Source organism: Equus caballus, chromosome 22 (assembly GCF_041296265.1).
Source record: "Equus caballus isolate H_3958 breed thoroughbred chromosome 22, TB-T2T, whole genome shotgun sequence".
NCBI classification, from domain to species: Eukaryota; Metazoa; Chordata; class Mammalia; order Perissodactyla; family Equidae; genus Equus; species Equus caballus.
In genome coordinates this window covers 7439079-7510360 of record NC_091705.1, presented here as the reverse complement: position 1 = coordinate 7510360, position 71282 = coordinate 7439079, and the positions used below count along the sequence as shown (strand labels likewise).

Here is a 71282-nt window from a genome sequence, read left to right as displayed (position 1 = left end):
CTTCTGTGTCTCCAACCGTAAAATGGGACAATAATGTGTGTCTTATCTACTTCACAGGGTTACTTCAAGAATCATTTTTGTGAACGTGCTTGTAGGAAGCATTTTCCTAATGTTCAAATAACAGTGACCAACGTTAATCAAACGCCTTCTATGATCTGGACGCTGGGTAGGATGCCCTAGACACATTGTTTGACTAAGCAACCGTTTGTGGGAGAGAAATACTCTTTTTATTCCCATTTCACAAGTAAGAAAACTAAGGCTTAGAAAGGTCAAGAACCCCTGTTCTTAAGCTCCTCATTAGGGATGCACCACAATGCTGAGAATGAGTATCCTGACCTCAGCAGAAACCAGCAGTGTTCAACAGGGCCCCCAGTCTGCCTGGGATGTACCGTGTGGGGACCCCCTCGCCTGACGGTTACTCAGTCTACAAACGCACTCAGAATTTTCCAAGAACAGATTTAGGTGTCTGCTCCACACTAACAAGTTCTCCCTCCTCCTGGGAGCACCTGTGTCTGGGGAAGGGAAGAGTCTACCTGTGGAGGACACCTGGTGTTTTCACCTGCCCTCCGGCATCTATTCCCCCATCTTCCTGTAACTGAACCTGCAGTTCTGGACAGGCTGACTCCACCCCTCCTGGGAGGTGGGCATTTAACCTGGCTAATTAGAGCCTTCAACTTGGCCACAGCAATTGCTTCAAGGGCAGAAGTGAGATCCAAACTGAACCTGCACCCGAGAGGATCTGTTGCTGAGTTTCCCTTTCCCCTGCTGTTGAGGGAGGATGTGACGCAAGCCTGGGGCAGGCAGCCACCTTTGCCACCAGCAGCTGCCCGAGAATGATGCCAAGACAGAGGAGAGCAAAGCCTAGAGATAGAGAGAGCAAGACTGAGTCCTAATGACAGTACTCCATCTAGCCCTGCCTGAAGCAAGTCTACCCCTGGATTGGTCAAATAAATTCTCTCTCTCTTTCTTGCTTAAGGCAGTTGGAGTTGTGATTTCTCACTTGCTACCAACAGTTTCAACTAAATAGCTATTAAAATGACACTTGCTCACTTCTCTGCTCTCCTGTGACTCATGGAAAAGACACTGTGTCCTTTCCCAATGAACTATAAGCTGGTTCTGCAAAGGCCACCAGACGACAATTACTTTTTGGCTTACTCCTATGAGACAGAGGGTATGGTTCTGTAATTTAAGGACCTACATGTGAAACAACAGATCTCCATTCTTTGGGGTATCATAAAAATATCAATGTAAATAGGTAGATGGCTTGGGAATGAGTTGATTATCATTATGAGTTACTGATTTAATCTTCTTAAGATGCTTATAGGTATACATGAATCCAGATCCACAAACTCTGGTGTGTGGATATCACATAATTTTGTTCTCTTTAACCGGACTCTGTGGTCCCATCCCCATGTGATGGGTTTGCCATGAAGCCGCCTTCTTTCCTCTCCCCTCTAGATCCTGCCCCCAGTTAGGGGCATGAAAGCCCTCACTGCTTCTGGATCCTGGGCCTCTGTCCCCCTCCCCAGCCTGAGCAACCTCCCTGCTCTCCCCCCACACTCTTGCGTCCACATCTCTCTTCCCCACTCACGAGTTTAGGCTTTCTTTTTTTTTTAATGTAGAGATAGTTTTTTTTTTTGGTGAGGAGATTGGCCATAAGCTAACATGTGTTGCCAATCTTCCTCTTTTTTTCTCCCCAAAGCCCAAGTGCATACTTGTATATCCTAGCTGTAGGTCATTCCACTTCCTCTACGTGGGATGCTGCCAAAGCATGGCTTGCTGAGCGGTGCATAGGTCTGCGCCTGAGATCTGAACCGGGAGAAGCAGAGCACATGAACTTAACCACTCAGCCACAGGGCTGGCCCCTAGGCTTTCTTTTTTTTCCCTTTTTGCCAATCTTTTTTTTCCCCTTCTTATTCTCATCAAAACCCCCCAGTCCACAGCTGTATATTCTAGTTGTAGGTCCTGGCTCTGCTATGTGGGATGCTGCCTCAGCATGGCTTGATGAGCGGTGCTAGGTCGGCGCCCAGGATCTGAACCCTCAAAACTCTGGGTCACCAAAGCAGAGCGCACAAACTTAACTGCTTGGCTGTGGGGCCAGCCCCTAGGCTTTCTTTAAAGACCACAAGAGAGATGCCTTCAAAAGACTTTGCTTTTTCAAAACACAGACCTCCCCAAAGACTGGAAAGCATGAAGGACCATCTACCTGATGGGTACTGATGGAGGAAAAATTATGGTAGAACAAAACACAAATTAATATCTCAATCTTTTCCTGCTAAAAGGCTTCCCAACAATGAACTCAACATTGTTGCCTGTAAACAACCAAGGCTCTGTGACTGTCTGAGGGGTATTCACTGGCCTACGGTAAATGTTAGCATGAGGGCCCCAACTGAGAAAGTTATTTTCTTTTTGGTTCTCTTTTGATACTTCTGATTAGGTCCAGGAGAAAGTCTTAGCTTGGTGCTAATAGGTCTTTAATACCTTTTTAGCACTGGCTAGGATCTCTTTAATGAACAAGCCAACCTCAGACTTTGATCCTCTGGCAGGCAAGCAATGGGTACCTGGCTAACATTTAATAACATCATTTTGTTGATCTATATTGCTGTCTGTATTTTCAGCTTTCTCTCTGCTTATGGCAAGTGATGTTGGCTTTCTATTTCTGGTAGTGATGTAAAATGTAAAATTTCCTTTTTGTTGTTGTTGTTGGAATCATCCAAGCAGGTTTTTTTTTTTTTTTTTTTTTTTGCTGGGAAAGATTCACCCTGATCTACCATCTGTTGCCAAATATTTTTTCCCCTCTCCAAAGCCCCAGTACATAGCTGTATATTCTAGTTGTAAGTCCTTTTAGTTCTTCTAAGTGAGCTGCCACCACAGCACAGCTACTGACAAATGAGTGGTATGGTTCTGAAACTGGGAACTGAACCCAGGCCAACAAAGAGGAGCGTGACAGACTTTAACCACTTGGCCATCAGGGCCGGCTCAAAAATTTCCTTTTTAAGTGCATTTATTTAATGATGACTTATTTAAAGATAAGTACTAGGCAGGTAATATACGTTAGTCTAGATTGTCCGAGAAGCAGATACCAAAATGGGATTAAACGTGCCAGGAATTTATTAGGGGCTATGCCTGAGAGACAATGGAGGGGAACCGGAAGAGGTTCGGAGAGCTGTCCGACCAGGATAAACATTTGACCCCAGTGAAGCAGAGCAGGAAGGAAGGGAGGGAGGTTGGGTGGAAGCGTCTTAGAGTGCCGGGCAGTTCCTAGGAAGATTCAGCAAGGCCTTCAGGGAGTCCTCAGCTGAAGTCACCTGGCAAAGGAGTCCTCTGTCTCCCAGGGCAGGGCTGCCTCAGTATCCCTGCTGTGCTGAGTCACTGGCTGGAGCAACCTGTGTGAAGCACGGTCTCACCCACAACACAGTGATGGACCTCAGAGTGCAGCCGCCCAGGCGCAGGGCCAATCACACTGCCTGCAGTGAGTTACGTGAGAGGCACATTCTCATGGCCACCAAGTGGCAGCATGAGTGGTGCATACATAGAGCTAAAATCCTGCAGGTGATGTCAGAAAGAATGATTTGGGGGCGATACTGTTCTAGAGGAAGGCGGCCTTTCAAGTGGGGGAGGCTGATGTTGTCACAGGATGAGGGGTAGGGAATCTCCCTTACAGAAGGTGACCTGGAATCCTGACTTCTCAATCCACGATGGCCACCATCTATCAAACATAGGTGTATATTTACTGCTTACCGAGTACTGAGCAATGAGCTGCATACATAAATGTGGCTAACATAATGTGGCAAACAGTTTTTTCCTATTAAATGTCGATTCCCCACCTTTTCCTTGATAATAGACCTCCAATTTTATGTGGCATAGTAATGTACCGATTCTCTCTTCCCCTGCCTCCTTTTCAGCCAGTTATGGCCATGTGATATAGTTTTATTCAATTAGTCCTAAGCAGAACTCTGCTCAGATTTGATGTCTGGAGGTGTGACTGCCATCTTGTGACCATGAGGATACCAGAATGATGATGAAAGCCCATATGCCAAGGTTGGCAGAGCAGAGAGAAGGAGTGTGGGCCTTTGAAGGCACCCTTGAGCAGTTAAAGCAATGCCTGCAACCGTCCATTTCCATATTCTTTGTAATGAGAGAAAAATGCCCTCTACTGTTTAAGTCACTGATATTTCTTGCAGTCAAAGGAGCACCTAACACATTAATATCTTGAGAAATTCTGATTTAGAAGATGCTGTAGAGGAGGAAGAAAGAGAGACTGGTGGCGAGGTTGCTTTTATAATAGAGAGTAGGGTTTATTTCACGGCTGAATGACTGAGACTTTCTCCCTGGTACTTCACTAAGTCCCCTCCTTTGGAATCCTGGCAGGCTCTGTGACAACTTTGACCAATAGAATATAGTGGAAGTGATGTGCCAGCCTCCAAGCTGTGGAGATCAGAAGTTTACACTTTCTGTCTCGTTGAATGCTTGCTCTGGGGGAAGCCAGCTGCCATGTAAGAAGCCCAAGTATCCCGAGAGGAAGCCTGAGCTACCTGTGGGGAGAGGCCACATGGAGAGAGAGAGATGCTCAACCAGCATCCCAGTCTAGAGCCAGGCATCTGAGTGAAGGCAGCCTTCACCCTGGGCACATCTGACTGCAACCTCTTGGGGGACCCCAAGCAACAGCCGCCCAGCTGAGACCATCAACCCTTAGAACCACAGTATATAATAGTGTTTCAAGCTCCTCAATTTTGGGGTGGATGGTTACATAGTAATAAGTACCTGGGACAGGTAGAAACTATTATTATTGTCATTTTAGAGATGGGGAGATGGAGAATGAGAGCGATTCTCCAGCAAGACCCTGCCAAGATGTGGCCGGCCTGGATGTGAGCCCTTGTTGTCTGACTCCAGTGATCCTGGTTTGGAGGGAGTTTGAAGGGAGGATGTAGCCCACAGTGTCAAGGGAGTTGAGGGCAGAAAAGTAGTTCCTGACTGTGGAGGTCCTGGGGATGTTATCCTGAGCAGGTGTGGAAAAGGAACATGGGTGGATGCCAGACTGCACAGTTAGAGGCACAAGCAGAAAGTAAGGATGTGGAGAAAGAGCAGAGACCATTCCTTCAAGAAGCTTGGCTATAAAAGGAAGGAGAGAGGCAGCTTCATATCCAGAAAGAGTATCCAGGGTAGGAAAGGTTATTTTATTTAACCTTTCATTATGCAAAATTTCAAATGCTCATAAAGTAGAAAGAATAGTATAATGAAGCTCCAGGTACCCATCGCCAGCTACACTAATCATCAGATGGCCCCCTCTTCTTTCATTTATGCCCCCGCCACTGGGATTATTTTGAAATACATCCCAGATGTGCAATTTCACCTGTTAATATTTCAGTATGTATTCCTAAACTATGGGGACACCTAAAGTACATAACTACAATATCATTATTGTTGATGTGTCTCTTAAATCTCTTCTAGGTTCCCTCCCCATCTCCTTTTTTCCCTTGCAATTAATTTGTTGAAGAAACCAAGCTGTTTATCTGGTAGAATTTCCCACAGTCTGGTTTTACTGATTCTCTCCCCCTGGTGCTAACGTGTTCTGTAAATTGGTTGTTGGATCCAGAAGCCTGATCATACTCAGGGTTGATTTTTTGGCAAGGATACATCAGGTGGTGTTGAGTTCTTCCATCCAGAGGCACAAAATGTCTTGTCCCTTTTTTTGTGGTTTTAGCAGCAATTAATGAGCATTGCCAATATCCATTACTTCATTAGGGACTTAGAGATGGGTGATGCTCTCATCTACCACTCCTTCTTTATTAGCTGGAATATTGTATAAAGAGAAACTTCCCCTTGTCAACAACTTATCCCTGAGCTACAGTTTATAGAAAAAGTAAGACAAATGCTTTATTCTGGAAGGGTCATTTTTACAGTGGGACACTTTGAGATCCTCTTGGCTCCATTGCTCTTCTTGTCCGGTGCCCTGCACTGGACATTCGCCAAGACCATAACCACGTGAGCCAATTCCAGAATAAGTCTCTCTCGCGCTCCATATACTGGTATTGGTTCTGACTCTCTGAGAACCCTGACTAATACATGGATGAAGGTTGGATTTGCTGCCGCCATCTTGCCAGCCTGTCTGAAAGTGGAGCCAACAGAGAAGGGCTGCTAGATGTTGAGAGATAGACCAGGCCCCACAGTGGTGTCTGAGCCCCTGAATCAGACTGTGCTTCAAGCCGGAATTATTCCTAGAGTTTTCGGGTAAATGAGCCAGGAATTCCCCATTTAGTTTAAACCCAGTTTGAGTTGCAACTAAGATTTCTAATGGATCCAAGATGGGAATGGAAAAGGCCTTCCCTGGGGTCTCCTTTCTGAGAGACAGAGAGAGAGATTTGCCTACCTTGGCTCCATGCCATTAGCAGGTGTGTGCAGAGAGCCAGGGTGGGAATCGTTCTCTGCTTCCATAGGGGAGAAAACCCACATGGGCTGTCCTGGGCCTTGAGGGGCCAGGCACCCCAGCCCAGGGGGTTAGTCCAGGGGAAGGAGGATGCCAGCAGGTGCCCCAGGGCTACTCCTTGAGGGCACTCTGAATCCAGAATCGAACCAGCTGACAGCCGCTCCCAATGAGCACACCGCAATCTCACTCCAGGTGGGGTTAAAAGGCAGCAGATCTCTACTTATCTTCCAAGAATATCTGAGGCCAAAATAGATCAGGATTTACACGAAAGCCCTCTATCCCTTGAAGGTGACTTCAGGGGAACAGGAAGCTTTCCCTTACTCCAAAAACACCCACCCACCGATTGCCCTGTGCCAATGCTAGGACACAATGCTCCAATACCCCCCCCCCCCCCCCACCAAGTACTGTGGCGCTATTAGCTGTTATCAGATTTTAATACCATAGTGAGAGGAATTTATTACAGAATTTCACAGAGAGCAGATTCTGTAGAGAGCGGGTAGGGGGCGAGGTAAGGAACCTAGAGGGAGGGGCTCAGCCACAGAGGCTAAAGGACTCAGAACTGGGAGCCTGAGAGTGCCCAGCATAGACTTTCAGACTGACCAGAGGGGAGACGGAGACTCAGGGAACATTCTGTTTCTCGAAAATAAGAAAATCATTTTGCCCCAAATTCTTATTTTTGAGAAACAGAATGTTCCCCTGAAGTCATCTTCAAGGGACAGACTGCTTTCATCTCAAATCTCTTCTCCATCTTCCTGGTCCAGGGCTGCCTAACAAGAAGCAGCATGTTCCAGCCTCTCACATAGGGCCAATGGGCAGCAGGCAGAAGTGAGTGAAATGAGCGGCTTTCTGGTTATCTCCAACTGACGATGAGCCCCTTGTCACACACTTGTGCTTTTACCCTTTCTCAGGTGCTTGAATGTGGAGGTGGCAAGGACCAGCCTATGACCATGCAGACAAGAATAACATCCTAGGGAACTGAAAACAGAGACACAAAATGGAAAGAAAACAGGTCCCTGAATGCCCATGTGACCCAGAATCACCCTGTCATCCTGGATCAGCTGGGATGTTGGCATGAGAGAAACAAACCTCGCTCTTATAGAAACTGCTATATTTTGGGGTCCTTTTGCTACAACAGCTAAGCCTCTGCCATTTCCCAGACGTTTCACAGCGCAGCTGTCATCATACACCCACGAGCAGCAGGAATTGGGGCCCATGGGCTGCAGCTGTGGAATTACCTAATGGGCTGAAGTCAGTCAGAATTGCCATGTAGTCTGGGGCCTTTGCAGCCATAACTGTAGGATGGAGCATTGAAAGAAATGGCATTATGGTAAGTATTGATATACTAAGGTTAGAGGAGCACTTCTCAGAGCGTGCCCCCCAGAACCGCAGCAACAGTCTCATGGGAGCTGGTTAGAAATGCAAATTATTGGGTCCCACCCCGGATGGAATGACTCAGAGACTCGGGGGATGGGGCTTAGCAGTGTGTGTGTGTGTGTGTGTGTGTGTGTGTGTGTGTGTGTTAGCAAGCCCTCCAGGGATTCTAATGCACTCAAGTTTGGGAACCACTGGCTTAGAGGGGTCAGTAAACTTTTTCTGCCAAGGGTCAGATAGTAAATATTTTAGGCTCTGTGAGCCATATAGTGTCCACGGCAATGACTCAGCTCCACCATTGTTGTGCCAAAGCGGCTGTAGATTATATGTACATGAGTGGGCGTGGCTGGATTTGGCTTAAGGTGGGCCTTAGAGAATCAGGTAAATGCTTAGAGGACTTTGTTGGAAAGCACATGGGCGGACCAACTTTCATTTTCAAAAGCCACAGGGTGCCCGGAGAGACACATTGTGCAATATGTGAATATGACAGCTCGTCCAGTGCTCTCATTCACTGGAACAGAGAGCTGAATTGGCAGCCCAACAAATTTTATAGTCTAGGTATAAAATCTGGAGATTTCCTATAAAAATCTGGCTATTTTGCCTCTGGAAAAAAAACAGAAGATCTAGCAACACAGGGCCCATATTCCCTCGTGAGTCTTATTGACCGGAGTCGAGGGCTAGTGGTTGCCTGTCCCCGATTCCCACCATCCCCCTAGTCCTGATCAAGGCATCCGACATGACCAACCCAGACATACCATACCCTTGGTAGGATATGAGGAATGTGTCAGAAATATTTTCTCTGCCCCCAAATATCTCCTCTATTATGACTTTTACCTTGTATTAAGAGTTGTTTTCTTCCCACAGGCATATTTTAAGGAGAATAAAAACTGAGAATGATGAAAGGAATTGTCATTTTCGTGGTGAATATCTCCTGTTTCAGGTATCTTTTGCTGTGCAACAAACTATCCCACAACTTAGTGGCTTAAAACAGCATTTCATTGGAACATGGCTTTGTGGGTCAGTAACTTGATCAGAGCATGGTGGGAATAGCTCATCTCTGTTCTGTGATGTCTGGGGCCTCAGCTGGAATGGCTCAAAAAGCTGAGGTCTGGTTGGAACAATTCAAGTGGGGTCATATATCTAGGCTTCAGTCCTTGGTGTTGGCTGGGTTCCTCAGTTCTCCTCTGCTTGGCCTCTCCAGGTGATCTCTCAGGATAGTTGGACTGCTCACAGCGGGCTGGCTTCCCCCAGGGAGCAAAAGCAGAAGCTGCCAGATCTTCTTAAGGCCTGGGACTGGAATTGCATCACAGCTGCTGCATTCTGTTGGTCAAAGCAAGTCACAAGGTCACCCTGTATAGAAAAGGGATTCAAGGGGAACAGAAATAGACTGCCTCTCAGGAGGAAAAACTGCAAAGAATTTTAATTATTTTATTGGGGTCATATTGGCTTATAACATTATTTAAATTTCAAGTGTCATCACTATATTTCAGTTTCTGTATAGACTGCGTCGTGTTCACTACCAACAGTCCAGTTTTTATCCATCACCATACATATGTATACGTACGTGCCCCTTTACCCCTTTTGCCCTCCCCCAAACCCCTTCCCCTCTGGTAGCCACTAATCTGTCCTCCTGTGTTTGTTTGTCTTCCACACATGAGTGAAATAATACAGTGTTTATCTTTCTCTGTCTGGCTTATTTTGCTTAGCATGATACCCTCAAGGTCCATCCATGTTGCCACAAATGGCACAATTTTGTCTTTTTTATGGCTGAGTAGTATTCCATTGTATATATATACCCCATCTTCTTTACCCGTTCATTCATCTGTTGATGGGCATTTGGGTTGCTTCCATGTCTTGCTGTTGGGAATATTGCTGCAATGAACTTAGGGGTGCATATAAGGTGGCCATCTTTAGTCTACCCTACCTTCTTCCCCTCCTGCGTCTCTTTCTCTATCCTTCCACGTCCCTCTCCGCCATTCTGCTTTCCACAAACGCGTATTGGATGATCCAGTCACTGTTCTAGTTGTAGGAGCACAGAGATAAAATATAGTTCTTGATCTCAAGAAGTTTACAATCTAATAGACAAGATAAACCAGCAAACTGACAAGTATGACAGAGTGAAAAATGCAATGACATGTGTACAAAGAGGGCTTTAAAAGAGAGACTAATATATTATTTATATTTTTATCTCCTACACCTAATTCAGAGCCTGGGTCAGGCCCTCTATAAACACTAATTGAACCAAAGAATTAATGACTGTCATTAACACCTGAGCACAGATGAGTTTATTTGATCACCTCCTATGATGAGAAGTAACTGGAGGGATGTCTTAAAAAGTTTAATGAAATTAACTGCCTAGTTATTAATTTGCCTAGTGACAAAAATCTCAAGATTTCAAGATTTTTATTATTTAGCATAAAATATCAATTCATGTGTGCAGACTCTTTAAAGCACCCCAAGAACCTGAGAATTCCCAGGGGGTACTGTGTGAAAATGACTGGAGTGAGCATTCAGAGATCACTGGGACACATGGGGGAAGCCAGTGGAAGGGGACCAACAGAAGCAGAAGGGCCCTGAAGAGCAAGTGGGTGGTCAAAGGTAATTTCATTTATCTCCTAGTTCTGCCTGGAAGCCTGCAACTTAACTAGCGCTTGTCACATGGAGGTAAGGTTGCTTGAGAAAACAAACACTTGTTTGGTTAAGCTGCTTATCAGTTTTTCTGTTAGTTGCAGACAAATGTCTAGTTGTTCTAAGTAGACAGCATACACAGAGAGCTGAGTCTTTGGGGGCAGAGGATGGAGAAATGGATGCTGCAAAGCTGTCTTGGGTCACGTTCTCTAGAAGCAGTGCTGAAAATGGGGGTTGTTGCCCACATGTTCTTTTGAGGGGTGCTCACAGGAAAACCTTGGAAGGGAGTGAGGGGAGCAGGACCGGGCAGGTGGAAAAGCCAAACACGGATGTGGTTTCAGGTGAAGTCAGTCTCAGCCTGATCCCATGGGGAGCTCTGAAGTATAAATTGCAACGTCGTGACTCTGTCTGCCTTGAGGCAAGGGAACTGGGCTTTCGTACCCCATAATAGTCAGACATTGGCTGCGACCACCCCAGTGTGTGTGTGTGTTTGGGGCAGGGGGGATGAAAACTGTGTGGCAGCTCTAATGGCCCACGGGCAAGCGCTGGATCAAGTTGCAGGTGTGAGCTGTTAGCAGCAGCACCTGCAGCAGCTGTGGACAGTAAAAGGGATCCCAGGGGATCTAGCAGGGCACCAACAGCATCTGCAACAGAAGATGACTAATTCTTTCCACGATTTACGACAAACCTTAAAATCTACTACATACACATTTATAAGAATGACTAAAACATTACATACACAACTGACCAGAATGTTTCCCAAACGCTGGTGAAGACAGGAAGCAATTGGAACTCTCTTACGTTGCTGGCTCAACTGCTTTGGACAAATATTTGGCTATACCTAGTAAGGTTAAACACATGAAGAAACTATGATCAAGCAATTCCACTCCTGCAAATATATCATAAGTGAGTGCTTATGTCCATCAAAAGATGTGTAATAATGTCAACAATAAGATGGAACGTACTATTGATGGCTATCAAAGGAATTATCTGAGCTGAAGAAGCCAGTCCCCAGAGGTTACATACTATATGATTCCATCTCTATGACATTCTCCAAACGACAAAACCACTGTGGTGGAGACTAATCGGTGGCTGTCAGGGACAAGGGGCGAGGGAGAGCAAGGAGCTCCTTGGGGTAATGGGACTGCATCTCGATTGTTTGGTGGTTACGTAATTCTACACACATGTTAAAATTCGTAAAATGCTACACCAAAAAAAGTCAACAAATAAATAAGAAGCATTTTTTTAAAAAAAAGATATGTGTAAGAGTGTTCATAACACTTCATTTATGACAGCCTAAACTGGGACCTCCCAGATGTCCTTTCAGGAGAATGGGTGTGTAAATTGTGCTGTGTTCGTACTGGAAAACACTACCCAGTACCGAAAAAGAACTACTGGTCCGTGCAACGGCATGGACGGATCTCACGGGGTATTAAGCGAAAGAGGCCAGACACAAAAGAGAACACATTGAATGATTCCATTTATATAATGTTCAAAACCAGGCAAAATTAATCTAAGATGATGCAAATCAGGATCATGACTGGAGGGGGACGTGAAGGAGGCTTCTGGGGTGCTAGAAATGTGCTCTGTCTCCATCTGGGTGGTGGCTTCATGAACGTATTCACGTGTAAAAGCTCATTAAGCTGTATACTTAGGATCTGTGCCTTTACTCGTATAAGTAGTAATACGCCAGTGTTTTACAATGCTTAAAAAACTTAAATTACTTTAATCTGATGTGTCTATGTCTAGATGGCATTGTACAAGGTGCTAAATGTCACTGTCGACTACTGGTGCCTTGAGAGCAGGCTTATCTCCCCTCAACAGACGCAAACAGGGCACTGTGTTAGGCTCTGGCGACACGAGAGCAAAGTCGTGGTCCCTGCCCTCAATAAATATTTGCTGTTAATAACAAAGGGGATGATGATATCTGGAATGCACAAAATTCAGGATTATGTTTTGTCCTGCTTGGTGAAATGCAGCTTCATGAGAACAAATGACCATTTTCCTCAAGAGGAAAAGGTTTTGAATACCTCCCTGCAATACCTCCCTGGGGTTGGGAGGGGGTTAGACCGATCTTACTACAGACCACTTCTGACGGAAAAACTTGCCGTGGCTGTGAAAATGCGCGATTGGCCTTCACACCAGGACGGTCAGAGGAACAGGGGGCTGTGGGCCATTTAGCTTCTCATAGTGCTTCCTGGGAACATTGCTCTTTCTTCTTGTCTCCTGTTGGTGTGAATTATGCTTGCTTTGTCTTATGCCTTCATGCTCCTCACGAAACATTTCCAAACAAAATGTAAGTCTCTTCCTTGTAGGAAAGATACTAAACCTTAACTCGTTTATTTGAGGAGGTTATTATTTACACATGGTAGGTTCGAATGACGTTCTGCCATGGTGTTTACACTCGTCTTTTTCCAAGCTCCCAAGATGCCATCAGCCCATCCTTAAAATGCAAAAAATTGCTTGTCCATCTACTTTCTATCCTTCAAAACTGTTGATATCTCTTGTCTGCATGTTGTTGCTTCAAACAGAAAGAAATCAAGACAACTACATATTTTTAAATTATTCTAAATGTACAGTGTTTATTAAACTAGTTACTACTGGAAAAGGATAGGTGTTGCATGCATTTTCCTAATACAACTCATTTATTTCAGAAAGATCTGTTCATCATCTTTTTCGGTTTAACTCACTTTTACTGACCGTGTGGGAAGCATTGTGCGAGGTGAAGCACTGTCAAAGATAAATGCGACACAGCTTTTGCCTCCAGGAGTTTAAAATTACAGGAGTGAAGAGATCTACAGATGTGGCAAACTATATAATAATAACACAAAAATTAAATAAACTACGCATGACTAACAATTTTTTTAAATTCCTACAAGGACTTCAAGAGCAGAAGTGACGCTGGTAGACATGAGATGATTAAAAGATATCACAATGGGTTTATTATGCCGCCTTTTTGGTAAGAGGAGGGAAAATATTTGTATTTGCTTACAGGGACTTAAACTCTGGAAAGATTCATGAAAAACTAAGACAGAGTTTATCCTGGGGCATGGGGAGAATGGGCAAACGGGAAGGAGAGTTTTCACTGAGTACCATCTCATACTTGGAAACCCTATAAAACGTACAATGCTTGTTTTGAAATATACCCAGGATTTGTTTTAATCAGGTATGGTAAGACACACAGAAATGATTGTCATGAAGGAAGAAATTTAAGCTCACCGTTCTCTAGAAACAGGAGGCACAGCACACAGAGCCAGTTGAGGAAGCACCAGGGATGGTTAGGAGGCAGAGGGAGAGAAGAGGAAACTGTAGGCAAGAGCCTATATGGTGGTTTCCAAGGGAAGGAATGGGGAAGGTAGGGTAAGCAGGCTTAAGAATGACTGGTTTGATCATTTCAGTGGGCTCTGGGGCTTAGGGGTTGTCCCTAGTTTTCTAGTACCTGGCCTGAGTGTGAGAGCCTCATAAAGGAGATGGTTGGGGTATGGATTCTGGACTGGTGGTTTGCATTTAAAGGCACACTTGCAGGTGAGTCCTTTACTATCTCTAGGAACTGGCTAGCACGGGGGGTTGGGGGAGCAGTATCTCTAGGTTCAGCAGGGCCCTAAGATGTCAAAGCATAAGGAAATACAGAAAATAAAAAAATGATTCCCACAATATTGCATGTGACACGATTAAATATTAAGAGAAGAGTGTATTTTCTCCCTCTTAGGAGGTTGCCTGACTTACAGCTCCACCTTCTCTGATACCCAAAATGGCCCCCAGTGGCCAGGTCTTCAATATTACTTGATGGCCACTGGCCCTGGCTGATTGGTCCAGAGTAGACCCAAGATAGATCCATGAGATTTTCTCTCCTGAAAACCTAATACTTGAAACATAGAGACACAAGCAAAAAAATTTCTGGAGCTGAGTTCCTTGAAGGGAAATTACAATTATTTTCATACCTGACTGTCCAATATGGTAGCCACTAGCCACGTGTGGCTATTGAGCACTTAAAATGTCGTTAGTCTGAACTGAGATATACTGTAAGCGTAAATTACCTGATTTTTTTCCTTCCCCAAAGCCTCAGTACATAGTTGTATATTCTAGTTGTAAGTCATTCTAGTTCTTCTATGTGAGCCACCACCACAGTATGGCTGACAGATGAGTGGTGTGGTTCTGAGCTTAGGAACTCAACCACTGAAGCAGAGCACACCGAAATTTAACCACTAGGCCATCAGGGCTAGCTAGTAAATTACCAGATTTTAAAGACTTAGTACAAAAACCAGAATGTAAAATATCTCATTAATAAATTTTTAAATTGATTACATGTTGAAGGGAAACTATTTTGGATATACTGAGTCAAACAAAATAAATGAAAATTAATTCCACATGTTTTCTTTTCTTTTCTTTTTTTTGATGTGGCACTAGAAAATATAAAACGACATTTGAGGCTCATGTTCTGTCTCTTGGCCAGCACGACTTTGGACAAAAGAGAGATCTGTGAACACTCTGGGAAGATTTTCTACCTTCTTCCCTCCCCTTGTCTTGGTCATTCAACTCTTCCTTCAACTATTTGAAAACTTCATAATGTTTCATATATTTGTGTATAATATAGCTGGAGTTCATTTCTTTCTTGCCACAAAATTAAATCAGAGGATGTTCCAAGGGTTCAGGAAAGAATTAAACCATCTTGGGTTCAACCTGATTAGAAAGGGGAGACCATGAATTAAACATGTGGATTGAACACATGTAGTTATCCCCACTCATCCCTGAATTCACTAAAATAATCACATAGGGGTTAAAAATACAAGCAAACCCTAGTAGGGCACAGAGAACAGGAGAAGCAACAACATGCAGACAAGAGATATCAACAGTTTTGAAGGATAGAAAGTAGATGGACAAGCAGGGATGGACTTAGTAGAGCAAAGAAAGGAGAAACCAAATGTTGCAATGAGGGGCAGGGTTATGGGGCAAGGCAGAGGGGTGAAAAAGAGGGAAGCTAACTTTTGCAACAGAACACTGAAAAAGCTCACAAATTAGAAGTATAAGAGACTGTTGAAGAGAGGAGTGTATTAGTTATCTATGGCTGAGTAACAATTTACCCCAAATCTTAGTGGCTTAAAACACATATAATCATTACTATTTTCATGGTTCCTGTAGGTCAGGAATTCGCACACGGCATTTTGAGGACAGCTAGTCTGCTTCATAGTGTCTGAGGCTCAGCTGAAAGACTCAAAGGTGGGGCTGGAGTTATCTGAAGGTTCATTCATTCACATGTCTGGTAGTCAAAGCTGGCTGTTGGCTGGGACCTTAGCTGGGGCTGTTGAGCAGAATACCCATGTGTGGCATCACCACGTTGCCTGGGCTTCCTCTCAGCTAGGTTCCATGGTGAGCGTCCCAAGAGAGAAGGGCCAGGATGAAGTCATATTACCTTATATGACCTAGTTTGGAAGTCACAGAGCATCACTTTGCTGCATTCTATTGGTCTAGGCAGTTACAAAGTTCTACCCAGATTCAAAAGGAGGGAACTTAGACCCCTACCTCTCAATGAAGATGTGTCAACATCAGTTTGTAAAAAGTGCTTGTAGGTGGGACATGTATCGGTGCAGCCATTTTGGAAAATATAATTTGCCACAGGGTTAAAAAGTGAGGCATAGTATATGGATATCCATATAAGGAAGGGACAATTAGAACCCTGGGGCCTCACCTCTGTCCCATGCTGTCCACCAGCTCCTCCTGCCCAGCCCCGGGAATGAAGAATCTGAACTAGAGACTCTTTCCATTCAGGGACAACAGGCACAGATGCGGCTTTACTGGAAACAGGGGAATTGAACAAAAGTCTGCCTACTAATGGGGGATTCCTGGCATCCTCCTGCTGGGCTCCTAGGAGGTTGACTGCCAGACCTATGTTCTTGAAGGCAGGACGTCAGAGGATTCTTTTCTGGAGAAATTCTCAACATAAGAGAAAAGACCTATAGATGTAAATATTCAGGATTCTCCAAAGAAATGAAGAATGAAGTATTATAAAAAGGGAACTTCCAGTTCTAAAATGATGAAGTAGAATCAACATTTCTTTTTTCTGATATGAAATATTCAAAATCAACAAGGAGACCAAGAAACAGAAATGCAAATTTGTCATCATCAGGAAAGCTAAGTCTGAAACCCTAAACCCAAATATGGGATTAGGACAGCCATGGGTCAACCCCAACTGCAAAAAAAGTATGAGGAGAGGATACTTGCAACTGCAGAGACCGGAAAATAATCAGCATAGCATGCTTTCCCCAAATAAGCGTTGCGTCCCGAGATACCAAAACAACAGCAGGAAAGGGATATCTAGGCTGTTGGTGGCATCTTCCCTGGACCCTTTCAATAGAAGTCTTGAGACACACTCCTTCCCAGGTCTTTTACCCTCATCATTGAGATCAAGAGGGCACCCAGCTTCCTCAGACCTCCTTACCTCTACGGATGAGGACCAAGAGAGATCCCCATCTCTCTCTCTATACCCAACATTCAGCCTGCTTTCACTACCTGCCTTGAATGCAGGACTTGAATCATTATGCCCTTTACACACATTTAAGATGCCCTGGAGACCCAGCTCACTCTTCGTGTCCTGCACTTCAATCCCAGAAAGGCTCTGCACATTCCTTGTTCTGTCATTTTCCCCTACTAGTGCCTACTCATAAAACCTTTTTTCTACTGTGCAACAACAAAATCCCCTATATCCTCAACTTCTCTAAACCATCTTCCCCTTCCTGCTCTAGCAGAAATCTGACTTTTCCCTGAGGACACTGTATCTCCTGCAGCCCTCTCAAGGGTGGCTATTTTCCTCCCACACTGAGCTCCAGGTGAGGTAGGTGTCTTCTTTGCTCCTCATTGCTGCATCCAGATCGTTCTCCCTCTCTTCTCCCTAAATCTCAGCTTTAAATATCATCTAACAGCTTGTATTACCCACTACCCCACTGTTGCTGTCATCTACTCGCCTTGGGACACGCCTCCCCCTTATTTCTTACAATTTCAGCCCTTGGCTCAAAATCACTCTCTAGTACTACTCTTATCTTAATTCTTGGTGATTTCAACATACATTTAAGTGATCTTTCCAACCTCTGGCATTTCGCTTTCCTGAACTTCTCCAATGAGTTTGGCCTTTATCCCAGCTCAGCCACTCACTTCTATGGTCACACCCTAGACCTGCACTGCTTAGTGTGGGCCGTGGACCAGTGCCAGTGGCAAACTCTTATTAGTGGTCCAGATGAGATCAGCAAAGAAATTCTAAAGTAAGCATTTACAAACTTTTATAGTAATATGCATTGCTGTGACACCCAAGCACAGTGCTTTTTTGATCAGTGAACTTTGTCTTTTAAAAAAAATTTCCAGGGGCTGGCCCCGTGGCCGAGTGGTTAAGTTCGCGCGCTCCGCTGCAGGCGGACCAGTGTTTCATCGGTTCGAATCCTGGGCGTGGACATGGCACTGCTCATTAGACCACGCTGAGGCAGCGTCCCACATGACACAACTAGAGGAACCCACAACGAAGAATACACAACTATGTACCGGGGGGCTTTGGGGAGAAAAAGGAAAAAATAAAAAATCTTTAAAAAAAATTTCCATTTGTAGTAGTAGTTGTAGTAGAAGTAGTAGTAGTAGTGTGTGTGGGTGGGTGGGTGGTTTGCGACGGATTGGATGAAGGGAAGAAAGACAAAAACATGGTCCATCACCACAGCTGGTGTGAGAGGCCCTGCCTAAACCTTGTCATTATCAATAACTGCTTCCATGACATAATCTCTATTTTCATGCATTCCACTTCTGACTACCATCCATTATTGTATCCCCAACAATCATTTGACCCACAAGAACCTAACCTCCAATCATTAATCTTGCCACTTTTCCACCATCTCTCTTGCCCTTTGCCCCATGCTTGTCCAGTTTGCTTTTCATGACCAGTAATTAGCATCACACCCTGCCCTTCCTTATCCTTGTTTCACTTCATCATACTCACTAGGCAAAACCTCAAAACTGATTAAATTCACCTCTCCACCTGTTCTGAGTTTGTGCCCATGGAGCTGAACAAGTTGGGGAAAAATATTTTAATGCATGTCAAGAGCTTCAGTTGGATCCCTGGTACTCTCAGGATTCACAATAATTACAGCATACTATAGATGCTGTAATTACTATTCATGCTCCTATCTAAAGCCAGTCCCTCCCCTTGTAAACGAAATCCCATCCTCGCTCACTCAAAGAAATCACTCCAGCAGTTCTCCCCTTTCTTCCCTATACCATCAATGTTTACCTCTCTACTGGGTATATTCTGGACATAAGTATGCTGCTGTTGATCATCCCTTTAAAAAAAAAACTTCTCTTAATTTCATTTTCCCCATTATTTACTACCTTATTTTTCCTGGTTTTATTGAGATGTAATTGATATATGACATCATATAAGCTTAAGGTGTACAACATAATGATTTTATATTGTGTAAAAACCCTATGTCTTTACTCTGCAACCAAAGTCTTCTGAAGGGTTGTTTATATTACTATCTTCAATTTCTTTCCCCATTGTCTCTGAAATCCATTCCAATCTGGTTTTTATGGACACAGAGAAAACTCCCAAAGCAGTTATTTTCACAATTGTCAATAACCTCCACTTGGAGAAATCCAGTCTTAATCCTCTTCTTCCTTGGACTATTAGCATTTGACACAGTTGATCACTCCGTTCCTTCACTGGCTCCTGGGACATCCAGTCTCTTGGTTTTCTTTCTATCTCATTGGCCATTCTTTCTCAGTCACCTTTGCAAGTTCTTCATCTTTTCTTCAACCACTTCATGTCGAAGTGTCCTAGGACTCTGTCCTTGGTCTCCTCTATTTACACTTATTTTCTTGGTAATGTTACCCAATCACATGACCTCAAGTTCCATGTAAACAAGAACTCGCAAATTTATATATCCAAACAGACTTCAATCTCATATTCCAGACTTGTGTATCAAATGCTTACTCAACATCTCCACTTAGCTGTCTAGTACATACCTCACACTTGCCATCTACAAACTGAACCATTCATCTTTGCCCTCAAGGTTCTCTATCCACAGCCTTTCCCATCTCAGTGGATGGTGACCTCATCCATCCAATTGCTCAAGTCGAAAACCTTGGAGTCATCTTTGATGATCTCCTTCTCTTATATCACATCCAACCTATCAGCAAATCTTCTTGGTTTAATCTTCAAAACATATCTAGAATTCACCCCTTAGCCCAGAGCTTAAAAGTATACAATAACTAAAAATAAAAATTTACTAGAGGGATTAATCATCAGATTTGAGCAAGCAGAAGAAGGAATCAGTAAACCTGAAGACACAATGAGTCTGTGAAACAGAAAGAAAAAAGATTAAAGAAAAGTAAGCAGAATCTATAAGACTTCTGGGACACTATAAAGCAGACCAACATACACCTTATGGGAATCCCAGAAAGAGCTGAGAGAGAGAAAGGAGCAGAATGATTACTGGAAAAAATAATGACTGAAAACATCTCAAATTTGATGAAAGACATGAGTCTACAAATTCAACAAGCTAAATGAACTCCAAGTAGAAAAAACCTAAAAGACTCACCCCAAGATACGTTATAATCAAACTGTGGAAAGCCAAAGAATATGAGAGAATCTTGAAAGTTGCAAGAGAGAAGTGCACAAGGGATTCTCAATAAGTGAGCCAGCCCTGATGGCCTAGTGGTTAAAGTTCAGCACTCTCACCACTTCAGTGGCCTGGGTTGGTTTCCCGGCAGTGGAACCACACCAGCACCCATCTGTCAGTTGTGCCATGCTGTGGTGGCAGCTCACATAGAAGAACTAGAAGGACTTACAACTAGAATATACAACCATGCACTTGGGCTCTGGGGAGAAAAAAAAGAGGAAGATTGGAAACAGATGTTAGCTCAGAGAAAGTCTTTCTGTGCAAAAAAAAAAAAAAATGCTAAAAGAAGTCCTTCAGGTTGAAATGAAAGGACATTAGACAGTAACTTGAAGCTGTATGAAGATATAAAGATCTTTGGTAAAGGTAAATGCATGAACAAATATAAAGTCAGTATTATATTTAATATTTTATATTTTATAATCATATTAAACGGCAACATTTTATATTTTATAATTGTAACACTGTAACTCCACTTTTTATTTTCTACAGGATTTAAAAGACAAATGCATAAAAATAATTATAAATCCATGTTAGTGGGCATGAAATTTCACAAACACGTAATTTGTAACCCCAAGAACATAAGAACATAAAGGGGAGGGGTAGACCTTTATAAGAGTAGAATTTTTGTGTGCAATTGAAGTTAAATTGGTATCAATTCAAATTCAATAGTTATATCTATAAGTTTTTATATGTAGTCCCCAGGGTACCAGAAAGAAAATATTTACAGAATACACACCAAAGGAAATGAGAAGAGAATATAAATATGTCACTACAAAAAAGAATCAACTAAACACAAAAAAAGGTAGTAATGGAAGAAATGAAGGACAAAAAAGCTGTAAGACCTACAGAAAACAAATAGCAAAATGGCAGAAGTATCTTTTTCCTTATCAGTAATTACTTTAAATGTAAATGGATAAAACTCTCCAATCAAAAGGCTTAGATTGGCAGAATGGTTAAAAACGTGATGAAACTATATGCTGTCTACAAGAGACTCACTTTAGATCTAAAGACACAAGTAGATTGAAAGTGAAACAATGCAAAGGATATTCCATGCAAATAGTAACCAAAAGAGAGCAGGGGTGGCTATATTAATATCAGACAAGATAGATTTTAAGTCAAAACTTGTTATAAGAGACAAAGAAGACTATCATACATTGATAAAAGGGCCAATTCACCAAGAAGATAAAATAATTATAAACATATGTGCACCAGACATTAGAACTTCAAAATATAATAAGGTAACATTGGCAGAATTGAAGGGAGAAATAGATGTTTCTACAATAATAGTAGGAGATATCAACATATTACTTTCAATAATGAATAGAGTAACCAAATAGAAGATCAATAAAGAAATAGAGAGCTTTAACAATACCATAAACCAATTAGATCTAAGGGATATATGCAAAATACTCCACTCAAAAACAGCAGAATATACATTTTTCTCAAGTGAATTCCTGAACATTCTCCAGAGAGACCATATGTTAGGCTATAAAACAAGTCTTAATGAATTTTAAAACACTGAAATAATACAAAGTATCTTTTCTGATCACAATGGAATGAAGCTAGAAATCAATTACAGAAGGAAAACTGGAAAATTCACAAATGTGTAAATCAGACAACATACTTTTTTCTTTTCTTTTATTTTTTTCCTTTTGCTCCCCAAAGCCCCCCGGTACATAGTTGTATATTCTTCGTTGTGGGTTCTTCTAGTTGTGGCATGTGGGACGCTGCCTCAGCATGGCTTGATGAGCAGTGCCATGTCCGCGCCCAGGATTCAAACCAACGAAACACTGGGCCGCCTGCAGCGGAGCGCATGAACTTAACCACTCGGCCACGGGGCCAGCCCCAGACAACATACTTTTAAACAACCACTGGGTCAAAGAAGAAATCACAAGGGAAATTAGAAAATACCTGGAGAAAAACAAAAACAAAGTCACAACATACCAAAATATAAGAGATGTAGTGAAAGCAGTGCTGAGGGAAATTTATAGCTGTAATTGTATACGTTAAAAAAGAAGAAAGATCTCATATTAATAAAAAGAAGAGCAAACTAAACCCAAACCTAGCAGAAAAAAGGAAATAATAAAGATTCAACCAGAGATAAATAAAATAGAGAATAGAAAAACAATAGAGAAAATCAATGAAACCAAAAGTTGGTTCTTCAAAAAGATTGACAAGATAGGCAAAACTTTAGTTAGATAGACTGAGAAAAAAAGAGATAGAAGTCTCAAATCACTAAAATCAGAAATGAAAGTGAGGATATTACAACAAATTTTAAAGAAATAAAAATGATTATAAGAGAGTACTATGAATATTTATATACCAACAGAATAAATAACCTAGATGAAATGGACATATAACTAGAAACACATAATCTATCAAAACTAAATCATGAAGAAATAGAAAATCAGAATAGATGTATATTAAGGAGATTAAATCAGTAACCAAAGATTACCAAAGACTGAGTCAAACAAAGATCAAAACAATCAAGGATTGAATCAAAAACCTACCAACAAAGAAATGCCCTGGACCAGATGCTTTCACTGGTGAATTCTACCAAATATTTAAAAAAGAATGGACACCAATCCTTCCCAAACTCTTGTAAAAATTGAAGAAGGGGAAATACTTCCTAACTCATTCTATGAGGCCATACCCTGATACCAAAACCAAAGACACTACAAGAAAAGGAAACTACAGACTAATTTCTCTGATGAATATTGATTCAGAAATCCTCAACAAAATACTAGCAAACTGATTTGTTTTGGGGGGGGGGAGGGAAGATTGGCCCTGAGCTAACATCTGTTTCCAATCTTTCTCTTTTTGCTTGAGGAAGCTTGGCCCTGAGCTAACATCTGTGCCAATCTTCCTCTATTTTGCATGTGGGATGCTGCCACAGCATGGCTTGACAAGCAGTGTGTAGATCTGCACATGAGAGCCGAACCCGTGAACCCTGGGCTCGCAAAGCAGAGCACGAAAACTTAACCAGTACACCACCAAGCTGGCCCCTCAGCAGCATATCAAAGAAAAAAAAATTACTCATCTTGACCAAGTGAGATTTATGCCTGGAAAGCAAGCTTACAGAAATCAATCAATGTAAAAACAACACATTAATAGAATAAAGGAAAAACACCCATGCCATCATTTCAATTGATACAGAAAAAGCATTTGGCAAAATTCAACACACTTTATTGATGAAAACAAAGCTAATAAACTAGGAATAGAAGAAAATTTTCTCAACACAATAACAGGCATACATGAAAAACTCGTACCTAACATCATACTCAATCATGAAAGACAACCGTTTTCCCCTAAGATCCAAAACAAGACCAAGATGCCCACTTTTGGCACTTCTACTCAACATAGTACTGAAGTCCTAGCCAGAACAGTTAGGCAAGAAAAAGAAAAGGTGTCTAAATTGGAAAGGAAGAAGTAAAGTTATCTCTGTTCACAGATAACATGATTTTATATGTAGAAATCCCTAAAGATTCCACACACACAAAAATAAAGCTAAGAAATTCAGCAAAATGGAAGGATACAAAATCAATGCACAAAAGTCTGTTGCATTTCTACACACAAACAACGAACAATCTAAGAAAGGAATTAAGAAAACAATTCCGCTTACAATACCATCAAAAATAATAAAATACTTAAGAATAAATTTAACAAAGGAGAAAGACCTGTACACTGGAAACTGAAAACATTGCTGAAAAAAATTAAAGACAACATATAAATAAATGGAAAAACGTCTCCTGCTCATGAATTGGAAGACTTAATCTTGGTAAGGTGACAATATTGCTCAGTGATCTACAGATTCTATGCAATCCCTATCAAAATCCAAATGGCATTCTTTGCAGAAATAGAAAAACCAATCCTAACATTCATATAGAATCTCAAGGGACCCCGAATAGCCAAAACAATCTGGAAAAAGAAGAAAAAAGTTGGAGGACTCAGATGCTCTGATTTCAAAACTTGCTATAAACCTACCGTAATCAAAACAGGGGTTTTGTCTGGCATAAGGACAGATGTAGAGACCAATGGAATAGAATAGAGAGCCCAGAAGTAACTCCTCACATATATGGCCAATGATTTTCAATGAGGACGTCAAGTTCACAACAAATGATGCTGGGAAAATTAGGGGGAAAGGACAGTCTTTTCAATAAATGATCCTGAGAAAATTAGACATCCACAAGCAAAAGAATGAAATTGTAACGTTACCCTATATCGTATGCAAAAATTAAGTCAAAATGGATTAAACATCCAAGTGTAAGAACTAAAACTATAAAAATTCTCATAAAAAAATAGGGGAAAATCTTCACATTGGATTTGGTGATGATCTCTTGGATATGGGCACGGATGTTAGCTCAGGGTCAGTCTTCCTCAGCAAAAAGAGGAGGAGTGGCAGCAGATGTGAGCTCAGGGCTAATCTTCCTCAAAAAAAAAAAAAAACGCCAAATAAAAATAAATAAATAAATAAAAGGAACCAGGGCTCCTTGGAGAAATGGCTGATTCTAGGACCGGGACAGGAAATATACAAGATGAGCCTGGAGCAACATGTAGTGCCAGAAAGTAAGGAAGTCTGTAAACAGAAAAACTCACGTTGATGGGGAAGTGTCAAAGGGTACAGGAGCCAACCGAAAGAGCTCCCAGTGGCCAAAGCTGGAACCATTTGAACCACAAAATAAAGTAACATGGCATTATAACTCAAAGTATAAAATAAGTATGCCCGAGTCCATACTGATATAAATAAATGATTGAATAAATTATTAAATGGGGGAGAAGAGACAAATCTCCGGTGCAGAATTCCAAATAAATTATGTAGATCCTCCACTGAATTCACAGTGATAAATTCCAGTGCCAGGGGAAAAACCATGTTGGATTTACTGAGAAAAAGTCCATGGTCCCCAACGTGTCACCTTCCTAAGGGATTTTAAAGGGCAGTTTAGACTGTGGTTTTTGCCTTACATGCTGATGGCTGACCTCAGCCTGAAGCCATTGTATTAACCAACTGTACAGCCCACTACAGGGCCATAGAGGAGGCAGGGCTCCGTGTTTCCTTTTCAAGCAGTCACATTGTGCTTTACGGGGTGCCATGTGGTGTGGTGTTTCCACAATCACTGGGTGCTGAGATCAGAACATTTACACAAAAGTTGGTCACTAGTGCCGACTGAGGTGACACCTCCACCTTCTTCCTAAACAAACGTGCCCTCCCTGACCCCTCCTTTCTCGGCCCCGCCCCATACAACTTTCTGATTCATTGCTTTATGCCTCCGCTCTCACTTGTTACCTTCCTGCCCACCATCTATTCTACTTTAAAACTAGGCCTCCCTATTAATACCTCCCACTAGAGTGCTGATGATTAATATTCCCTGAGACAGAAGTGACTTGGAAACCCAGCTCTCCCATCTTGGCTGCAAGGACCTGGCCGTGATTCAAGCCCACATTACAGAAGCCAAATTACACACTCAGTGGTGAAGGCATTTTTTCAAGTCCCGCCCTTGTGTGAGCAAAGGTGGAACAAGAGTTGTGTGACCACGTTGTTCAAACACAGAGAGATGACTGTACTCCCCTCCGCTGATTCCCAACTGTACTTCTTTTTGATGTTTCCTCTTACTTAGAAGAAGGGGAGGGCAGAGGGTAGTATGTTCTAAAGATTTTGGAGCTGTACTCTATAGGAATGCGGAGCCACTGAGAGGTTTCTAAGAAGGTCAGATTCATATTTTTGTCTTAGAAAGTAAGTTCAGTCTGATAGCAGTGGTTATGTCTTACCGTGATTTTACATGGGAAGAATCATCACGCAAGCAGTCAATTTCAAAGGGACTTCAAGAGTTGAAAACAACTCAGCGCGGGTGGGGTATCCTGAAGCTCCCAGGCTTCCAGTACACCTGAGTGTGAGCAGACTTGCTCCGGGGGCTTTATGTTTTAAGGTCACCCCTGGCCCCTCCTCTAGCTCCCGTCAGAACTGACTCTGAAGGGACAGGAGCTGTGAATGGAACACCACTGTCCCCTCCAGGAGAGCAGCCGTCACTCTGGGCACATCTGGGTCAGTCCAAAGCTGCGAGGGGTGGGAGCTGATGTGATCTCAGGACACCAAGACACTAGACTAAAGACAGACACACAAGGTTCAGAAGTTCTGGCCTGAAAAGCAACTTGTGTTAAACCAGTCATGCTTCCTAATCTTTGGCCTGTCCTGATAAATATACAAAAAGGGTATTAGCACAGCTTACAGGGATCAACTTGAGGGAGCTTGGATAATTCTAAATGGAACTTTGCAAATAATAATTATTTACATTTTCTTTATATAATATTCTTATAAAAACAAAAAATTTATGATACTATAAATTCTGAAAAGAAAATAAAAGTGAAGTATTGGGGCAGATTTAAATATCGAATTTGTGTAAAATTTCCTGATAACAAGTCTGTAACTTTTTAAAAAATGAAAAACTAAAGCTTGCTTAAAAAACAAAGCTTGCTTCTCTGTGTCTAACTTTTTTATATCAAGTTTTATGTTTGGAATGTCTGCACGTAATTCCTGATCCAGATGCTTTAAATGGTAAACTCTTCAATTCTTTCTCATTACGGAGAAAAACTTTCTTGGTACAGGAAGTCATGATAAAATGCAAAGCCATTTTTTTCAGTTTATAATTTTGCATAGAAGTAGGTCATGTGTATAGATGTGAGCACAAAATCTGTGTGCTACTTGATTAATTTTCACAAACACCCACTACCAGCAACCAGATCAAGAAACAGAATGATACCAACATCCCAGAAGCCCCATTCATGCCTTCTCCCAGCAAATCCCCTCCCTGCCCTCCCAACATGGTGACCACATGCCTCCTTCTGTAGGTGGAATTTATCCAGATACACTTGCACATGTCTTTCGGTGCTCACACGTATGCAGTTCTGCTGGGCCTTTATCTAGGGGTGAAGTTGCTGGGTCTCAGGGTTCGCACCGGTTCAGCTCCAGCAGATACAGCTGAAGTGCTTCCAGCTAACACTCCCACCAGGAGTACAGAGCGTTGCAGCTGTTACATGTCTCTGCCAACATGTGGTATTGTCAGAGCCATTATTTTTTAACTATGATTCATAGATTTACAGCAATTGAAATTATAGAATCTAACGGCTCTTTTCTTCCATTAACAATAATAATGTTGATTTTTTTTTTCTGATGATGTGACTGGATTTGGAATGCAAAAGAACTCAGTTACACTAAGTATTTTGAAACAAGGAAACTCTAATCCACAGTTTGGGCAAGCACCATGAGGGCGCTCATGTGCTGGGATGTCACCAAAAGGCCCACTCAGCTACAAACGAACAGACAGTTCCCAAATATGTGAAGATAAGGACTCAGGGCCACTGCCAGCATCAGTAGCGACAGGAGCCTTCCCCTCCCTTCAGGGCCGACAGGGCTCCTGGACTCATGCCTCACGGGGGACCACTGGAGGCTCACTGGCTGGAAAGGCTCCGACTTGCATTCTTGCCACATACCCGACTTTGGTGTGGCCATGCTAATAATTAATCATCTCAACTAGCAAGCCAAGGAGGCAGCAGACATATCATCGTCCCCACAGTACAGAGGAGGAAACTGAGGCCCCAAAAGATAAAGGATCGTCCCCTGAGTGAAGCCAGAAGCCCTGCTCCTCACCTCTTTGTTGCCGCAGAGCTTTGCGCACAGAGGCCAACTTCTGAGAACATCCACTGGAGGGCTGCAGGGCCCTCCTCTCAAAGGGAGGAATGAGGATCCCCAAGGGCCACATGGACGGAGCAGTCTCTCAGGGGTCTGTTTTCTAGTGAACATCCCCGAGAGGCGAACCCTATTTCCTCAGAACACACCGAGAGCACCTGTCCAGTTTTTCTGCTCTCTTCCGTTTCTCTCTCTCTCCTCTCTGCTCTGTACCTAGTCATATCTACCTCCCTCTCTTTCCTCTCCTTTCCTTGCCTGTATCTCTCCTCCTATATTTTTTTTTTTAAAGATTGGCCCTGAGCTAACATCTGTTGCAAATCTTCTTTTTTTTTCTTCTTCTCCCCAAAGCCCCCCGCCCCGTACATAGTTGCATATTCTAGTTGTGAGCGCCTCTGGTTCTGCTATGTGGGAGGCCACCTCAGCATGGCTTAACGAGCAGTGCTAGGTCTGCACCCAGGATCCAAACCAGCGAAACCCTGGGCTGCCGAAGCAGAGTGTGCAAACTTAGCCACTTGGCCACGGGACCAGCCCCATCTCCTCTCATTTTTTATGTAGCTAAAAAATAGAATTGGAAAATTCTAGATATACATATTCTCCTTGTACCTAGTGACTGAAGATATATATTCTCTATTTTAAACATTTAAACCAGGTGAATTTAATCTCTCATGTTTTTTTTAAAAGAAAACAAAAAACCAATTAGATCTCTCTATAACTTTCTGGCTATGGACTCTGGGCAAGTTATGTACATCTCTGTGCCTCAGTTTCCTCACTTGTAAAATGAGGATAATAACAGCACCTTTTTCATAGAGTCATTGTGAAAATGAAATGAGTTGATACATATAAACAGCTTTTTTTCACCTTTTAACAGCCTTATTAAAAGGGTTATGGTATATTAATTAATAATTACCATTATCATACCATAAAATTTACCCTTTTAAAGTGTACGATTCAGTGGTTTTTAGTAGATTAACAGAGTTGTGCACCATCACCATGATCTAATCCTAGAACATTTTCATCACCTCAAAAAGAAACTCAGTAGCAGTCACTTTCATCTCCCAAACACCCAGCCTTTGGCAACCAGTAATCTACTTTCCATCTCTATGGATTTGCCTATTGTGGACATTTATATAAAATCATATTATACCTAGTCTTCTGTGACTTGCTTCTTTTACTTAGCATATTTTCAAGATGTCAACCTTCATTGATGTTCATAGCATATATCAGAACTTCTTTTCTTTTTTTTATTTGAGTTTTGAATGTATGCGTATATATGTATATAATTTATTTTTTCTTCTTGGTGCTTTTAAAATTTCCTAATTTTTTTCCAGCTTTATTGGGCATAATTTACACATAAAATTGAATATATTTAAGGTATACAATGTGATGATTTGATATACCTATACACTATGAAATAATTACTACAATAAAGCTAATTAACACATCCATCACCTCACATAGTTACCTTTGTTGTGTGTGGTGAGAACACTTAAGATTTACTCTCCTAGCAAATTTCAAGTATACAACACAGTATTATTAAGTATAGTCACCATGGTGTACATTAGATCCCCAGAATTTATTCATCTTATAACTGAAATGGTCAACAGGCACATGAAAAGATGCTCAACTTCACTAATCACTAGGGAGATGCAAATCAACACCACAATGAGACATCACCTCACACCGTTAGAACGGCTGTCATCAAAAAGACAAGAGATAACAAGTGTTGGTGAGGATGTGGAGAAAAGGGAACCCTTGTAGACTGTGGGTGGTTCAGCCACTATGGAAAACAATATGGAGGTTCCTCAAAAAATTAAAAATAGAACTACCATATGATCCAGCAACCCTGCTTCTGGGTATATATCCAAAGGAAATGAAACAAGGATCTCAAAGAGATGTCTGCACTCCCACGTCATTGCAGCATTATTCACAATAGCAAAGACAAGGAAACAACCTAAGTGTCTATCAATGGATGAATGGATAAAGAGGTGTGGTGTGGGTGTGTGTGTGTGTGTGTGTGTGTAATATTATTCAGCCATAAAAAAGAAGAGAAATCCTGCCATTTGCAACAACATGGATGAATCTGGAGGACATTATGCTAAGTGAAATATGCCAGGCACAGAAAACAAGTATTGCATGATCTCACTTATATGTGGAATCTAAAAAAGTCAAACTCTTGGAAGTAGAGAGTAGAATGGTAGTTGCCAGGGGCTGGGGTATTGGGGAAATGGGGAGATGCTGGTCAAAAGATAAACAACTTTAAAATGTGCATGGTAAATGAATGTGCTGTTTGCTAATATTATAAAATGATTTTTTTTTTTTTAAATCCTCCCTGTGGGTGAGTGGGCCTCAATTTTAAATCTTGCACTTTGGGGCTGGCCCCATGGTTAAGTTCTGCGCGCTCTGCTTCGGTGGCCCAGATTTGATCCCCAGGCATGAACATACACCATTCAGTAGCCATGCCGTGGTGGCGACACATATACGAAATAGAAGAAGACTGGCACAGATGTTAGCTCAGGGTGAATCTTCCTCAAGCAAAAAGGGGAGGATTGGCACAGATGTTAGCTCAAGGCAAATCTTCCTCAGCAAAAAAAAAAATGAATGAATGAATGAATGAGTTTTGTACTTTGCAGTAGAACCTCTGCCTGAACTTACTTCTGTGATTATTTCAGGAGCTCCTCTCACCCAGAGTCTACAATGGTCAAGCAGGACTTTTCTATTTAGTCAGCATTAGTGAAGATTTACCACTGAGAAGAAGAGAGTGAGGAATTCAAGATCAGGCAGCACCTGGTTCCTGGAGATGAGTTGCTGGAAGGTTCTGACAGAGAACTGGGTCTTGAATCTTCTCCTGTGTTGGGTGATACTGACTCTGGAGCAGCAGATCCACACTCACACCTAACTTTGGGCAACAGTTAATTGCTATCTTAGCCAGCTCTGAGTGCTATAACAAAAATACCATAGATTGGGTGGCTTAGACAACAGAAATTTATTTCTCAGTTTTGGAGGCTGGGAAGTCTGAGATCAGGGTGCCAGCGTGGTCAGGTTCTAGGGAGAGCCCTCTTCCTGGCGTGCAGATGGGCACCTTCTTGCTGTGTCCTCACAGGGTAGAGAGAGCAAGCTCTAGTCTCTTTCTCTTCTTAGAAGGACACTAATTCCATCATGGGGGCTCCACCCTCAGGACCTCATCTAAATCTAATTGCTTCCTAAAGGCTGCATCTCCTAACACCATCCCATTGGGGGTTATACTTTCAACATCAGAATTTGGGGAGGGGGGGACACCAACATGCAGTCCATAACAATTGCTACTTAACTGTTTCCTCTGTCTTTTTTATTGTAATTATTTGATATTCCATTCTGTCTTCCTTCCACGCATTGAGCTGCTTGAGGGATGGGGGGCTACCTTGAATCCACTGCTCCTCGCACATTCAATCAAAGTTTGTTGAAAGAAAAGAGCCAATCCGTAAGCCTGGACTTTCTCTTTTGAAAATGTACTCATGAGTAGAGAGTCTGCCAGTTGTCCCAGAAAACCGTTTTTATTCAAACACACTGCACACACTTAAAAATATATTTAGACTAGAAGGAAATTATTTCAGTGAACAAAAAATAGTTAGTTTCAATGTTTGATGGTATGCAATCATTCTCTCACAACCCAGCAATTTGTGTGACAATAATCACACAAAACATCACTGCTTAGGTTTATAAATATTTAAAGAAAGAATCCATTTTTAAATTTGACACTGTTAACACATAAGGTAGAACAACAATAGAGTTCAAGAAGACAAGTTGAAAAATTCATCACGATAGAATGAAAGGCCACCAAACTCTCCCATGTACATTCTAAGGACATGTAGCTCTGCTGAAGTCTCACTGACCTAGAGGGAAACAATATCTGGAGTCTACCACAAGTAAAAAGTAGTCTAATATAGTTTTTTTTCTTTTGAGAAATATGCAAATATGCCCTGAATTAAATTGCTTCTAACTCCAAAGTCTATTAGGGCAAGAAACCCGTTTTCCAATTCAATGGTACATCCCCCTCCGGCTGAGAAAAATGCTGCAAGCAAAATGACATTTGAAAACAGTATTTTAAAATTTTTTTATTATTTTTATTTTATTACATTCTTAGGAGAAATATTCACCGCATGCCATTTGCGCTCACACAACAGAAGCTGGAATAGCAAAGCACCAGAGATGAACGTCGGAGAAGCCTTTGGGTGAGGCTAACCAAGGCTGAGCCCAAATCAATACCCTTCATAGCTGTCTGTTTCCACAGAAAGAAGTTTGTTCTCTGTGAATTCTAGTGGGAAAGAATGACAATGATCATACCTCTTCTTTGAAAAGCCACTGTCCTTCGACGCCTTGCACAGTACTTCACGCTATTCGCAGCGCACTTCATTCCGTCATTTATGTTCCTGGTAATGCGGGCATCGGGATCCTCTCACCGATGGCGGGAACTGAGGCTCCAAGGGTGTAAGAGTGACCTCCTAAGGATTTCATGGGCAACAAGGTGACCGGCGCTTTTTCTATCAGGAGGCATGGAGGTGTCGCTGCCCCGTTAGCATGCTCTTTAGCCAAAAGGCTTTTCGATTTTAAGAAAAATCAGACCCTGACCAGCCACCCCACACTGCCAAGGGAAAGCAGGTGACCGTGTTTACAATGTTTAACAAGCAAAAACTCCACGTCCTAGTGGCACGTCCACCGCCAAAGGGGCAACGGGAGCTGCGTCGGTGCCGCCGGTACCGAGCAGGGCAGCTGGGTCAGCCCTGCGCTCCGAAGGGCGACGCGCGGGGCAGGGCCACAAGGTACCTCATCCGGAATCCCGCCCCGCGGACCGGGGATGCGGTGAAAGGAGGTGGCTCAGGCATGGAACCGCCGACCCGGCAAGCTGCTGGGGCCAGCTTTGGGTCGGGGCTCTTTAGAACTTGAACTGGGAGGTCTAGCCCGGCCGCCCGCACAGCGAGCAGGGCAACAGCCTGTCTGCCCGCCCCAGCCGAAGCCACGGTTTCCGCGACGCGGGGTGGGGGAGGGGGGGGGAGGCGCTCGACTCTCGACTGCTCGCGTCTGGCGGCGGCGGGCGGTGCTCGCGGCGGCTGGGGCTCGGAGCTCGCGGAGTCGGGTCTGGCCGCGCAGGCGCGGCGCGCTCAGCAGCGGCAGGGGTCCTTGGGCGGGGGCGGGCGCGGGCGCGGCGAGGCGGGCATGTCGAGGACCTCGAAGGCAGTGCTGGGCCTCTCGGTGGTGCTGACGGCGGCCACCGTGGCCGGCGTGCATCTGAAGCAGCGGCAGGACCAGCAGGTCGGTGTCACGTGACCGTCTCTTCGCGGGCCGCGGCACTCTGGTCCCTCCTCGTGGCTCCCCGCGCCGCCGCGTCTGGCCCCGCTCCTGGCCGTGCTGCGGCGGCCTGGCTCCCCCACGCTTCCCCCCTGCGGCCCGCCTCCCCCACGCCTCCCCCTGCTGTCCGGCCGCCGCGCGCTCCGCCCGGGGCGCTGCAGCCCCGCGGCCGCGCGCGCCTTCGGGGCCCAGGGGAGCCCCGGGCAGTCCCGGCCCTCCGCGCCGGAGTCGGCGGGCTCCGCGCACGCGCGCCCGCGGGCTGTCGGCCAGGCTGTTTCCCAGGGGCAGCCGGCCCGCGGGGTCGGCGACCTTTCAGCACCTCGCTTGGGCCGCGGGAGGGTAGAGGCGGGGAAGGGTTTCCTTGGGGTGCACCCAGCAAATGACCGGCCTTCTGCCACTCCCAGGCTCAAGGTTCGGTTCTTACCTGTTTAAATGCTAATAAGGTTTTATCCCCTGAAAGAGAAGGCTCCCGCGCACTCGCCTTCGTGCCTTTGGCCGAGGTAGTTGGGTGAAATAGTTAGGTTTTTTTTTTTTTTTAATTAAGGAACAGTTTGCTATGGAGACTAGATTCTGGGAACAACAAGAGATACCAGCTTCCAAATTTTCTTTTTTCAATTTTTTTACTAATAGAAATGTCTGTGACTTATTGATCAGTAGACTGGCGGTCCATTCTCTCTCTTTGAGTTCACGTTTTCTTTCTTATTCAATTGGCAAACGTTTAAGGACGATCGCTGTGTGCCAGGCACAACACCAGGCTCTTCGGGAGCCAAAGATAAGGAAGCACAGCCTCTCCTGAGACTGAGTGATTCCATCAGTGCTGGATGTTGAATGTCAGAAGGGGCAACCAGGCCGTTGGTGAACTCTCGAGAACACCTTGTTGGGGGTTTGGGGGTTGCCAAAGGTGGAAGTAATGACCAGGATGAATCAATAGTAAACCATTTTTTCGTGCCTTGGACGGTGCTCTGTGCTCCGTATAGAGAGATGAAGCAGATGAGGCCTTGTCCTGGGTGTTCAGCCTCTGTGGAAATCAGAGCGGAAACCTGTGATGATACTAGAGTTTTGCAGAGGCGGTAATGGGATGATTAATGATGAAAGGGCCTGGAAGAGATTAGAGATTTGGGATTAAAGTACAGGTTCTAAGGAGGTAGCTCTTGGAATAGAGGCAGAAGGCTTCCTCTAAGAAGGAAAAGATGGTGCTCTTGAGACAGTTTCAGATGGAGTGGAGGATAGTATGTCAGATGTAGCTGTGAGGTCAGTGAATGCAGGGATTTTCAAAGTACGGAGTAGGGATAGGTTAGAGCTTGGTTCTGAACCCTAGCTACAGGTCCCAAGTTCCTGGGAAGTTTTGACAGTGCAGCTGAGGCTGGACCCTACTCCAGACCTGTTAAACAGAATCTCTTGGGGGTGGGGATCCAGCTTAGCTATGTTTTAAAATCAACTGAGGGGATTCTAACATGCAGCCCAGGTTGAGGACCACTGTGTTAGAAAGTGGAAGAACAGGAGGATTTAGATATTTGGAAGTTAGAGGTAAAGAAAAAATTGACCAGAATCATCTGTGTTTGTTTTACATCCGGTCATTCATTGTGGGCTTACTTCCTAGCAGTGGGAAGGAGTAGGACAAAAGACTGAGGGGCCGGCCCAGTGGCATGGTGGTTCAGTTTGGCGCACTCTACTTCGGCAGCCCAGGGTTCACGGGTTCAGATCCTGGCTGGTGACCTACACCACTCATAATCCATACTGTGGCGGTGACCCACATACAAAATAGAGGAAGATTGGCTTAGATGTTAGCGTAAGGCCAATCTTCCTCACCAAAAGAAAAAAAAAAGATTGATGTGTTGAGTGTATCAGAAGGTTTAAAGAAGCAAGAAATAAAAGAATGACTGTTGTTTCCTCTTGTTCTTGACTCTCTACCACATGCCAGGCACTGTACTAAGCACTCTATCTACATCATCTTTAATCCTCACAGGAACCCAGCAAAACAAGTGGTACTAGGTGAGGAGCCAGAGTCCTAGGTGTTGGAGTTAGAATAGTGAAGAGTTCTTGGTTAGTAAGGGAGTTAAGTGGAAGTCACAGGAGGGATGTTTCAGGCAGTCAGCATAGACATTGAAACTTGGAGGAAGATAGCAAATGATGGATGGAGAGCAAGATGCTAGGTTGTGTGCTGAAGTCTCTGAGAAAGGAAGGCTAGGGTCTCAGAGGCAGGTGTGGAAAGAGTAATTGTAGTGGACTTTGGGGGTGGGGTGAAGTCTATAGATGTGTCATGGTGTAGGGAGCCAGGACAGGAGGAGCTGAGGGGAGAGGGGTGGAATGACAGCCTCCATTGCTGTCTCTGGAGATCTTGCCAGGGGTACAGGGCTCAGGAAAATTGGTTTTCAGTTGCATTATCAGTCCCAGGACTCTTAAATCTCCCAGCCCCCCATAGCAGCAAGTGAAGCGCTGGGCCTGGAGGAGGTCCAGCAAGTAGGTACTTGGTGAGTTTTAAACACACATAATAATAATGAAAGAAAAACATGCCCAGCCCCACCCCCACTAATTCTGCCTCACAAGGCCACTGTTAAAAACTTATTTTGTGACCTATACATGACTGCATTGATGCTTTAAAGGTCTCGTCTTAGGTGCCAGGTCCACATTCTGGAATTTTCTGACTGTCTTTAGTGCTTATCAAAGTAACTACCATTGATGGGCCTTTATTTTTTCCTCTGGTAGCAGCATTATTTTTTTTCCCTACTCTCTTTGTTTTGTAATTGATTAATAATTCTGAATAATTTTTATTTTTTCTCTTTACATTCTAGGAGAAGCCAGTTTTTTTTTACTTTCTTGCATCCTTATAGTTTGTTCAAATTTTAGTAATCTTCTTTTTCCTTTGATGTTTATCATTCAGCTAGGGTAATTACTAAGAGGAAAGTAGTTCAGAGTTGCTGTATAACTTGTCAAGTTTTTAAAGCATCATATATTAATTAAACTTTTAAAATTCAGCATAGTGGCACTTTTTTCTCTTTTAATTATTATTTCCCTTTAAGTTTTTTATACTGAATGTTCAGGAATTTCTTAAAACATGATTAGTCATTTCAGGAATAAAACTATATCACACTACCAAGTTAATTTGATAGTTTATTCCATTTTACATTTATACAGAAAGTTAAAGTAGTAATTGGGCATTTAGAATCTGGAAGCTTTAGGTGTATTTTGGTAACACTGTTATTTGGATTTAAGTGGCACAAGGATGGGAACCACCTGGTCGGTGTTACTGAAATCTGTTTCTTACGTTTTTAGAGGCTTCGTGACGGTGTGATCAGAGACATTGAGAGACAAAATCGGAAAAAAGAAAACATTCGTCTTTTGGGAGAACAGATTATTTTGACTGAGCAACTTGAAGCAGAAAGAGAGAAGATGGTATTGGCAAAAGGATCTCAAAAAACATGACTTGAAATGAATGTGAAAAATCCATGAGACAGACAGCATTGTGTGTGTGTGTGTTGATGGAGAGTAGCTTAGTGAAATTTCAATCCTTTTTTGGTCACCATCTTTTTAAACTTGATCAAAAAAAGGACTATGGATCATATATTCTAAATTATTTAAAAATTTCTTATATCTCAGTAAAGCAGTGGGCAGATGCTTTTCTGAAGAGTTTCCATTTGTGCGATCCTGTTAGAAGCCCCTTTTAGCTTGGTGTGCAGAGCTTAGGACTGTTACTGAAAAGCACTTCTGAACCTGTGAGAAGGAAGAGATGGATAGTAGCATCCACCTCAGTAGTTTAATAAGTCGGCACGATGATGAAGCCACAAGAACGTCTACCTCAGAAGGACTGGAGGAGGGGGAGGTGGAGGGGGAGACTCTCCTGATTGTTGAGTCGGAGGACCAGGCGTCGGTGGACTTATCTCATGATCAGAGTGGGGATTCCCTCAACAGTGATGAAGGAGACATGTCGTGGATGGAGGAGCAGCTGTCCTACTTCTGTGACAAGTGCCAAAAATGGATACCAGCCAGTAAGGAGCTTCTCACTTCCTTTGATTTGTTAATTCCTATGTGAAAGTTTGTTTTTCTATCTGTGAAAGAAACATGAATGTAAAGTAGACCTAAATAAAAAGATAATTATTATATTTATTATAGTTTAGTCAATTAATTACAAATTTATATAAAACATAGGCACGTTTGTACTAATAAAAGTTACTGTCAACCTCTATCATGTTAACGTTCTTGATGGTAATCCAATAAAAATTAGAAAATTGCAAATCCTGTGTCATTTAAAGAGTTAGCCACATTTTTCTAACAAGATCATCTTGTTATGGATTTGGGGCCAAATTATAGACCTAGTGTCGAATTAAAATTCAAGGTCAGAAAAATTACTCTCTTAGTATTTAACTTACGTGGAAAACTCCTGCTATTGTATGCTGAAATAAAGTCAGAATTAGCAGATTAAAAGTGTTCTGTGCCCCTATTCTAAGACCATTCTTATTTTCTGCTTGCTGGCCTCCTTGATCCACTGGCGAGAGATACATACTCACATGCTCCCTTGTCACCTCAGTCTTTCAGCTCCGTCTTCTCAACTGCCAGCTTCCTAGCTGTCAAGGAGTATGCTTTGCCAGCTATCGTGAGATTTACCAAAACAGGATTTTTCCATTAGCCAGAGACTAATAAAGACATATGTACTGCAGGAATTATTTGTGTAATGGAATTTGTAGCTAGGTCAGAGAAATTTTTATATATAATTGTGATGAGGGTCATTTTTGGATATGTGGAAGTGTTTTTAAGATGGATTCAACTATTCAGATTAATAGTTACTATTAATAAATAACATTTTCACAGAAAACAAACCTGGGATTTATTATGTTAGCTAGTTTTTGCCTCTGAGCTCTCTCTGCTTATTAATTCAGGGCTCTGCCTGAAAGTCTCAGTGGCGTTCCCCTTGTCCTCGCAGGATGTGTTTTAAACTGTCCTTCATGATCGGGCCCTGACACCTGCTTCAGCCTCTCTCCTTGGTGTCCTCCTATCCACACACATGAACAGAACTTTGTAGTTAGGGTGAACTTTGAATTCTCCACCAACAATTCTGTCTTATCCCTAGGACTTTGCACATTTTACTTTCCTCTCTGGACTACGCGTCCAACCCCCTACAGACTCCATCCCGCCTCCCATATGCACAAGCACCTGTCGTCACCTGGCCAATCCCAGTCATCCGTCACATCCCCTGTAGACCCCACTTTTTCCAGCTCACTTCTCCTGCTAATGCAGATTGGGCATCTCTTTTATGTGCCCTCACATTGCCCTACGGTGTACATCACATTCCCCTCCAGTGGTTTTCCTGTCTCCCAGAGCATCAGCATCACCTGGGGAACTTTAAAAAGTGTAGAGACTCAGGCCCCGCTTTCAGAGACTGATTCATTTTGTGTGGGATAGGCCTAGGCATATCGAAAACCATCAGTAGCTCCCTGGGTGATCCTGAAGCATAGTGGGGCTCGAGAACTGCTGTGCTGTTGTGATTACCTGTTTCCTGTTATGTAGCCCTCACGGAATTTGCCAACTGCTGAGACCAGGCACTATGTCTGTCTTGGGTGTTCCCGGTTCCTAGCCCAGGGCTGGCACAGTGGGAGCTCAGCTATTTCTTGAATGAATGTGTGAAGAGACTTCCTGTAGGAGTCAGGATGTTAACAGTTGGAATATCCACTGAGAACAATAATACCTGCTTTTCTAGTACCTTGCTCCCAAAAGTTAGGGAACCACAGATCTGTCTTAGTGGGCATACACTTGATGTTAGAACGACAATCTCTACTCCTTTCCCCACCCCCATCCTGCTCTCATGGATTGGCTGAAAAAAATGAAAAAGCATAGAAAACTTGAAAATCTGGTTGATAAACTGGTTAAATCTTTGAGTTAACCACTGCTCTAGAAACACCTGTGATGTACCTTTTTGTTTTTCTCCTAGGTCAGCTGAGGGAACAGCTCAGTTACCTTAAGGGTGACAATTTTTTTAGGTTTACGTGTTCTGATTGCTCAGAAGATGGCAAGGAGCAGTATGAAAGGCTGAAGCTGACATGGCAGCAAGTGAGTAAAAAGCTTTTACTCTGGAATTTGTGAGGTTGGTCCCCCAAGGAGTTTATGGGAATAAATATCGAGAGGATGAGGAAATGATGTATGAGCTTTTGAGTTGTTTTGAGGGTAACTTTTTATTTCACAATGAATATGATAATAAATACGTGGAGAAAGGAGTCCTGGGTAAAAATGCTTGCTGCTAACTTAGTGAATTGGGTTTGAGATTCTTGAAAATCTCTCCACATGATTTCATTTATATATAATACTGTAGACGCCCTCCCCCTCCACTCCCTTAGCCAGCCCTGGTGGTCTAGTGGTTAAGATTTGGTGCTCTCAGTTCTGTGGCCCAGGTTCATTTCCCGGTCAAGGAACCATGCCACTCGTCTGCTGATTGTCATACTGTGGCAGCTATGTGTTGCTGTGATGCTGAAAGCTATGCCACTGATATTTCAGATACCAGCAGAGTCACCCATGGTGGACAGGTTTCAGTGGAGCTTCCAGACTAAGACTAGGAAGAAGGACCTGCCCACCCACTTCTGAAAACTGGCCATGAAAACCCAGTGAATAACAGCAGAGCCTTGTCTGCTGTAGTGTGTTGGAAGGTGAGAGGATGAAGCCAAAAAGACCAGGCAGGGTTCCGGGTCGCTAGGAGTCAGAATTGATTTGATGGCACTAACAACAAAGTACCCCCTTATCTGTGAGGATACATTCCATGACCCCCAGTGGATGCCTGAAACCACAGATAGCACTGAACCCTATATGTACTGTGTTTTTTCCTATACACACATACCTCTGATAAAGTTTAATTTATAAATTAGGCACAGTAAGAGATTAGCAGCAATAACCAATAATAAAATAGAACAATTATGCAATATACTATAATAAAAATAGATCTTATCAACCTCACCTTATGATTTTTTTCTTTCTTTATTAAGCTGAGAACTTTCCCCTTCCCTTTGGCCTATCCACATTGCCAGCATCACTACTCTTGCAGTTTGGGGCCGTTATTAAGTAAAATGAGGGTTCCTTGAACCCAACACTGCAGTACTGTGATAGTTGATCTGATAATCGAAAGGCTACTGTGACTAACAGGCGGGTAGTGTGTGCAGCGTGGATCTGCTAGACAAAGGGTGATTCACGTGCTAGGTGGGACAGAGCGGGGTGGCTTGAGATTTCGTCAGGCTACTCAGAACAGCGCACAATTTAAAACTTATAAAGTGTTTATTTCTGGAATTTTCCATGTAATATTTTCCAACTGTGGGTAACTGAAACTGCAGATAATGGGGGACTACTCTGCCAAACTGACTTTAATTGAAGAAGTTTGAGTTTTTCTGGCAGCCAGTTTTAGAACAATAAAACCATGTTTAAAAATGTGAAGATGGCCACATTGGAAATAGATTTGGAAGACAAATGTGGCTGATTGCAGACACCAACATAATCCAGCTTTTCTGCATTTGAACTCAGACACGTTTGACTATTTTTTGTTTGATGAATACTCATGTGCACTTTTAACTGTCTCCAATACCAACACCCTAATCCAAGCCAACTATAGCCTGAACGGTAGCTTTTAACTGATCCCTGGGTTGTATTAATTTTTTAGATTTTGTTTTTCTATTACTGCGTCTATAAAGAGACACCAATGTATATTCAGTCTTTAAGTTCCAAACACTATTTATAAATTAGACATGACTCGGTTTTTATGTTTATTCATTCAGCAGGTTTTGAGTGCCTGTGTGAACCAGGCACTGTTGTAGGCCTGGAAACTGCTGTGATGAGACAGCTAAGAGCCCTGCCCTGGCAGCTGACATTCTAGATATTTATTTTAGACAGTAAGCAGACAGATAGGTTAATTACCCATAGCACTTTTTCTATGAAGGAAATAAATAGGGTAGTGAGAAAGAGATTTTAGATTATGCCATCTAAGCCACTTAAGGTGTTCCTTGTAAATTGTAGTTGTGTTAGCAGGCTTAGACTGTTATCTTAATTATCAATGCTCTATTAGGACATCTCCTAATGAAACCTGTCAGTGGTGAATTTAGGGAGCCTTTTTTGACTTGCCTGAAAATATGTAGATAGAAAATGAAGCGAAGTTTGTATTGAGGATATAGTCTCCTGAGTGTTATAGTTGGGATTTTTTTCCAAAGTGTACATGGGATACTATGTCTAGGCAAGGTCAGATTAATATTAATTGATTATTCTCATGTGTGTACACATAGGCAGATTCGCGTCTGGTCTCCAAATAGCTTCTCATAAAACTGTAAAATGCAGGAAGAGCAAATACATGTACCTTGTTATTTTCAAGAATATGAGTTTTCTGTGGAGGTTCTCCTTTGAAAGAACTACTGGCTTTTTGTTATATTGCTCAAAATATATAATATTGGCTCAATTTGCGTATTTAATTAGACTCATCACTTGAAAATTATTTTCTCACTTCCAAAAGCCATGGTGGTGGTGGATAGTACCCTGGTGTGATGAAGTGAGAACTTGGATCAGACACCTCTGGGTCTTGGCAAACTACTGACCATTGTTTCTAATTGCATCTGAAAAACCCAGTCTCTCATGGAAGAGCTGGGAGAGAATCAGTTGATTTTGAATAGATTCTCTAGCTCTGTATACTTAATATATTAGAATGTGGATTTTCTGTCTTTTTAAATCTTAAACTTTGTTGATTTATTGAAGTAATACGTTAAAATGTTGGTTTGTATTACAAAATACCAAGTATGGTCTCCTGACTAAAAGGCTCCTGCCTCCCACTTCTTTCTGTGTCTTCTCTTCCTCCTTGGTGACTTGTGAACAACTGTTTGAAATGTAGGAGAAACTATCAAATCTTTGGGAAGGATAGGGTAGTTTTTACATTCTTGTCCTGGACGTTCATTCTTACGTTGCACGTACAGAAAGATACCATGCCCGGCGCTCGTTATTATTCTAGGTGATCTTCAGTAGATACTTGTGAAGTGCCAGCTTCACAAGTGGCTGTGCCAGCCTGAGCTGGGTCCACAAGGCTGGCCTGTTACTAGTGAGCTGGGTCTGGTATTGTGAGAGCAGCAAACTAAGCTGGGATTCATTCTTCTAGATTACAAATTCCAGGAGAGAAGGAAAACCCTGTCCTTCGTATATTAAATTTGTAGTTTGTTTAGTATATATTGTGATAATAAGACAAATTATTTTCAAGTAAATATGTGAATTTTAACTTTTTTAATGTCAAAATGTTTCAAATATAAAAAAATAGTACCAGATATAAAATAACACACACTTTCTATCACTGAGATTAACAGTGAATATATGTTTCTGAGGGACTCCAGGAATCTGAGAGTGGACGGAAGAAGCTCATTTCATTCTTTCCTTAAAGTATTTCTTGAACAATAGCTTTTTAAAATTGTAGTAAAAATACATAACACAAAAGTTTATGGTTTTAACCATTTTTAAGCGTACGATTCGGTGGCATTAAGTACATTCCACATTGTTTTGCAACCATCACCGCCTCCATCTCCAGAATGTTTTTATCTTCACAAACTGAAGCTCTATCCATTAAACAACTCCCTGTGAACAGTACTGCTTAAAGAAAGACGTTTGTTGGGTGATGTAGGCCTGATGCAAACGTAAGTGGAAGAATTTGAAAAATTTGTTGGTGGGGTTCACTGTTTGTAGACCATCTGCAAGTTCTGCAGGTTTAAGGATGGGGGAAATTGAAACTTGGTCAGCAGAAGCTTCAGAACTACCCGGCCCTTTGGAGCGGCGTGGTTGTAGGTCTTCCCTGGGCCCTTGGGGGTTTAATACTTTGAGCACAGACGTGGGCGCAGGAATTGTAGTTTATTAGACTCCTTTTAGTTCAGGATACCCCTTCTGGAAAGAAGAATTACTTAAGGATCTTTTCTTAGATTCTCCATTCCCTTTTCAATTTCATTGGCCCCAAATCAATCATTATTTTTATTAGGTCGAAAGTGTGGTTTTGAATAACTTGTATAGTTTTGTCTTTTTACATAAAATTGTGTATACAAAATTGTATGTAGATGCGAAGAGAAATATCTGAAAGAAGAGTCACTGAAAATGTTAAAAGTGATTATTTCTTGATGGTGGATTTAAAGTGATTCTTATTTCTTGTGCGCTCTTTTGTCTGTTATTGAAGTCTTACAATGGGCATGTGTTATATATTTCTGGAAAATACTTCCCCATTTGGGGCCATCAATTTGTTATCTGTGACGTACAAGATCGGGCTAGATTAGGGGTTTTCACGTTGAGTTCAGGGGGTGTCTGGAGCCCTCTGAGAGTGAGCTGAGCGCCAGGCTTTTCTGGTTCCTGCCCCTCGTCTGATGCTGATGGCATCTGAATGAAGGTTCCACAGCTGAAAAAGGGCCAAACACTGTGTCCACAGTATCTAACATTATTTTCAGCCCTGAAATTCTGAGTCTTTTGTTTCTGCCCTCTGCAGAGCTTAGGAAAGCATCTGTGCATGGGTGATTTTCAAAATATTTAATAAAGGCTAGTGCTGCCAGTCAGAAATGCTGGCTGCAGGAGGCACCCTGAGACCTGAGGGCCAGGAGTTAACGCTCTGTGTAGCACTGCACTGTGAATGATGGTGGGATACTGGGATGGGGTTGCTTAGGACGGCAGGTATTTATCATAATCAGTTCAACCACATGTCAGCCCTGCAAATGTAACATGTAAGGAACAACCGAGTATAATTAAGTGGGTTAGTGATAGTCAACTAATGAAAGCAAAAAAGAACGACTTCTGTACTGAGAATATTCCCAGATATTATCCTTCCTTTTCCCCCTCCATCCCCCACCATTCCTAATCAGAAGTAAAGCAACAATCTTTTCCCCCAAAGATTAACATCCCTAATCACGCTTTTCTCCCAGCCCTGTTTCCTTTGTGTTTCAGGTTGTCATGTTGGCAATGTACAACTTGTCTCTGGAAGGAAGTGGACGTCAAGGTTATTTCAGGTGGAAAGAAGATATCTGTGCATTTATTGAGAAACATTGGACTTTCTTACTAGGGAATAGGTAATGTGGTTTTAAAAAATCTTATGCTTGAATGAAGATTTATAGAAGGAGATATATAAGATTTGAGACAGCCTAATTCAGCCTCTTAGAAAGTTAGAATATTTACTTGTGGCAATTACAGAGAATTTTTTTTTTTTTTTAGATTTTGTTTTATTTTATTTTTTTTCCTTTTTCTCCCCAAAGCCCCCCGGTACATAGTTGTATATTCTTCGTTGTGGATCCTTCTAGTTGTGGCATGTGGGACGCTGCCTCAGCGTGGCTTGATGAGCAGTGCCATATCCGCGCCCAGGATTCGAACCAACAAAACACTGGGCCGCCTGCAGCAGAGCGCGCAAACTGAACCTCTCGGCCACGGGGCCAGCCCCTTACAGAGAATTTTTTAATCCGGAAAATATTATTACTTTTTTAGGTTAAAAAATTTTATGAAAAATCAAAGTGGAGGTGTATACTGTGAAATGTGTAGGTTTCCAGACTTCTCTCATCCTACTTCCAGAGGTTTCTAATGAAGAGATTGCAAAGAGTTAAGACTCTTCTTTTCTTTATGATGTTAAAAAATAGAGTTTGATGAAATGAGGCTGTTTAATAGTTGGATGAGTGATGAATTTGAGGATATAGGATTATTACGTCCTTTTAAAATCAGTGCCTTTTAGGAGGTCAGAAGAAGAAAAATAATGGCACTTATTGACTGCACCCATTTGTCTTATGTTATTAGTGTTTGTTTTTATTAACTCTGGAAGGTACAAACTTTTATACTTTTTGGTATTATTCATAGTGCTTCACAAAGTCTGGGCACGTTAATACTCATGTGATTTATTCATTTGTTACTCTTTTCTTTTTAAATTTTTATTCTATTGTGGTAACATTGGTTTATAACATTATATGAACTTCAGGTGTACATCATATTTCAGTTTCTGTGTAGATTACATCATATTCACCACCCAAAGACTAATCAGAATCCATCACCACACACACGTGCCCATCACCCCTTTGCCCTTCTCCCTCCCCCTTGCCCTCTGGTAAGCACCAGTCCAATCTCTGTCTCTGTGTGTTTGTTGTTTTTATCTTCTATTTATGAGTGAGATCCACTCTCTTCCTAGTAGTGCTCTGATTTTGCCGCTGATTGCCCCTCCTTGCTGACGGCTTTAGTTCCTCAGACTTAGGGATGCCAGTGCACAGGCATCAAGACCATGGGTTGTAACTAAAGGTGCTGTTAGGGATTAGTGAGTTTGCAGTTGCCTTGGGCAAATGGTTGGAGATTCTGGTTGTTAGTTGCCGTCTGAAGTCCTGTATGAGATTCGTAATTCTTGCATAGTTGGGTCAGCGTAGACTTGATAAAGGCTCTGATCCCATCAGGTCAGAGCAGGGTGTTTGTACTTGTCCTCACTCTGAACTCACAGCAGCCTGTTTCCTTGGGTGCTGAGAAGTCATGGCTCCGCTAATGTTGCTGAGAAATCAGGGAGGTTCAGTCAAAAGGAGGAGCGAACTTCTAGAGGCTTGCTGTGAGGAAAAAATAGAATAGCTTCAGTACATTTTTACAAAAGGAGTTATTTCTGTTCTTGAGTTATTTAATGGTACTAAGAAAAGAATTGATAGTATAACTTGTTCTTTTTCTTAAAGAAAGGAGATCTGTTGTGTTAGTTTAATGATTTAGCACTATTTATGGAACTTAATATACCCCATTTATAAGGGACAAGAAAGGGAGAAAACTGATAAAATTAGATCTTGGAATGTTTTCATGATCTCTCAGTGCTGTTCTGTTTAGTGGATTGTCTTCTGGATGAAATTGGATTTAAATTGCCTGTTTTTAAGGATATTGCCATATTTTAACAAAAGTTCAGTTTCTTTTATTCATTTGTAGAGCGTGTTCTGAGAGGAATCAGCTAAAGCTTTTTTATTTTTAATACTTCTACTGAAAGGCATTAATTACTCTCCAGCTTTTCTTCAGTTTAAGTATTAAACTAGTGGTTTTTGGCCATATTAGTATATCATTTGAATTATCATTTACTTATTTAAACTCGTCACTTTTTTAAAGAATCCATTTATTTTAAAAAGAAACTTCACACCACCATCGTAAGCAGAAAACCCATATTATTTGCCATAAATAGAATGAAACTATAAAAATAAGTGCACTGAAAATAAATGCTGTTAAATCGTAGCTGGATCCCATGGCCTGTAAAGGCAATCTGAGGCCCTCTTTCTTTTTTTTTTTTTAATTAAGATTAACCTTGTGAAATTACAGTTGTACGTTATTATTGGTCATGTTGTAGGTGCACCACTTCACCCTTAGTGCACTCCCCCCACTCCCCCTTTCCCCTGGTAACCACCAATCAGTTCTCTTTGTCTATATGTTAACTACCACCTATGAGTGGAGTCATACACAGTTCGTCTTTCTCTGTTTGGCTTATTTCACTCAACATAATACCCTCAAGGTCTATCCATGTTGTTGTGAATGGGACGACTTTGTCCTTCTTTATGGCTGAGTAGTATTCCATTGTATATATATACCATATCTTCTTTATCCAATCATCAGTTGCTGGGCACTTAGGTTGGTTCCATGTCTTGGCTATTGTGAATAATGCTGCGATGAACATAGAGGAGCATGGGACTTTTGGAATTGCTGATTTCAGGTTCTTAGGATAGATACCCAGTAGTGGGATGGCTGGGTCATAAGGTATTTCTATTTTTAACTTTTGGAGGAATCTCCATACTGTTTTCCATAGTGGCTGCACCAGTTTGCATTCCCACCAACAGTGTATGAGGGTTCCTTTTTCTCCACGGCCTCTCCAACATTTGTCACTCTTGGTTTTGGATATTTTTGCCATTCTAACAGGTGTAAGGTGATATCTTAGTGTAGTTTTGATTTGCATTTCCCTGATGATTAGTGATGATGAGCATCTTTTCATGTGTCTATTGGTGAGGCCCTCTTTCTTGATCAGAAAGGGAGACAACAAGGTGGTAGTGAGAACTTAAAGCAACTAACTCTCTCCTTTATCTAACCAGAAGGAGTGAAAGAGAATGAAAAATTATTCTGTGATTCCTTGTCACTCAGTTTCCTGCCTCACTGCTATCCTTCACTTTGGGAAATCTGCTTTAAACATCAGTGGCTGGAAAAGTCACCCGAAACCGCTCACCCAACGTGGGCACCACGTGCTCAGACATCTCTGTATGAACATACACAGAATCACTACCCTCCAGAGAAGTGGCCCGCCAAGAGCATGTAAACTATTTTCATAGCTACTGAAGATTTTAATTCTGCCATCCATAGAGCATACTTTAAATTCTTAACAATGTTAACCATTTCTCATTTGCCATAGAATCTAAGAGAATAGTGTACTGTGTAATGAAGTTCTAAATTTGAATACAGTTTCTTTCAGACGTTTACAGGCTTTTCTTTCATGCCTTCAATGTTTTATTAAAGTTTAAATGTGTAAAGGTTTATTTTGGGTGAATCTAAGTAACTTTATATACCTATTTTAGAAATAAGTTAAAAGGTTCTACAAAAGCTTAATTGCTACAGTTTTCCATTGTATATATGATCATTTAATCTGCTCTTGCGATCCTGGCCTTAAGTTCTTCCAGAAGGTATAACTTTGATTAGTGAAGGGTAGTTTTAATACTTTTTTCTGTTACCGTATTTCATTGATTTTAAGGTACGCACTTTTTCGAATTTTGACATCTCTGACAGCTAGACACATCTTACAAGTGATGGTGTGTCATAATTTAACTGATAGCTAGTTTTCCTCCTTACTTGTTCGTAAAATCATGTATCTTAAAGTCAATGGATCTTATATTTGAAATGTGATAAATAATTCATAATATTTAAAATTCAAAAAAATTATATGATGACGATTCTAGGAAGATGGCAGAGTAGGAAGCACCAGAAATCTGACTCCCCACCTAGACAACAGTTGCACTCACAGAATCTGTCTGATGTAACTGTTTTGGAACTCTGGAGTCTATTGAAGGCTTGCAACTTCCAGAGGACCATAAATTGCAGTTAATTTCAGTCAATTTCAACTCATAGTACAGTAGTACCACCCATCCAACAGCCTTCAGCCCTGTGGCAGGCAGCAGTGCACATGTTCTTGGAGCAACTTGCATATAGCTTGTGGGATCCAGGGTCAACACAAAGGGCCCTATCCTCCAAATATTGCGATCTGTGCCCTAATCACTGGTTGCTGCTTCCCATCACAGAAGTGCAGACGAAAAGGTGGGCAGCACCGTTGTTGCACCTCCCCTACATTTTTGCAAGCCCCTCCCCCTCTGGCTAAAATGACTTTAAGGGATTTTAAAGGGCCAGCACTTTCCTCTCCACCTTCATTTTTCTCTTTGTTGCCTTTTTGGAGGCAGACATTGAAGAGTAGGACGTTCAAAAGCAACCACATTTACAGGCGAAGTTAGAAAGTCACTGCACATGCACAAGGAAGGCAGAGGCTCGGAGATGGACCAAGAAGTCCTTAAGTTTACTCCTCAGCCTGGACTTTGGCACATAGACAGCCTACAACAATCAAAAAACCAGTCAACCCTTGGCAAGGAAGAGAATCTGATTTCCAGAGTTACTATATTATTAAAGTTAAATGTCTAATTTTCAACAACAACAAAAAACACAAGGAATACAAAAACAGGAAAGTATGGCCCATTCAAAGGAAAAAAAATAAACCAACAGAAACTGTCCCTGAAAAAGACCCAATGGTAGATCTACTCACAAAGACTTTAAAACAGTGGTCTTAAAGATGCCTGCAGATCTGAAGGAAGATGTGGAGAAAGTGAAGAAGATGATCCATGAATGAAATAGAAATATCGATAAAGAGAGAGAAAACCTAAAAAGAAATCAAAAAGAAATTCTGGATTTGAGAAGTACAGTAATTGAAATGAAAGATTCACTAAAGGGATTCAAAGGCAGATTTGAGCGGGCGGAAGAAAGATTTAGCAAACTTGAGGACAGGGCAATAGGAATCACTGAGTCTGAGGAACAAAAAGAAGAAAGATGTGAAGAGAAGTGAACAGAGGCCAAGGGACCTGTGGGCACCGTGAGGTGGTAGACCAACACACGTGGTGTGAGAATGCAAGTGGAATGGTTTCTGCCTTGGTCATATTCTTGGGGCAACAGGAGGGAGGCTTGGAAATGTTAGAAAAAGGTGAGAATGTGGAAGAGGTGCTCTGGGACCCAAACCATGGGTGTGGAAGCTAGGGTGTCATTCTCCCCACCTCAGATAATGCTGATGCCTAATAAAGTTTTTTGGTGGGGGCGCAGCCCTGTGGCCTCGTGGTTAAGTTCAGTCCTCTCTGCTTCAGGGGCCTGGGTTTAGTTCCTGGACATGGACCTACACCACTTGTTGGTGGCCACGCTGTGGTGGCAACCCACATGCAAAATAGAGGAAGACTGGCACAGATGTTAGCTCAGAGTGAATCTTCCTCAAGGAAAGAAAAAAAAAGTTTTTTTTGTTTTTTTTTCCCCGTGTTTTTCTAGTATATCTTTGTTCTATAGAATGCTTTTTTCTTTTGCCTCCCTTGCAATATTTTCCACCTGTTAGACTGGCCTTTTTATGAGAGACCATCTTTTAAGATTTTGGGTAATTGCTTTATGTTTTCAAGGTAGAAATATAATAGTTGCCTTTAAAAGAATTTTCAATAGGAACCTGAATAGTTGACATTTTACATATCATTTAAAAGTTTTGTTATATACACCTTTGTGTAGTTATTTTGAAGTGCTTTCTTTTTTTGGCGAAAGTTGGTTATTCCTCCAAGGTTTAGCTCTGTTTTTGGAGAACATACCATGTAGTTTTATTCCTGCTGCTCTACGTAAAGACAAATAGAGCAGACTGAGGGATGCACCCGACTCCTTGGCTAAATGAACTGTTTACCAAGGCTAGTGATTCTCCTGCTTGCCTTCTTGAGAGCCGTGTTTAATTCACGTGTAAAAGCAACTCAGGTTAATTAAAATCAGCCTGTAGAACTCCATAATCGTGATGAGAAATGTTTTATGAGCTTTGTTTGAATTATTTCACTTAATCCCACAGCAACCTTGTGAGGTAAGTTCTGTTGTCCTGATTTTAAAGATAAAGAAACTGAGGCAGATGGAGGGTGGTAGAGCCGAGATTTGAAGGCAGGCAGACTCCAGAGGCTCTCCCTTGACTCATACTTTGTTCCTTCAAAGACCAGAGGTTCCATAGCATGTCACAGGCACGGAGTCATAGAGTATACATACAGCGTATTTTCTATATGACAATAGCATCAAAAAGCCAGTAACTTTTCAATTCTTGGACTCTGCAGGAAAAAGACTTCAACCTGGTGGAGCACAGTGGCAGGTTGCCTCAGCGTGGGAAGTCCTATGTACTTCCGTTCAGGTGCTCAGGAATTCGGAGAACCAGGATGGTGGAAGCTCGTTCACAACAAGCCCCCGACAATGAAGCCTGAAGGAGAGAAGTTGTCTGCCTCTGCTTTGAAAGTGAAAGGTAACCTTGTGAGAGCAGTGCAAGACCGAAGTCCAGCAAGCGTGGGCTCAGGAGGCAATCCTGCTTCCGCCAGGCCCTCCTTGTCTGCCTCATTGCTGCTCTGCTTGGCAGTTTTATTATGGCACTTTTTGTGCCATAAATAAATACTATATAAAAATGTTTTATCATTTCCTAATCAAGGTACCAGTTTTATAAATTTCCTTTGGTATCTGAAAGGTTCTCTATTTTCAATCTTTTTTTTTTTAACTTTTTATTACGGAAAATTTTAACCAAATACAAATGTGAAGAGAGTAATATAATGAATCCCCATGTACCTTTCACCTCATTTCAGCAATTGGCTGCTGGCAGTCTCATTTTATCTAGACCCTGGGTGCTTTCCCCCAACCCTCCACCCATCCTCACCCTTGTATTATTTAGAAGCAAATCCCAGGCATTAACATTTCATTCTTAACTATTTCAGTATGTATCTCTAAGAGATAAAGACTCTCTCTTTCGTAGCCCAATCATAATGCCATTTCACACTTAAAAAAATTTAACAGTAACTTCTTACTGTCACACATTGATCTGATTTTTATACCCAAAAACTTTTTAATGAGCTTTTAAATTTTTAAAAATCTATTTATGAACAAGTCAAGCAGTGTTGAGTGTATAAAGTCAGAAAGTCCCCCTGCACCCCTCCTGCCTACAGTCTCACCCTCCAGAGTAGCCACCTTTGCCTCCTCTAAATGCTTGTAGAAGTTATCCCTGCATATTTAAGCTTTTTCTTATTTAAATAAACAAATAAGTAGACTCCTTCTATAATACTCCTTCTCCGGTTTTCCCCCAACTACCAGGATACCTTGGACATCTTTCCATAAAAGCACCTTTCATTGCATTCCATGAATGGCTGTACAATAATTTCTTAAACCGTTCCCCTGTTGATGGGCGTTTTGGTTATTTCTGCCTTTTTTGGTCGTGGTTATTTTAAGTGATACTGTAATTGTACACATTTGTGTATATGTGCAAATTTTTTGTGATAAATTTCTGGAAACAGGTTGCTGTATCAAAGGGCATGTTCATTCAGAATTTTCATTGTTATTGCCAAATTACCCTCCAAAAAGTTGTAATGAAATTTACGTCCTACCAAAAAAGGCATGAAGAATGTCCATTTCCCTATTTGCTTGCTGAGCGCTATCACGCTTTAATATTTACCAGTCCAAATAGGTGAAAGATAGTATTTAATTGTTTGCATTATATTTCCTTTTATCTTGTTAAGAGATAGCTAAGTCTTATTTCAGGGCTTGCATTGAACATTTCTCTATTTTGAATATGGTAGTGGGTTCACAATAATAAATTAGCAAAATAAACTAAAGTTGAATAGTTACTTAAAAAATTTAGATATTTATTCTTTTCCGGCAGCCTCAAAACCAACTTTAGATCCCATCATTACTGTTGAGGGCCTTAGAAAACGGGCGAGCCGGAATCCTGTGGAATCTGCCATGGAGTTAAAAGAGAAAAGGTCTCGAACTCAGGAAGCGAAAGACATTAGAAGAGCCCAGAAGGAAGCAGCTGGCTTTCTTGACAGGAGCACTTCCTCTACCCCTGTGAAGTTCATAAGCCGAGGCCGCAGGCCAGACGTGATTCTAGAAAAAGGAGAAGTGATTGACTTTTCATCCTTGAGCTCCTCTGACCGCACCCCGCTGACAAGCCCATCTCCTTCTCCATCTCTGGATTTCTCTGCCCCCGGGACCCCCGCCTCCCACTCAGCCACACCTAGCTTGCTTTCAGAAGCAGATCTGATTCCAGATGTGATGCCCCCACAAGCCTTGTTTCATGGTAAGACTTAGCTTTCTTGGGTCTTTTATTTTATGTGTGGCCCATGATATAAATGTGTGTTTTCTCCTTGTGGGCCGTGTGCCCTGCATTTCGTCTTTCCTGTTTTATATTCTGCACAGATGATGATGAGATGGAAGGTGATGGAGTCATAGACCCAGGGATGGAGTATGTTCCGCCCCCTGCTGGGTCAGCCGCTTCTGGGACAGTGGTCGGTGGCAGGAAGAAAGTCCGAGCACCCGAACAGATAAAGCAGGAGGTAGAGAGTGAGGAGGAAAAACCTGACAGGATGGACATTGACAGTGAAGACACAGATTCCAACACATCTTTGCAGATGAGGGCTCGAGAAAAGAGGAAGCCCCAGCTGGAGAAGGACAGGAAACCTAAAGGGCCCAAGTACACCCCTGTGAGCATCTACGAGGAGAAGCTGCTCCTGAAGAGGCTGGAAGCTTGTCCCAGTGCTGTTGCCATGACACCAGAAGCCCGGAGACTGAAGCGGAAACTGATTGTCAGACAAGCGAAAAGGGATAGGGGATTACCACTTTTTGACTTGGATCAAGTTGTTAATGCTGCTCTTCTGTTAGTTGATGGGATTTATGGAGCCAAAGAAGGAGTTTCCCGGCTTCCAGCTGGCCAAGCCACCTACAGAACCACCTGTCAGGACTTTAGAATCCTTGACCGATACCAGGTGGGTGTTAGCACATGCTCTTAGACTCTTGGGGGCAGGAGTGGAGGTGGGGCAGGCAGCACCATCGGTGGACATTTAAAATCCTGAGTAGTTTCAGGAGAGAAAAGAAAATAGCAAGGGAAAAAAATAGAAAAAATTGCTGGGCTTTATTTTTTGAAATTGTTCAATATGAATATCTCTTACTACATTTGGATTTGTTTTGTTTTTTTCCTTTTGGGCATTTTAGACAGAACCTAGACACTTTCTTTGTATCTCTTAGTCCCTGAGGGTTGCTGTACATGGTTTTGTGTAGCTTTGATTGACACATTTGTTGAGGACCATACAGTGTACCAGACCCCATGCTGAGCAGGATCTGAAGACATGTAAACGTCCATGTAGTTAGGAGACAACATGTAGAAATAGTAGCCAAGGGATCAGTGTGCTGTCCGTGTTGCTCGAAAGGTACTCAGTGGAACGAACCCAGGTCTGTGAGTGTCCCTGGGAACTGCCAAATACACCTTCCCATGGCAGGAACGAGAGCTCTTATTTCCCTCTATCTTTGCTAGCACTTGCTGCTAGCCAGCCTTTAACTAGTTTTGCTAATCCGATGGCTGTAAAGTGAAATCTTGTTTTTTTATTTACATTTCTTTGATTATAGGTAAGGTTAAACATTTTTCATGATTCCTAGTTGTTTCTCTGTGAATTGCCTGTTTGGATTCTTTGCACATTTTTCTATCCTTCCCTTCGTTGGAAACTCGGGGGCTCTTCTCTTTATTGCCAGAGTTCTGATATTGTTCAGTGATGTACCATGTATAGGGCTTTTTCCTTCATTGTGCTGGGCATTTGGTATGTGTGCCCGTTCAATTTGAAACTCTCATTCTTGAGTTCTGGAATGGCTTCCTAATTTCCTGTCCTGTATTTTCTCTGTTTTGTCTTTTTGGAGCGCCCCTATTATTTGGATTTTGCACCCTCTAGCCCAGGGGCTGGCAGACTTTTTCTCTAAAAGGGTCAGACAGTAAATAGTTTCAGCCTTGCAGGCCTCACAGGCTCAGTTGCAACTTCTCAACTTTGGGGTTCCAGTGTGAAAGCAAGCATAGATAAGACATAATGAATGGGCGTGGGCGTGGCTGTGTTCCAGTAACATTTTATTTACTAAAATAGGCTGGATTTGGCCTGTGGGCTGTAGCTTGTCGATGACCCTTTCTCTAGATGGATGCCCTTAATTTTCTTTTTTTCTCCTATTTCCCATCTTTCCTGAGAAATAGTAACCTGCCTGCCTGCATCCCAGGAGCCAGGTAGGGAGGGCCAGGAGCTGACCAGTCAGCTAGTAAGCTTCCACTGAGTCTCCCTGTTTTCAGGACAAGACTCCCATCCTTGGCTGTATCAGGTGCTCCTGTGTCCAGAATTTTTCTTTTGAGCCTCCAGAGAGTCTGGCCTTCTGCCCATGAGGGAAAGGTCATTTCTGGATGTGGGCAGTGGGGGTGTAGCTGGGGGCTCTACCCTCTTAAATGAAGAGACTGTCAATCCAAAGTCCTCCTGCCCATGCTCACCATTGGCAGGAGCTGATGCCTCCCGTTGCTGTGCCTTTCTGAGGCTCTGGCCTGTAAGTCGCCCAGCTCCTGGCCCGTCCTCACTGCTGCCCTAGGTTCTGGCTCCCTTTGGTCTTAGTCATTTGCCACTTGTTCATATGCGTTTGCTGCAGTCATCTCTTCACCTGGTCTTTGTTCTCATGGGTTTGTCTTTTTAATACTCAATTTTTAAATTATGAAATGTGTCATACTCATGCAAGAATGCATAGATCATATGGGTATAGTTTAAAGGTTAATAAGAAATACCTATGAATATAGCTCCTGGGAGAAGAAACAGCATTACGGACACCTTAGAAGTCCTTCTGTGCACTGCCTGTTCCCCGCCGAGGGAGCCACTCTCTGACTTTTAGTATTAATCATTCCTCTGCTTTTTTTAAATCTCTTTATCCCAAAACAGTATACTTTTAGTTAAAAAGAAAACTAAACTAAACAGAAAGCACAAATGGAGCTGTGTAAGGAAATTGCTACTGTTAGATGAGGGCTTCCAGGAGAAAATAAGCTGAACGGTTTTTGTAGGTCGTTGTTGAAGATTGAATTGTGCCCCCCAAAAGGATCTATTGAAGTCCTAACCCCTGGTACCTGTGAATATGACCGTATTTGGAAATAGGGCCTTTGCCGATGTAATTAGTTAAGATGAGGTCATACTGAAGTAGGGGTAGGCCCTTAATCTGCCATGACTGATGTCCTCATAAGAAAAGGAGAAGAGACACAGAGAGACACGGAGGAGAGAAGCCATGGGATGACTGATGCAGAAATTAGAGTGATGTGTCTGCAAGCTAAGAGACACCAAGGATTGGTGGCAACACCAGGAGCCAAGAGAAAGGCATGAACAGGTTCTCTTCTAGAGCCTTCGGAGGGAGCACAGCCCTGCTGATACCTTGATTTCGGATTCTGGCCTCCAGAACTGAGAGAGAATAAATTTCTGTTGTTTTAAGCTGCCCGGTTTATGGAATGTGTATATAGCAGCCTCAGGAAACTCACACAGTCATGTTCTGGCTTCCATGAGCCCCTCCTGGAGAAGTCAGTGGTCAAGGTCATTAGGGAGTCCTGGGAAACATGAGGCTCACTACTGTGTGAGCATCAGGCAGGGCTGCAGGGTATACCAGGGAATGTGCGAGAAATCTGATCAGGGGTGGGGTCCTCTGTATTTCCTGCCTCAGGGCTGACATGCTTCTTTCCAGCCTGTAGGAGGTCAGAGCAGTTATTGTCGGGGGTGTTCTCAGCTGATCCGGGGGCAGGTGTGGTGGGAGTAAAGGAGTCTCAGTGTGTGTTGAAGCCAAGCTGAGCACAGGTGAGATGCTGGGCATGACCACTTAGGTGTAAAAGATGGTCCAGTGCGGCAGCCAGAGTATGTCTGCCCTTTGAGTCACACCTGTCACTCTGTACTGGCCACGCTTTGCAGTTCTGGGATCACTCAGCAGTGGTCCTGGAATCTCTCCTCACCTGAGCTCCATCTTCCCCTCTTCTGTATTGAGTCTTCTGTTTCTTGTGCCCCATCTTTACCTTTTTGTAGGTTTACTCCAGTTTTTTAGTGAAGCACATCCTTACTGCCTTACTGAGGAAAGCTGCCTGAGAAGTAGAATTTGAGACCTTATGTGTCTGAAAAAACCTTGAATTGAAGCCAGAATCCCAAGCCAGCACTCGGTAAAGCTGAGAGCCAACTTAAAAGCAATACTGGAAGGAAGTAGACAGTGGAGCATGCTTTCAAATTCTGTGGGAAAGTGAGATTGGACCTTGAGTTCTATACACAGCCCATTATCTAGGTGAGTCCTCTTTTGAGGACCCCAAATGTCCCTTCCTTTAGGTCTTTCCTCTTGGGCTAGTTAGAGTTCCCATAGAAGAGTCTTCGGGTCTCAGAACCCTGGTTGCCTGGGAGGGGAAGGGGGATCTTAGCATTCAGTTTTTCTAGTACTCACACCCCAGTGCTCTGTGGGCTGCCCCGTCCAGAGCCCCTGTTACGCCTGTAGAGATGGGACCTCCAGCCTTCTGTGGGGAGGGCAGCCACCCGGCAGCAGGGACGGAGGTCAGATTTGGGGGTCTTACTGCTCTGCACACAGCTTTTACCTGGTCCGTATTTACTGCCCGGTTTGTTCCTGGTTCCCGAGGAATCTGGTGCTGCCACCTGGGTTTTAGGAGGATTCTGCAGTACAGATTGGGCTGGTTCTCACCTTCCCCAAAGCCAGCTTGGAATTTTGGCTTTAAATCAGTTGCTATTTGTCCATCTGCTTCCCAGTTACTGTTGTTTCTTCTCCTGATCTTTCTGTTCTTGTATGCTTGTCCCCCCCGCCCCATTAAGTCTTTCTGTAGTTCTAGTGGGGATTGGGAGGGAGTAAAATTTGATGTTTTTGTTTAATCCCACATTTTAACGTGGAATTTTAGTTTCATTTTAATGCAGAGTTACACAGAGGAGCAACTGTAAATGTGTTTGTTCAATCCATACTCTTTCTTGTTTTCTGATAGGGAATTTCCCTATAATATGACTTTTGAAATGAATGTGATTTTATTGTCAGTCAGTACTTAGCGTTTTGTTATTTCTCTCATATTTCCTCTTTAACTCGAGTTATCTACTGCTAAATAACTCTTAGTTTCAGACATATGGGAATTTTAAGATCTTTTAGGAGTTGATTTAATTTCTACAAGTTATGTGGTGGTCAGAGAAAATGGTCTATATGATGTTGGTTCTTTGCTATAAAGAAAGTTATATATTCTATTTTTATTCTTTTTATAGGTCCTAACTTAAGACATATATTTTTTCTCTATTAATTTTTTAATATTGTCATGTGGTCTTCCCCCTAAACAAAAAAATAGCTTTGCATGCTCTCATCTGTCTTTTTTCTTTTGTGTTGCTTGTTCAGATAACAGTAAACTAAATTGTTTACTCACTCTTACTTCTCATTGTTTCTTCCTAGATTAATTTCTTGCTAGACGACTTCCTCTAACAGTTCTTTAAAATATGGTCTTTTTCAGGTTATTTTTGAAAACCTGTGTGCCTAGGAATATCTTCATTTCACTCTTGCATTTAAGTGATAGCATAGCTGGATATAAAATTATAATGTTTTTTTCTTTCAACATTTTGAACTTATTACTCCATTATTGCCTTGTGTGTAATGTTGCTCCTGAGGACCTCTGTGTGTCTTATTCTTGTCCTTTGTAGGTGGCCTCCCTTTCTTATTCTCCCATGTCCTGGAAGCTTTCAGAAGTTTCTCTTTGCTTTTGATCTTTAACTGTATTCATGCATTTTAAGTGATTTTGCTCTCATTTATCTTGCTTGACAACTCCTTCAGTTAGAGGTGTCTGATACGGTTCTTGACATCTGTCCTGTTTGTTGTTCTTGAGCTTCCTGGATCTGCATTGTGGGATTGGTATCTGATTAATTTGGGGACATTTTCAGTTATTATTACTTCAGATATTTCTTCTGTTCATTTTTCTCTTCTCCTTCTGATGTTCCCTGTATGTTTCACCTTTTGTAGTTGGACCCCAGTTTTTGGATATTCTGTTCCGTTCTGTTTGTAGTCTTTTCTCTCTTTGATTTTCAGTTTTGGAAGTTTCTATTGACATGTCCTCAACCTCAGAGATTCTTTCCTCAGCTGTGTCCAGTTTGCTAATGAGCCTATCGAAGCCGTTCTTCATTTGTTACAGTGTTTTTTATTTCTAGCATTTCTTTTTGATTCTTTCTTAGAATTTCCATTCTCTGCTTAAATGACCTGTCTGTTCTTGCATATTGTCTGCTTTGTCCGTTAGAGCCCTTAATATGTTAATCACAGTTATTTTAAATTCCCAGTTGAATAATTCCAACATCTCTGCCATATCTGAGTCTGGTTCTGATGCTTGCCGTGTCTTTTTTTTTTCCCCAAGGATTGGCACCTGGGCTAACAACTGTTGCCAATCTTTTCTTTTTTTTTTTCTGCTTTCTCTCCCCAACCCCACCCCCATACATAGTTGTATATCTTAGTTGCAGGTCTTTCTAGTTGTGGGATGTGGGACGCCGCCTCAACATAGCCTGACGAGCAGTGCCATGTCCTCGCCCAGGATCCAAACCCTGGGCTGCCGCAGCGGAGCACACAAACTTAACCACTCAGCCACGCAGCCGGCCCCTTGCTGTGTCTTTTCAAACTTTTTTTTTTGCCTTTTAGTCTGCCTGTACTTTTTTGTTGAGAGCCAAATACGATGTATTGGGTAAAAGGAAATGTGGAAGATAGGCCTTTGGTGATGTGGTGAGGTATGGGGTGAGAAGCATTCTGAAATCCTTGTTCTTGAGTAAACATGGGCCCTGGGCTGTGAACTTCACAAGTGCTTCTCTGAGTTTCCTCCCCAGTTGGGTCGGACAGGATGGCCAGAGGGGCCTGGAGTTGCTGTTTCCCTTCCCCGTGTTGGTTAGGCTCTGATAAAACCCCAGCAGGTTAGGCTCTGGCAAAGTAGTTTCTCCTGAGGGCAGGCCTTGTTAGGAAGAACAGAGTGACATTTCAAGATGGCTACTTTTCTCCTCCCCCTACCCAAAGCAGGAGGGGATTTTTCTTTGATCTTTACTGTGAGAACCTGGTAGAGCTCCTGCAGATGAAACACAAAAATGTGGGGCGCCCCTGGAGTTTCTCAGATCTGTCCACAGTGAGCCTCCAGCAATTCGTCAGTTGCAGTTTGGGTTTCCCTACCCCGGTACTGGTCCCAGGATGCTTCAGTAGATGGTGACTCTTTGTATTCTCTTGTCTGTGTCCAGTGTCGGGCGCAGTGGTTTGCCCTGTGACCTCACATCTCTGTGCATCTAAGAAAAGTTGTTGATTTTCTGTTTGTTCAACTTTTTACTTGTTAGGATGGAATGACGACTTCCAGTCTCCTTATATGCCGGATGGAGACCCAGAAGTCCTCTGAGGCTTCTTTAATTTGGAAAATTCCTCATCATTGCTTCTTTAAGTACGTTCCTCCTTTGTCTTTTTCCTCCCTTTCTGGACTCCCAGTATGGATGTTGACACTGTTACTCCTTTTCTTTATTGCTTCCTTTGTTTTTTTGGAAGAGACCTGTCCTTCACTTCTTTGTTGAGTGCTTTATTTCAGTGATCATGTATTTCATATCTGGTAACAAATAAGAGATGCTCCATAACTACTCATTCTTATTTCCAGGCTTCCTCATTATCTTGGAGCCTATTTATTATGCTTTTTGGTTTTGTTCTTTTGGTAACAACTTTACTGAGATACAATTCACATACCATACAATTCACCCTTTTAAAGTGTTCACTTCAGTGGTTTCCAGTATATTCACAGAGTTGTGTAACCATCACCATGATCAATTTTAGAACATTTTCTTCACCCTAAAAAGAAACCCTGAACTCTTTCACTGTTACTGTTCAACCCTCCATACCCACCCCCATTAATCTGCTTTTTGTCTCCATAGATTTGCCTATTCTGGACATTTTACATAAATGGAATCACATGTGGTCTTTCACTTAGCATAATGTTTTCAAGGTTAATCCACGTGGTAGCATATGTTAGTATTTCATTCCTTATTATGGCTGAATAATACTCCATTGTACGGATATACCACACTTTGCTTATCTCTTCATCGGTTGATGGACATTTGGGTTGTTTCCACCTTTTAGCTATTATGAGTAATGCTGTTGTGAATGTTTGTGTACAAGTTTTTGTGGGGACATATGTTTTCATTTCTCTTGGAAATGAACCTGGGAGTGGAATTGCCTGGGTGAGTGGTAACACAGTCCTTTTTGAAGAACTGCCAGACTATTTTCCAGAATGGCTGCATCGTTTTATCTTCCTACTAGCAGTATAAAGATCCTGATTTCTGCACACATCCTTACCAATACTTGTCATTACCTCCCTTTTTGATTATAGCCATCTTAGTGGGTATCAAGTGGAGAATCATTGTAGTTTTGATTTGAATTATCCCTGATGACTGTTGTGCTTGTTAAAAATTCCTGTCTGTCTGCTAAATGAATTCTGCCTTTTCTGGTACAGTTTACTTTGTTATCTTTCTTTTGTTTTGCGCTCCTTATTTACATGTCTTGAATTTTTTCCCTGTGACATATATTCCCTTGGTCTTATTAGCTGCCTTTGCTGGTTGTACACACATGGAGGTAGGGGCAAAAACCTGGTTTCTAGTTTGTCACGCTCTTGACAAGTTTTATAAAATGGGAGGCTCTGGACTCAACCACTTCCCATCTTCACCTTTTTCCACAATCAGGCAGCCTCAGTCTCAGGGAACCTCCAGGACATCTGGCCCAGGTGCTGTTTTTCACTCCCTCTGCTGTTACTGCCTGGGATCATGGCATGCTTGGGGACTGTCCTGATGGGATCTGCCCTCCGCCTCAGGAAGGCTCCAGTGCTCTCCACTGTCACCCCTCTGGCTCATGCTTGCTGGCAGAGTCGATTGGTAGAGATCCACCGAGAGCAGAGCTCGGGAGAGGAAGTGGCCCAACCAGGACCCTCCTCCGTCCCTTCAGTGTTGCACAGCCTGTCTCTGCTCCTGGCTGCCTCGCTGCCTCGTCTGTACCCGGTTGCCTCTGATTTCTCACAGCCTTGTGTTCTATCTTCCGTCTCACTTTTGTGGCATCTCCCAAGTTGGGTTTGAGGAAGGGACACAGCAGCCTAGCTCTCCATTTTATTTAGAACTAGACGTTTGAAGAAACTCATTTAACATTTTCCAAGCTTATCTGACTTTTGGGTGCTTTTTTCCCACCATTTTGTCATTCAACAAACCTAAGTTGAATACTTCATATGTGCCAAGCACTGTTCTAACTGGGGAGACTGCAGTAAGACACAGCTGACATCTGTGAGCAGGGAGATGACAGTACTGACTCACTGAACAGGATCGCTTCTGACAAGTGAGTGCTGCAGTGGAGTGGAGAGGCAGAGGGCAGCGGCTCTGCTGTGGGTGGGGTAGTTTAGGACGGCCTTTCTGTGGAGGTAACCCTTGGACTAAGTCCATGCCCACAGGAGGAGCCGTGCTGAAGAAGGTGCAGGGCAGAAGTTCCAGGCGCAGGCCCTAAGGCACGAGTTAGTTTGGTGTGTGGGGCTGGAACATGTGACGGTGGGAAATGAGGCCACAGAGGTAACAGGCCAGAGCCTGCAAGTCCCGGGTAAGGAGCTGGAATGGTGCTGTGAACATACAGCGGGAAACCACATCGGAGTTGTATTTAAGGAGGTGAACTTACAAGTTTTTAGAAGAAGAACCTGGCTCTCTGTGGAGACTGGATGGTATGAGGTGAGAGCGGCAGCAGGGAGGCAAATAGGAGGCAGTGGTCGTGGTCCAGGCAGACGCTCAGGGTGATTTAGACTAGGCAGAAAGCAGTGGCGATGCAAAGAAGTTGGGGTGCTGGAGAACGTCCACAGAGTTCCACAGAACTCATCTTGAGATGTTAACCAGAGAGTATTTCGTAGGCTAGTGGTTCAGTGGCTGGTGTTTCAGTTATCTGTTGCTGCATTACAAACCATCCCCAAACTTAGTGGCTTACACAATAGCCGTTTAACATTCCTTCTGACTCTGTGGGTTGACTGGGCTCAGCCGGTGGTTCTTCTGTGGCTGCATTCAGCTGGGAGTGGTGTCAGGGCTGGGATGACCAGGTTGGCCTCTTCCTCCAGACCTGTCTCCGTGTGGCCTCTAGTCATTCAGTGGTCCACCGTGGACACCGTGGCAGCTGGACTTCAAGAGGGAGCATGTGGAAGGTGCCAGTCCTCGTAAGGCCTGGGCTCAGAAGTCCAGAATGTTACTTCTGTCACTTTCTGATTTGTCAAAGCCTGTCACAAGCCTGCGCAGATTCAAGAGGGGGGGAAATCGAGTCTGTCTTCTGATATGAGGAGCCACGTGTACCCCAGGCACAGGAGGAAGTGTTGGGGCCATGTTTGGAAACTATATACCACAGCTTTGAATTTCAATTTGGAACTTATTTTAAAGTCCTGGAAGAATTTCAAAGGTGGCCTTTGAAAGTCTTCATGTCCAGTTTGGGAACATAATGAGACCATATTATAAAAGAAGGAATTCTTGCTCTTTTTCCAACAAAATTATTTTCTAGGCTAAGAGCAAACTGATTCTACAAAAACAACTCAGGTTTCTAAACTTCCTCCAGCCCTTGGCAAACCACTTTATAAATATGCCTTTTAATCTTCCATCTGAGCTCTTTGCCATAAAACCCTAATTGCGCATGTTCTGTTACTACTTGACTGGGGGCCTTGGCACTGTGCTCGCTGAAGAACAGACGTCTCCACTTGGGCCAATCCCTCCATCTCTTAGGACACCCACCACATCTTCATGGAACCTCTGGGGGGCCTCTCCGCTATCGGGATTTGTTTTAGGATGATAATCTACATCAGTCCTACTTCTGTCAAATTTATTCATTAGAATAGAGACATATGTTAATAAATCCATATAGAGGTACAGCAATAATTGGCTCCTGTGGCTCTTTGGGTAACAGGGACTACTCGTAAAACTCACCCATGTGTGTTACCTGCTTGTCTAGTGCTGGTTAATGTTTGATGAATGGATTGAAGGTGTAATAGAACAAAATGAAACAGAGAAGCTGTAAATCCAGTCCTCAATCCTGCATTTCACTCACTTAAATGACTTTTAAAATTAAGTAACTTAAAATTTTTTAAATTGTTTCGATTTTACATTATTGCAGCTACAATTAGCCTTTCATATCTAGTTTTATGCAAAGGTACCTATGAAGTTTGTGTTGAAACTTGAGCTTTGCAAATAAGTAGTGTAAAAAGACCTACTTTTTTTTTTTAAAAGATTGGCACCTGAGCTAACAACTGTGGCCGATCTTTTTTTTTTTTTTTTGCTTTATCTCCCCAAATCCCCCCAGTACATAGTTGTATATCTTAGTTGCAGGTCCTTCTAGTTGTGACATACGGGACGCCGCCTCAACGTGGCCTGACAAGTGGTGTCATGTCCGTGCCCAGGAGCCAAACCAGTGAAACCCTGGGCCACCGCAGCGGAGCAGGCGAACTTAACCACTCGGCCACGGGGCCGGCCCCAAGACCTACTTTCTGACACACAAATGTCACAAGTACCAATGATCTGTGGAAATTAAACCAATCCTTTGAATATGTTTATTTTTATATAACCAGTGTTTCTTTCTCATAGACGGCCTTGCCATCCAGGAAAGGATTTCGGCACCAGACCACTAAGTTTTTGTATCGTCTGGTTGGATCGGAAGACATGGCTGTGGACCAGAGTATTGTCAGCCCTTACACTTCTCGGATCTTGAAACCTTACATCAGGTATAAGGAGAAGAGCTGTGATGTCGAGGGTGTCATGAGTAGTAATGTTTGTGGTGTCTGCGCCCCGTTCCCCTGTTGGACTGAATAAAGACCCAAACCTGTGAGCAGGGTCGTTAAGGACTCAGTCTGTGCTCCATGCCCAGTCTCACCCTTGGCTTGTTTCAGCTGTACTTTTTTGCAGAAAGGATGATCCTTTGAAAGAAATATAAAAAGAAAGGATATGTTAACTCTGTTAGATTTCATTATAATGATCATACTCATTGTTTTGTTTTAAATTTTAAAGTTGTATATATGTAATAGTCTTTGAAATGAAAAAATGGGAAGGACGTCTCAATCAGGCCTCTATCTGGACTAATGATGAGTCTCGTTGAGGCAGGGCCATGGGGGCTGAGCTGATAGAGAGGCCCCCAGTGCTGTCTGGCGCTGTGATCGAGACCATGTCTTTGTTGACCACACTTGCTCGGAGCTCCGTAATTGCATGCTCCTCCTTGCCCAGCACTGCCCCCTGGGCAGACACATGGAAAGGCAGTCTGCGAGCCTGCTCCGGCTTCTCCTGTTTCTGGTGCCTCTCAGCTGCCTTGGCAGGGTTGGACCTTCTTTTCCCTGAGCTGTCCTGGGTCAGAGCACTCCGAGGGCTTAATTAGGATGCTGTTTCTGTTCCCTCACTCTGTTCATAAGGCGCACCAGCACTAGTAGAGGTCCTGAGGGTACAGAGGGGTGTGCTCTGATGAATGTTAATAGAGTGAATTGTAAACTTCATACCAGAAAAGTGTTGTAGCTGTTATCAAGCTGTCTGCCATGTAGAGTAGCACAAATTAGTTTAAAATTTCAAGCTGATCAAAGAGTTTGTGAATCAAATGGCTAGGAATAATAATGGGTATTTTTCTTGACTTGAATTTGTTTATTTTCTGTGGCACTGGAGGCGTGATTATGAAACAAAGCCACCCAAACTGCAGCTCCTGTCACAGATTCGTTCCCACCTGCATAGGAGTGACCCTCACTGGACGCCGGAGCCTGACGCCCCTCTCGATTACTGCTACGTGCGGCCCAACCACATCCCAACAATAAACTCGACGTGTCAGGAGTTTTTCTGGCCCGGTATGTGTCCCCCTCCCAAACTAGGCAATCAGTTTTCTTATAGTTCACTTTTGTGATTTTAAATTAGTGTATGTCATGTGACCCTGAAACCTTTACTCATATGATTTCAGTGTGTCCCTGCTAACATAGAAATGTTAAAATATAAACACCTCTTTCTTTCCTAAGATCAGGAAGAAGCCAGCAATTAGAGTAATAAACAGTGTTTTGTTTGTCTCTGCTTCCAGAATAAAAGACTCATCCTGCTTTGCTTCTCCTGTGTTTAGACACCAGGTAATGTCTCGCAGGAACACAGGCTGGTAGCCGCAGGCTGCCTGTTTGGACACTTTTGCCTAATAATTCCGTATGCTTTGTTTATTTAGCTGTTCTTTAGAGTGTTAGTACAGCCAAAAGGTGTTTTTAAAAAGCCAAATACCCTAATCATAGACTTCGAAAATAAGAGTAAATGCAGTATGATTTGTCATTTTGTTAGCCTTAACATATTATCTCTGAAGACTGAAGCTATCAATTAAAGGAACACATTTTCATTGCTTAATATAAACACGGTCTTTGTGGATCTGCTTTATTGCTCTACCCTGAAATGTAAAGGAAATAATACATGTCTCCAGATGTTAGATAAGATTTCATCAGGATGAGAGCCGTGTCATCCCTGTTGTCTCATAATCATGTAATAGTGCGTGTGGTCGCAGAGTTGTGCTTGGGAGTGGTGTGGGGCTGAAAGGAACGTTCTGGGAGCACCTACTACCTCCTGCCCTTCGCTGGTACCTTCCATGCATTATGCATGGAATCATTTTATATTTAACCTCTTGATTGTAAAATTTAGCATTTGTACAAAAGAGCGCATGAATTGTCTATGTGTGAAGTAAAGAATACAACAGGATGGACACTCTTAGGGGATCTTGACCCCAACTCTGTGAGGTCTAGGTATGTTCTCTTACACATTGCAGAAACTGAGGCCAAGACATTTAGAAATGTGCCAGCTGACACACATGACCGAGGCCGAGTTCAAAGCCAGGTGTGTCCATTTCTGAACCTGTTTGCTCTCTACTATCTGCCCTATCCCGCCTCTCTTCTTTTTAACATATGTACTTAGAAAAGATGATGTTAATTTTGATATTTTTCAAAATTCACTTTTATTTTTATGATCTGAATATGTGCTGTCTATGGTAATATCTTTGTCTCCAGTTCTAGGGTTTTTTTTTAGCGTGCAGGTGTAGCTGTAAGTACAGACTGAGCAGCTTGGCGTTCATTAATTCCAAAAGGTACATGGTTTGAGTCTCGATTGTCTCTTTTCTTCAGGCATTGACCTGTCTGAGTGCCTGCAGTACCCAGACTTCAGTGTTGTCGTCCTTTATAAAAAAGTCATCATTGCCTTTGGCTTCATGGTTCCCGATGTGAAGTACAATGAAGCTTACATTTCATTTCTCTTTGTCCATCCTGAATGGAGAAGAGCAGGGATTGCAACTTTCATGATTTACCATCTGATTCAGGTATGTTGGCCGTGCTCATCATCCACTCACTTGCCCCTGGGCTTCCCTGGAAGTCATGGGGAGGGTGAAGTGAGCAGGGCCTTCCCAGCACTGCCCAGCGGAATGTGAGACCAGGGGAAAGAAGGCCAGTCACCCGTACTCATGAGGTTAGTCAAACACACAGACAAAAGTCTTCACCCTCTAAAATAAGATTACCATTCAGACCTAGGTTTCAAAGAAGCCAGTTTGTGAACATGTGTAGTAAATAAAATGAGGAAATACCGAAAGTGAGAGCCTAAAGCACTTGCACTGTCATATTAGTAACTGCTGCTGTTCTTAGAATCACCCCCGCCACGACTCCAAGTGGAAGTGGAACTATGATTTTTAGTTTTTATGTATTTTTAAACATTTTAGCAAAAGTGTGTATGTGCATTCTATTATTGCTGATTGTTTTTAATTTTATTATCACTATGTAAGCTGGTATGAACCTTCTCAGACTTGATTCTAACATTGAATTATAACTCATCTTTGATATATCTCTATCACCTTTGAAGAAGATACACCATATATTTATATACTAATATCAGAAAAACATGTAAGGATTTTTTCCCCCCAGAATTTTTCTGGTAACTTTTATTTAGAAACCATTTGGTATGGAGGATTGTGTGTTATGTGGACAAGATTCCTTTTAAATAGAGGATGGAGATGATAAAATGCAGTTTTTCCAGTTTTTAATGAAACTGGCTCAATAATTCCTAAATGTTGGCAGGAACCTTGAGAATCATCTTCCTAGAAATTGCTTTCTTCTCTCCTTTCTTGGCAGTTAATATGTGCTACCTCGTGTTGTTGTCTTCACTGAGACCTTCTCAGTTTTTTCTACCACACTCCTCCTTTTTTCTGCCCTACCCTACTCGCAGAATGACCTCTCCTCTGTGTGCGTCCTTCTGTCCTAGCAGAGCCCTGCAGGATTCAGCCTGTTCCTTCACTGGCAAGGGCCTAAGGGCAGGGCAGGGATGACATTTTGCTGTGTGTGCCTGACATAGGGCCTGGCACTGTCAGTCCTTACTGAGTGTTCACGCTCACAGCGTGGGAGGAGGATTGTTCATCTTTATGGGTGCTGGCCCCCAGCCAGACCATAAACCCTGACACAGTACCACTCGGTCAGGCAGGAGTACTCGGGGATGGCCGTGGTTCAACTGTGCATATTTGCAGTGTAGAAACACTGGCGTCACTCCACAAAATTCATTTTACACTCAACACACTCTTGTCCTTAGTAAAACAGTAGTTCTCTCTTGTTCTAAAAATACCTTTGGATACACAATGTGAGTTAAGCCGAGAAAAGAAAGTAGCTGTCTACCTTCGATAGAGTTGTTCTTAAATAGAAGCCTTGGGGAAGCCTGATTATAAAATCTCAGGAAACTTATCAACCTCAGTATTTCATGCCTTCATCATTAAAAAGCAAGTTCTTGATTTATGTGACTTTGGGGTACTTTATTCTGTGTAGCTAATCAGAGAATCTAGGAGCTTGCTTTGTATTGATAAGGTGAGTATTACTCTTTTCCCCTAGCGTTAGGCCGACGCTAAATGTGGAAACCTCAGTTCTGAGAAGCTGACTGCCAGCTGGGGAGGGACAGGAGGTGGACTTGGGGATTCAGGGCGTCTGTACAGGCTCTTCACATTGTACACTTAAGCCAGTCTTAATATTTCCAATCTGGCCACATAATTTAACATTCTTTTCCAGTGGGTCTAGGAAGGGAAATTTTACAGTTCTTTTACAGTATAACATCTAGTTTTTAAAAGCAGAACTTCTTATATTCTTCTCAGTTTCTTCAAGATGGTCATAGTGTTTGGTATTAATATGTTTGATATATTTAAATGTAACTGAATTTAAGTAAAATAGTTGACGTAAAATATCCTCCTTGGCCCTTTGCTCAGATCGGAATAAAAGCATCTGGCATCCCGTCAATTTTCTCAGCCTTGCTGAGTGTTTTAGTGGATGTGTGATCAGCAGCAGAATGTCCTTGGTCCCGGGGTTGTGGGTGCTGCTGAGTCCCAGCCTCAGTCCCTGATCGTCTGGTTTCTGTGATTCATGCCTGCACTTGAGAGTCTCTCCACCTACTCGTTCTCCCTCAGGCGTTTTCCTTTTCAACTTGCATTTTCCCGCTCTTTTGGCAGACCTGCATGGGCAAGGATGTAACCCTTCACGTCTCAGCAAGCAACCCCGCCATGCTGCTGTACCAGAAGTTTGGATTCAAGACTGAAGAATATGTTTTAGATTTTTATGATAAATACTACCCCTTGGAGAGCACAGAGTGTAAACACGCATTCTTTCTGAGGCTCCGACGCTGAGGGGGAGGCAATTCCTCACAGAGACGCCTATGCTGTAGAGAACGGGTCTTCAGAAGGCCTGAAGGCAGGCAGTCATCGCACCGTGGGTTCTGATCTCTGCCATCAGATGTTCATTCAAGCCTCTCAGCTGAAATGAGAACAACGGGGGGCAGTGGAATGAGTAGTGAGCAACCTGTCAGCAAAATCATGGTCCAGTCCTTTTTGGAGGGTCCTTCGGCCCACCTCTTGGACTCCACCGTTAACTCAACTGAAAGATGCTGCTGTCCTCCTTCCACATGGTAGTTTGTGAGAGCAAAGAAATATCTAAATGGATGTTCTTGGTGAGAGAGAATCTGTCCTAATTGAAAAGATGAGGGAATGTGGTGGCTATTAAAGATTCATGCAGTGCCAGAGAGGCACCCTCCTGTCCTGGGAAGATGAGAGTGTAATCAGATGCCAACCCTTTTCCCAGCCTTGCTGTGTTGTCGCTGAATCCAGGAGGACCTCTAGGTTCTATTGTCTCGTGTTGGTGTTGATCACAGTCAAAATAAAGTCAGTGTTTGTGTCTGCACCTTGCTTCACCTGATCTACTGTTAGCATCTCCTGAGGGGAGGGTCTCCTTCTCCCCGTGCCTGTGTACTTGGTTTGGGTTGGAGTGGCTGAGCACCCGCCACTTAGATTGGGCCACTGGATGGAAGTGTGTGGTGGTGGAAGTACAGCTGGCTGTGGACGGAACCTATGTTGTCTGCAGGACTGGGCTCCTTGCTGTGTATGTGTGTGGGAGATGGACTGTCAGTCACATTTTTTTGGATCCAGTAGGAGCATTTCCAAAATTGTCAGATGTTCTCAGATAAAAATCTTTCCTTTGTACTAAACCTATGGCCAGAGCTTTAGTCTAATCAGCTTGCTTTTAAACTCTCTTTAATTAGAGCAGTGGTTTTTAACTTTTTGGGACATGAATCTCTTTGAGAATCCAAAGACAGCTGAATACTCTCTAGCAAACTGTCTGTGCATGTTTAAAATTTTGCATCAGTGATGCATGGACCACAAGTTAAGAACCTCTGTTCTAGAGGCTATACTTAGAGCCGGCTTGAATCCCTTTGTTCAAGGGGAATGTGAAGACCACCTGGAAGTTCTTCCAGCGCTTGTCTCTATTAACCAGGACTGGGGCTCCTGGGAGCCGAGGCTGCTGTGCCCCGCTTTTGTCCTCCCCAGCACTTGGGCTGGACACACAGAGTCACTGAGTTGCCGAGTTCCCCAAAGCAGCGATGGCTTGCCTCCGGGAGAGAGTCCTCTGGACTCCCTATCACCTTCCCTGCTTCCCGAGAGCTGAACCAGCACTTGTCAGCCTCCTCCTGCAAGGACCCTAACAGAGAGCGGGGGCACCTCTCATGTCCTTTAAGTTTCAGGTTTTTAAAATTACAAGTATGTTATATTTTACTCTTTAGGTATATCTGTTTTAATGTTAAAATAATGGATTTTTCACCCCAAAGCTGTAGGTAGAGTTGACACTCTAGGAAGATGGGTACTTTCAGCCTTAGCACATGCAACCCCCGGGTGGGTGGATGTACACCACTGATCTACAGTCTCATTCTTTTCCTCAGCGACAAATACTCCAGGGGTTCAAGACAGACGTATCTTCACTTTGAACGACACCTTGTAATTCATGTCACTTTGAGAATTTTGAGTTGAAGATGAGTGGCGGTTGAAAAGCAAACATACTACTAGTATGTTCACACTTGGCCAAGATGTCTCATATTCGAGTTAAACTGAGTATAGGTAAAGGCTAAATTAAATAAAAAGATACACCCAGCAAAAGGCATTAGGCTCCAAGTAAGATGAAAAGCAAAGGCCTGATCTCAGAGGTTCTTGCAAAAACAAGGATTGTTGGCAATTTGGGCGTCTAGGGCTTAAGCTTTAGGCAGTGGCCCCGGTCCCTGAGCAGCTGCTTGCCGCTGAGCAGCAGAAGGGCACTCGGTGTTTCCAGCGCCAACGCTAGGTTGGGTCATGTGGAGACGGCAAGGTCTGTAGGCATTGAGCAGACACATACTAGGTGCTAAAAATATGAAAATACTGGCAGCTCCCATTTCTGAACTCAATTCTCACAACAACTCCTTGAGGTGATGCTATAATTGCCTCTATTTTATGGAAGAGGAAACTGAGCTTTGAGAGGTTGAGTAACTCTGTGCCAAGAGCGTGCAGATAGAAAGCAGAGGGCAGCTCTGTCCAGGCTGAATCTGTCTCTGCGCCAGCCCGCCCTGTCTGCAGAGGTGTGTGAAATGGAGGAGGAACCATCCCAAGGCCTAAGGGTCCTTGGATCCTGAATGGCGACCTGTGATTCAGAGCCAGGCCATTCACTTCCCTCGTGCTCTGCTGCCTGGACCTCTAAGCTCTGTGTGTGCATGTTTCTTTGCTGCCTCCCAGGTCAGGGAGACTAGCCTGAGGTGGTTGTGTGCAAAGGCAAGTGTATGTGAGTGTGAATGTTTTTCTGGGGAGGGTTCATCAGATGTTCAAGGAGGTGTGTGAG

At 42.8% G+C, this 71282-nt stretch overlaps 2 protein-coding genes and 1 long non-coding RNA gene across 5 annotated transcripts; 2 read left to right on the top strand and 1 right to left on the bottom strand.

The window, feature by feature from the left end:
• Positions 1 to 8776: 8776 nt before the first annotated feature.
• LOC102149060 (uncharacterized) lies at positions 8777 to 15779 on the bottom strand. Of its 2 annotated transcripts, none has more exons than XR_011430620.1 (4): positions 15546 to 15779; positions 11175 to 11267; positions 9723 to 9817; positions 8777 to 9148 (listed from the first exon to the last, which is right to left on the bottom strand). It is a non-coding gene; the product is annotated as an uncharacterized lncRNA (long non-coding RNA). The 2 variants fall into 2 exon arrangements; XR_289228.4 differs by having other exon boundaries at positions 8777 to 9118; positions 15546 to 15749.
• A 17094-nt stretch (positions 15780 to 32873) lies between these two features.
• Positions 32874 to 37183, top strand: PET117 (PET117 cytochrome c oxidase chaperone). Its single transcript, XM_023626069.2, has 2 exons — positions 32874 to 33043; positions 36353 to 37183. The coding sequence occupies exons 1-2, from the start codon at positions 32948 to 32950 to the stop codon at positions 36500 to 36502; spliced, it is 246 nt and encodes an 81-aa protein (XP_023481837.1). The 5' UTR covers positions 32874 to 32947; the 3' UTR covers positions 36503 to 37183.
• On the top strand, positions 36807 to 69326 carry KAT14 (lysine acetyltransferase 14). Of its 2 annotated transcripts, XM_001493916.7 has the most exons (10): positions 36807 to 37065; positions 39003 to 39121; positions 43991 to 44112; positions 50386 to 50567; positions 51966 to 52382; positions 52502 to 53067; positions 63727 to 63863; positions 64786 to 64961; positions 66258 to 66448; positions 68603 to 69326. In XM_001493916.7, the coding sequence occupies exons 1-10, from the start codon at positions 36807 to 36809 to the stop codon at positions 68774 to 68776; spliced, it is 2343 nt and encodes a 780-aa protein (XP_001493966.2). In that variant the 3' UTR covers positions 68777 to 69326. The 2 variants fall into 2 exon arrangements, with proteins under 2 accessions (XP_001493966.2, XP_070103665.1); XM_070247564.1 differs by lacking the exon at positions 36807 to 37065 and having other exon boundaries at positions 43969 to 44112.
• Positions 69327 to 71282: the final 1956 nt, after the last annotated feature.

What these genes read in the sequence shown, in the direction of transcription:
- PET117 (XM_023626069.2), top strand. Translation starts at nt 32,948, where the DNA reads ATGTCGAGGACCTCGAAGGCAGTGCTGGGCCTCTCGGTGGTGCTGACG. An exon ending in AGCAGCGGCAGGACCAGCAG is followed by an intron (nt 33,044 to 36,352) that starts GTCGGTGTCACG and finishes TTACGTTTTTAG; the next exon opens with AGGCTTCGTGACGGTGTGAT.
- KAT14 (XM_001493916.7), top strand. Translation starts at nt 36,807, where the DNA reads ATGGATAGTAGCATCCACCTCAGTAGTTTAATAAGTCGGCACGATGAT. An exon ending in TGAAGCTGACATGGCAGCAA is followed by an intron (nt 39,122 to 43,990) that starts GTGAGTAAAAAG and finishes TTTGTGTTTCAG; the next exon opens with GTTGTCATGTTGGCAATGTA. An exon ending in ACTTTCTTACTAGGGAATAG is followed by an intron (nt 44,113 to 50,385) that starts GTAATGTGGTTT and finishes TGGACTCTGCAG; the next exon opens with GAAAAAGACTTCAACCTGGT.